This window comes from Rhinopithecus bieti, unplaced genomic scaffold (genome assembly GCF_001698545.2).
Source record: "Rhinopithecus bieti isolate Rb0 unplaced genomic scaffold, ASM169854v2 scaffold_905, whole genome shotgun sequence".
In the NCBI taxonomy this organism is placed as follows: Eukaryota; Metazoa; Chordata; class Mammalia; order Primates; family Cercopithecidae; genus Rhinopithecus; species Rhinopithecus bieti.
Window position 1 is genome coordinate 2047973 of NW_016803348.1, and position 51181 is coordinate 2099153.

Genomic DNA, 51181 nt, shown 5'->3' on the forward strand with positions numbered 1-51181 from the left:
AACTTGGGCAAATCTCTTACCCTTTTACAATCATTTAGTTTATTTTTTTTTGAGAAGGAGTCTCAATCTGTCGCCCAGGCTGGAGTGTCGTGGCATGATCTCAGCTCACGGCAACCTTTGCCTCCTGGTATTAAGCAATTCTCTGTCTCAGCTTCCAGAGTAGCTGGGATTACAAGCACCTGCCACCATGCCCAGCTAATTTTGTGTTTTAATAGAGATGGAGTTTCACCATTTTGGCCAGGCTGGTCTTGAACTCTTGACCTCATGGTCCACCCACCTCGGCCTCCCAAAGTGCTGGAATTACAGATGTGAGCCACCATGCCTGGCGAAACATTTAGTTTTTTCCATATTAAAATGACAGTAACATGTTTTCCTATTTGCCACATAGCAGCAATAATTTAAACAAAACGATGCTTTCTATATGGCAGTGTGTTGACATCAAAAGTACAAACTTCAACTGCTAGTTTCCTTTGGGTATATATCTGATCTTCACCACATTAATTGTCCAAACTTTTAAGTTTTGTCCCGTTGTTTTATCTTTGAATTATCTAAGTATAAGAAGTCTTTTTTTGCATTTAACAAAGATTCTAATTACACTAAATCCTAAGGGATTCATATAATTAGATAATGACCTGCTAGGTGTACATTATTTAAGGTAACATTGTCAAAATGCTTATGAAACCGACAAGCACTTTTTTATATACACACCCCTCCCCACACACAAACAAGTGTGTATGTACATGCACACACATTCACCATAGATGTACATAGGATAAATTATAAAATTGCCCCATTTTACAGGTGAAGAAAATGTGCTTAGAAAGTTAGGTATTTAAGGTTACAAATCTATAAACTGTGTAACTGGAATTCAGAATTAATCAGTTCCTAACCACAAAACACAGAACATGAAATGAATTAGGGGAAAGTCCACCCAGTGAATCACAGTGGGATGGCAAAATTTTAAACAATTTCATTAGCTATTATTTTAAAACAATTTTTTATAATGAAAGAGAGGTTTCATTCAAATATACTTAAACAAAAGACTAGTTGACAACATAGTTTTTTAGTTTTATATGCTTTAAATAATAACTATATATTTTAAAACGTGGTACTTTTGATTGAGACAAGTGAAGTTTTGAAACTAACCAATTTTTTATTTTTTTATTTTAATTTTAGATGAAGTCTCACTCTGTCACTGGGCTGGAGTGCAGTGGTGCGATCTTGGCTCACTGCAGCCTCCGCCTCTTGGGTTCAAGCGACTCTCCTGCCTCAGCCTTCCGAATAGCTGGGACTGGAGGTGTCCACCACCACGCCCCCCAGCTAATTTTGTATTTTAGTAGATACCAGGTTTCACCGTGTTGGCCAGGATGGTTTCAATCTCTTGACCGCATGATCTGCTCGGCTCGGCTTCCCAACACAATTCTTAATAAAATTTGATATGATATAGAAATTGTTTTGGTAGACTTTTCATGTCTTATGATTTGTAAGACTTATAAATTAGTTCGTGACTGGCCAGCTGTTGACCTTTGCCATTTAAGTTTCGAAATTATGGATAGAATCAGGTTGTTTCCAAAGTAGTTTATATTTGTTAATTCATTAAACATTTATCGTGTTTTAATTATATGCCAGACACTAGGCATAGCACTGTAATACAATATTCAGGGAAGACATCGTCCATGCCTTCCTAGAGCCATAAGAGGCTATAAAGCTTCTTAGACAAATTGAACAAAATAACAATAGAATTTCTATGTGAAATGACTGAGGAAGTTCAGTACCATAGAAATACACAAAAGTAAAGATGTGAAAGTCAATAAGACATCAGCCAAATTAAGAGGATCAAGAGCAATGCTCCAGACAGAGGAAACAGAGTGTGAAATTTTGGAGATCACAGGTACAAGGCATATTCCACGGAGTATAAAGGAATTTACTTTGGCTAGAGTGTAATAATCAACGAAGGTAAATGGCAAACCATTTATCACCAGGACCAAGTGATTATGGACCTTTTAAGCCAAATAAAACATTTTGAAATTTAAACAGAGACCAATTGGAAGGTATTGAATGGTTTTAATGAAGGGAGGAACATGGTTAGGCTTCCGTTTCTGAATGGATCATTCTATGTTAGAAGACTGAATATGAAAGCATTGTATATCTTGATCCTCCCAAGCAAGGAGGGTGACCTTTAGGAGAGTTGTGACAATGAAGATAAAGAGAAAGAGATTGAAGAGATACTCATGAGAGAAAACCTTCAGAATATAGACTTGCATCCTTTGGTAATGACGAAGCTTATATTGACCTAAAACTTTCTGTTACTAATAATGATAAACTCTGGACAAAATGTGAAAACAACATTTTGAAGGCATTGAACAGTGATGGAATATAGGCAGAAACTCAAGGAAATTAATTTTGAGAGAAATGTCAGATAAACATTTATTTGTGTTTCCGTTTGTAGGCATTTCCCAACTTCAGAGTTGAGGGCAAAACTTCAAGAAGGAAGTCACAGTCTTTTAGCCTGAGGCATCAAAAGAGAGAGTTTGGGAATGGCTGAGGGAGAAAGTCCCATAAAGGTGAGAACTTCTGAATTAGGAGCCTTGAAATCTGTGTATGTATTTCTCCCAAATCCTTGGCTGACCCATAAAATATGCACATGCAAGACAAGATATTAAGGATCCCGGGGAAATCAATAGCTGGAAAACTGAAAACAAACAAACAAACAAACAAACAAACAAAAAAAAAAACAAAAAAAAAACAAAAAAAAAACTGAGCAGTCATTTCAGCAGTTTCTTTTGCAGTGGAGATGAGCAAGCAGTTAGAGTCCTACCTACCTGGAGGAAACTGATAAGCATTCCTGGCTTTTATTGAACCTGATAAGCATCCTTGGCTTTTATTGAATCTGATAAACATCCCTGGCTTTTATCAGAAAAGCAACCTTGTAACTGCAAACACCATGTTGATAGAATTGAGTTTTGCCCTAGCACTAAGGGTAAAAGTTAAATAAGAATATGAATAAGTAAAATAAACTGCAGGCCATTTTCTTAAGTGAAGCAACTCAGAAACAGAAAATGAAATACCATATGTCCTCACCTATTAGTGGAAGCTAAATAATGTGTGCATATGGGCATAGAGTATGGAATAAGAATTCGTGGATTGTTTTGTGTTTATTCTCTTAGAAAGTCTCTCAAACCCTTTTAAAATTAAAATTTCTCCTTAGTATTGACATATATGCGAGCCTGGTAAAGGTCAGATCATTTATCGTGGTTTCCAATTCACAGAAGAGAAGGATGATTGCCTAAAAGGTATGCATGCTTTGAATTTTGCAAAATCCATAGGCCAAAAGACNTCTTCCTGTGACTCTGCTGAGTAGATATTTTTCCCAGTTGCAAGAGTTTAAGAGAGAGGCCTGAGGAGTAATGCATATAGATCTGAATCATGCCCATCTAGATTTAACTTGGGCAAATCTCTTACCCTTTTACAATCATTTAGTTTATTTTTTTTTGAGAAGGAGTCTCAATCTGTCGCCCAGGCTGGAGTGTCGTGGCATGATCTCAGCTCACGGCAACCTTTGCCTCCTGGTATTAAGCAATTCTCTGTCTCAGCTTCCAGAGTAGCTGGGATTACAAGCACCTGCCACCATGCCCAGCTAATTTTTGTGTTTTTAATAGAGATGGAGTTTCACCATTTTGGCCAGGCTGGTCTTGAACTCTTGACCTCATGGTCCACCCACCTCGGCCTCCCAAAGTGCTGGAATTACAGATGTGAGCCACCATGCCTGGCGAAACATTTAGTTTTTTCCATATTAAAATGACAGTAACATGTTTTCCTATTTGCCACATAGCAGCAATAATTTAAACAAAAACGATGCTTTCTATATGGCAGTGTGTTGACATCAAAAGTACAAACTTCAACTGCTAGTTTCCTTTGGGTATATATCTGATCTTCACCACATTAATTGTCCAAACTTTTAAGTTTTTGTCCCGTTGTTTTTATCTTTGAATTATCTAAGTATAAGAAGTCTTTTTTTGCATTTAACAAAGATTCTAATTACACTAAATCCTAAGGGATTCATATAATTAGATAATGACCTGCTAGGTGTACATTATTTAAGGTAACATTGTCAAAATGCTTATGAAACCGACAAGCACTTTTTTATATACACACCCCTCCCCCACACACAAACAAGTGTGTATGTACATGCACACACATTCACCATAGATGTACATAGGATAAATTATAAAATTGCCCCATTTTACAGGTGAAGAAAATGTGCTTAGAAAGTTAGGTATTTAAGGTTACAAATCTATAAACTGTGTAACTGGAATTCAGAATTAATCAGTTCCTAACCACAAAACACAGAACATGAAATGAATTAGGGGAAAGTCCACCCAGTGAATCACAGTGGGATGGCAAAAATTTTAAACAATTTCATTAGCTATTATTTTAAAAACAATTTTTTATAATGAAAGAGAGGTTTCATTCAAATATACTTAAACAAAAGACTAGTTGACAACATAGTTTTTTAGTTTTATATGCTTTAAATAATAACTATATATTTTAAAACGTGGTACTTTTTGATTGAGACAAGTGAAGTTTTGAAACTAACCAATTTTTTATTTTTTTATTTTAATTTTTAGATGAAGTCTCACTCTGTCACTGGGCTGGAGTGCAGTGGTGCGATCTTGGCTCACTGCAGCCTCCGCCTCTTGGGTTCAAGCGACTCTCCTGCCTCAGCCTTCCGAATAGCTGGGACTGGAGGTGTCCACCACCACGCCCCCCAGCTAATTTTTGTATTTTTAGTAGATACCAGGTTTCACCGTGTTGGCCAGGATGGTTTCAATCTCTTGACCGCATGATCTGCTCGGCTCGGCTTCCCAACACAATTCTTAATAAAATTTGATATGATATAGAAATTGTTTTGGTAGACTTTTCATGTCTTATGATTTGTAAGACTTATAAATTAGTTCGTGACTGGCCAGCTGTTGACCTTTGCCATTTAAGTTTCGAAATTATGGATAGAATCAGGTTGTTTCCAAAGTAGTTTATATTTGTTAATTCATTAAACATTTATCGTGTTTTAATTATATGCCAGACACTAGGCATAGCACTGTAATACAATATTCAGGGAAGACATCGTCCATGCCTTCCTAGAGCCATAAGAGGCTATAAAGCTTCTTAGACAAATTGAACAAAAATAACAATAGAATTTCTATGTGAAATGACTGAGGAAGTTCAGTACCATAGAAATACACAAAAGTAAAGATGTGAAAGTCAATAAGACATCAGCCAAATTAAGAGGATCAAGAGCAATGCTCCAGACAGAGGAAACAGAGTGTGAAATTTTGGAGATCACAGGTACAAGGCATATTCCACGGAGTATAAAGGAATTTACTTTGGCTAGAGTGTAATAATCAACGAAGGTAAATGGCAAACCATTTATCACCAGGACCAAGTGATTATGGACCTTTTAAGCCAAATAAAACATTTTGAAATTTAAACAGAGACCAATTGGAAGGTATTGAATGGTTTTAATGAAGGGAGGAACATGGTTAGGCTTCCGTTTCTGAATGGATCATTCTATGTTAGAAGACTGAATATGAAAGCATTGTATATCTTGATCCTCCCAAGCAAGGAGGGTGACCTTTAGGAGAGTTGTGACAATGAAGATAAAGAGAAAGAGATTGAAGAGATACTCATGAGAGAAAACCTTCAGAATATAGACTTGCATCCTTTGGTAATGACGAAGCTTATATTGACCTAAAACTTTCTGTTACTAATAATGATAAACTCTGGACAAAATGTGAAAAACAACATTTTGAAGGCATTGAACAGTGATGGAATATAGGCAGAAACTCAAGGAAATTAATTTTTGAGAGAAATGTCAGATAAACATTTATTTGTGTTTCCGTTTGTAGGCATTTCCCAACTTCAGAGTTGAGGGCAAAAACTTCAAGAAGGAAGTCACAGTCTTTTTAGCCTGAGGCATCAAAAGAGAGAGTTTGGGAATGGCTGAGGGAGAAAGTCCCATAAAGGTGAGAACTTCTGAATTAGGAGCCTTGAAATCTGTGTATGTATTTCTCCCAAATCCTTGGCTGACCCATAAAATATGCACATGCAAGACAAGATATTAAGGATCCCGGGGGAAATCAATAGCTGGAAAACTGAAAAACAAACAAACAAACAAACAAACAAACAAACAAAAAAAAAAACAAAAAAAAAACTGAGCAGTCATTTCAGCAGTTTCTTTTGCAGTGGAGATGAGCAAGCAGTTAGAGTCCTACCTACCTGGAGGAAACTGATAAGCATTCCTGGCTTTTTATTGAACCTGATAAGCATCCTTGGCTTTTTATTGAATCTGATAAACATCCCTGGCTTTTTATCAGAAAAGCAACCTTGTAACTGCAAACACCATGTTGATAGAATTGAGTTTTGCCCTAGCACTAAGGGTAAAAGTTAAATAAGAATATGAATAAGTAAAATAAACTGCAGGCCATTTTCTTAAGTGAAGCAACTCAGAAACAGAAAATGAAATACCATATGTCCTCACCTATTAGTGGAAGCTAAATAATGTGTGCATATGGGCATAGAGTATGGAATAAGAATTCGTGGATTGTTTTGTGTTTATTCTCTTAGAAAGTCTCTCAAACCCTTTTTAAAATTAAAAATTTCTCCTTAGTATTGACATATATGCGAGCCTGGTAAAGGTCAGATCATTTATCGTGGTTTCCAATTCACAGAAGAGAAGGATGATTGCCTAAAAGGTATGCATGCTTTGAATTTTTGCAAAATCCATAGGCCAAAAGATATGAAATAAAATATTTCTGCTCTCTTATTGTTGTAATAGTGAGTTAGTCCACTGATAAGGCTTCCCACAGTGGGCATTTCCCTAGTACTAATGTCTAATCCTTTAATGATAACGGTGCCTTTGTATTTAGTAAGTTGCTTAACCTCTTCCAGTAAATAATTCTCATCCCTGTAACACCCAGTCTGAGGATATTATGGTTGAAAGGGGAATTACAAAGAGTTCATTTAATAAATTCCAATGACTACACAAAAATCTCCTCTGCTGTAATTCAGTCTCTGGTCATCTATCCACTCCTTGAATATCTGCATAGATGGATGTTTTCGTTCTTTAAAAAGTTTTTCTTATAGAGTAATTTAATACCTTGATAAATTAGTTCTTACTTCTTCCATCTGAATCCCCCCAAATAAACGTATGACTTTTTCATATAACATGTCCAACCTCTTTCCTATGAAGCCACTCACAACTTTTCTTTCCAGTAAAACATCCTGGTTACTGTTCCTTCAATTGCCCTTGCCTTTTAAGGACAATCATGTGCTGAAGAATTTGCAGAGGGGATTTTTGTAGCTGTAACTTTTACATTGTTAGGCTTTTCTATATTTTGCATTCTTGCCAATTGAATTAAGATTCACACAAGAAGGCAACCCCAGCTTGTACTGCATAAATTCAACCAGGATTACAGCTTGTTAGACAATACTGGGAGGTTGTGTGGAGGTCACATAACCAGATTTCCAACCAGAAAGAATAATTACCCCTACCTGACACTGCTTGGTTTCAGAATTTGCCTACTTACATTCAGATTTAATTAACATATTAAGCCCCTATCTTATTCCAGTTACTACTTAAGTGGCTGTCATACACCTTCAGATTAGCCAGCGAACCTACGTATCTGAGGACCCCTGAAAATGGGTGGCAGCAAGAAGTCTGATCTACTCAAAGCTACACTTAAAGGATATCCTGAGCCAATGCCTCTGATGCTGCCAAAACCACCATTAATGATGTCAGACACATGATTAGTGCCTTTATACCGTTCATTTCATTGTATTCTCAATTCCAGAGACAATTCCTTTAGAGATGAAAATTGAGACTCAGAAAGCCTGATTTGTCCACTTACAACTAATAAAGATGAAGATTTAAATATCTAAACACAGTCTTATCTGTGAAATCTTTAGCTCTTCCTAACTCATTTAGCTTGGAGCTATCCATCCTTGACTTCATTATTCCTACTGCCTCATGGTGGCTAGAATTTTAGTAACAGGATAGTCACAGATTTATGCAGCAACCTCCTGGCTTGATCAAAACTACCTGTGAGCCAACAGAAATGAGAGCCAAAGATCAAGAAAGCAAAAAGTACTCACTAGACTGCAGTTCTGTGCAGGAAAGACGAATCAACATAAGAAATATATAGCTTCTTTTTGTTGGGTTTTTCTATCAAAGTACTTTCCTGAAGAAAATAATACAAACCTTCCACAAATCCAGAGTTGACAGCTTCACCTTGAAATGAACTACAAAGGTCATTTCAAACGTATCTTAATAACTTGAGAATGTTCAATGAAAACTGTTTATTCTCTTCCTCAGTTACTCAAATTCACTGTTAAAATAATCTGTAGAAGGAGATTGTCCTGAAAAACTAGCAATTTTTATTTTCTTTGAAGATAAAAACATGGCTAAGAGAGGAATATTCCTTCAATACAGCTTACAATTATTTACTATCTGCAATGTGCACGACACAACATTTAATATTACGAAGTCAACATATGAAACTGAATATTTAAAATATATTTAGTTATACACCAAAGGTATGAAAACTGAGTCTTATGGATTGCCTACATGTTTGCACATGGATAAGGATTGGCCTTAATTTCTGAAAACTGTATTTTTTTATGTAACTGAAAAATAATGCTTTTCATACAAAATTCTGGCATAAATATTTTCATATTAAGTCATATTTTTATCCATTGGTGCAAAATTTTATTATAAACAGTAGCAACAGAAGGTATTGGGCAGTTGTCCAGTGAGCTTCATCATAATAACTTTCAATTGTTCATACAAATTAGCCTTTCTTTTTCTAGATTAGAGTCCTCTGATCTTATTCCTTTCAAAACACAATTCCTTCTTGTTTTCCCAAATATATTAGGAACTAGTCAAATGCATATTCTTTGGGAAACAAGTATTTATTGATTACCTATTATAGGACAATCATTATGCTAGGTGTCCAACACCTAAGAATTTAAAATGCATCATTCTTGCTCTAATGGAGCTTAGGAGCCAATGAGGAAGAAAATGTTTCAGAAAATAATTTCCCCAATATTTTATTTTAAAGTATTTTAAACCTTCAAATGAGTAAGAATAATACACTGAGCAGTTCATTTCGTTTTCTAGATTGTTAGTATTCTGCCACTATTTAAATCTTTCTCTTTTCATTGAGAAATGAATTTTTTCAGTCACTACTTGAATTTAAAGATATAAATTAGAATAGAATGAAAGACACGTTAAAAAACTAGTTAAAATATAGCATCCCTGAAATAAAATTGAAAATTTTAGTATGTTCCTCATGTAAACAAGATAAAAATCATTTTATTAAACTCTTGTTTCAGTTGTGTGTGTGTGTGTGTGTGTGTGTGTGTGTGTGTGCAGACTGATTTATGGCATATATGGCAAAATACATTTTTCTTTTTACTGTGGCTTTTGTTTTAAAACTTTGAAAGCTACTTTAAAGAGCATTATAGGGTGACTGAGGGAGATATCTTGAAGAGGAAAAATACTGGGAATAGGGACTCTAAGTAAGAGGTTACTGTAACACTCTAGGACAATGAGAAACAAAACCAAGGAAAAGACAAGGAAGTAGAAAGATTTATTCAAGGACATTACAAGAAGAAAAAAGTAAATGACCATTCGATGTGGAAGAGAAGGCACAAGAAAAAAACAGGATGAGTCTTAGATTGATTGCTTGGATAACTGAGTGATTGATGATCATCAGCTGAGGGATTAAATAAAAGTGAGGAGCATATAAAGAGGGATAAATAAGTTAGGTTTTGAATAGGTTGGGTTTGATGTACCATCAAACTTCTAAATGGATTATTCAGTTGGATACAGAAATAGAAAATGAAATACCACATGTCTTCACTTACTAGTGGAAGCTAAATAATGTGTATACAAGGACATAGAGTATGGAATAATACTCAGAAAAGTGGGATTGTGGGAGAGGGCTGAGGGGTGAGAACTGACTTAATGGTCACATTATACTTTATTTGGCTGATAGTTACACTAAAAGTCCAGACTTATCACTACACAATATATTCATGAAGCAAAAGTGCTCTGGTGGTACTTAAAAATATGCAAATAATTTTTTTTTTTAAAAGGTAATACAAAACAAAACAAAAACCTCCACAAGAACAATATGAGCAATGCAACATTCTTCAGAGGAAGATGAAAGAATACAGGTTTTCTATCTTATCATTTACAAAGTCAAGCATACAGTCCAAAGTAAAACTAAAACAAAACAAAAACCTTACATATATGACAGAAGCAAGTGAATGTGACCTGTTCTTGAGAGCAAAAATCATTCAGTATAGATCCAGAGACAACCTACATATTGAAATCAGCAGATAAAAACTTCAACCGGGCTCCAACCATTCCAAGGTGGCTGAATAGGAAGAGCTCTGGTTTGTAGCTCCCAGCATGATTGACACAGAAGACAGGTGATTTCTGCATTTCCAACTGAGGTACCTGGTTCATCTCATTCAGACTGATTGGACAGTGGGTGCAGCCCATGGAGGGTGAACTGAAGCAGGGTGGGTCATTGCCTCACCCAGAAGTGCAAGGGGTCTGGGAATTTCCCTTTCCTTGTCAAGGAAAGCTGTAACAGACTACCTGGAAAAATGGGACTCCCTGCTCAAATACTGTGCTTTTCCCAAGGTCCTAGCAACCGGTAGACAAGATGATTATCTCCCATGCCTGGCTTGGCGGTTCTGATGCCCACAGAGCCTCGCTCACTGCTAGTGCAGCAGTCTGAGATGGATCTGTGAGACTGCAGCCTGCCTGGGGGAGGGGTGTCTGCCATTGTTGAGCCTTGAGTAGGTAAACAAATGTCTGGGAAGCTCGAACTGGGTGGAGCCCACCACAGCTCAACCAGGCCTACTGCCTCTAGACTCCACCTCTGTGGGTAGGGCATAGTTGAACAAAAGGCAGCAGACAACTTCTGCAGACTTAAACATCCCTGTCCAACAGCTCTGAAGAGAGCAGTGGTTCTCCTAGCACCACATTTGAGCTCTGAGAATGGACAGACTGCCTCCGCAAGTGGATCCCTGACCCCATGTAGCCTAACTAGGAGACACCGCCCAGTAGGAGCCGACAGACACCTCATGTCGGCAGCTGCCCCTTTGGGATGAAGCTTCCAGAGGAAGGACCAGGCAGAAATATTTGCTGTTCTGCAATATTTGCTGTTCTGCAGCCTCCGCCAGTGATACCCAGGCAAACAGGGTCTGGAGTGGACCTCCAGCAAACTCCAACAGACCTGCAACAGAGGGACCTGTCTGTTAGAAGGAAAACTAATAAACAGAAAGGAATAGCATCAACATCAACAAAAGGTCATTTACACCAAAACCCCATCTGTAGGTTACCAACATCAAAGACCAAAGGTAGATAAAACCACAAAGATGGGGAGAAATCAGAGATGAAAAGGTGAAAATTCTAAAATCAGAGCACCTCTTTTCCTCCAAAGGATTGCAGCTCCTTGCCAGCAGCAGAACAAAGTTGGATGGAGAATGACTTTGATGAGTTGACAGAAGTAGGCTACAGAATTTCGGTACTAACAAACTTCTCTGAGCTAAAGGAAGATGTTCAAACCCATTGCAAGGAAGCTAAAACCTTGAAAAAAGATTAGACAAATGGCTAACTAGAATAAACAGTGTAGAGAAGACCTTAAATGACCTGATGGAGCTTAAAATCATGGCATGAGAACTTTGTGATGCTACACAAGCTTCAATAGCTGATTCAATCAAGTGAAAGAAAGGATATCAGTGATTGAAGATCAAGTTAATGAAATAAAGTGAGACGACACAGTTAGAGGAAAAAAAGAGTAAAAGAAATGAGCAAAGTCTCCAAGAAATATGGGACTATGTGAAAAGACCAAATCTACATTTGATTGGTGTACCTAAAAGTGATGGGGAGAATGGAACCATGTTGGAAAACACTCTTCAGGTTATTATCCAGGAGAACCTCCCCAATCTAGCAAGGCAGGCCAATGTTTAAATTCAGGAAACACAGAGAACACAACAAAGATACTTCTCGAGAAGAGCAACCCCAAGAGACCTAATTGTCAGATACTCCATGGTTAAAATGAAGGACAAAGTGTTAAGAGAAGCCAGAGAGAAAGGTCGAGTTACCCACAAAGGGAAGCTCATCAGACAAACAGCAGATCTCTCAACAGAAACCCTCCAAGCCAGAGAGAGTGGGGCCAATATTCAACATTCTTAAAGAAAAGAATTTTCACCCCAGAATTTCATATCCAGCCAAACTAAGCTTCATAGTGAAGGAGAAATAAAATCCTTTACAAACAAGCAAAACTGTGAGATTTTGTCACCACCAGGCCTGCCTTACAAGAGTTCCTGAAGGTAGCACTAAAGATGGAAAGAAACAAGCAGTACCATCCACTGCAAAATTGTAAAGACCATCGATGCTATGAAGAAACTGCATCAATTAACAGGAAAATAACCAGCGAACATCAAAATGACAGGATAAAATTAACACATAACAATATTAACCTTAAGTGTAAATGGGCTACATGCCCCAATTAAAAGACACAGACTGGCAAATTGGATGAAGACTCAAGACACATCAGTGTGCTATGTTCAGGAGACCCATCTCACGTGCAAAGACACATATAGGCTCAAAATAAAGGGATGGAGAAATATCTACCAAGCAAATGGAAAACAAAACAAAACAAAACAAAAAAAGCGGGGCTGCAATCCTAGTCTCTGATAAAACAGACCTTAAACCAACAAAGATCAAAAAAGACAAAGAAGGCCGTTACATAATGGTAAAGGGATCAATTCAACAAAAGAGCTAACTATCCTAAATTTATATGCACACAATACAGGAGCACCCAGATTCATAAAGCAAGTCCTTAGAGACCTACAAAGAGACTTAGACTCCCACACAATAATAATGGGAGATTTTTAACACCCCACTGTCAACATTAGACAGATCAATGAGACAGAAGGTTAACAAGGATATCAAGGACCTGATCTCAGCTCTGGACCAGTGGACCTATTAGACATCTACAGAACTTTCCACCTCAAATCAACAGAATATACATTCTTCTCAGCACCACATCACACTTATTCTAAAATTGACCACATAATTGGAAGTAAAGCACTCCTCAGCAAATGTAAAAGAACAGAAACCACAACAAAATGTCCCTCAGACCACAGTGCAATCAAATTAGAACTCAGGATTAAGAAACTGGCTCAAAACCGCATAATTACATGGAAACTGAACAACTGGCTCCTGAATGACTACTGGGTAAATAACAAAATGAGGGAAGAAATAAGGATGGTCTTTGAAACCAATGAGAACAAAGACAAAGACAAATGACAAAGACAAAGACAAAGACAAATGACAAAGACAATGACAAATGACAAAGACAAAGACAAAGACAAATGACAAAGACAATGACAAATGACAAAGACAAAGACAAATGACAAAGACAATGACAAATGACAAAGACAAAGACAAATGNTGCAGACTTAAACATCCCTGTCCAACAGCTCTGAAGAGAGCAGTGGTTCTCCTAGCACCACATTTGAGCTCTGAGAATGGACAGACTGCCTCCGCAAGTGGATCCCTGACCCCCATGTAGCCTAACTAGGAGACACCGCCCAGTAGGAGCCGACAGACACCTCATGTCGGCAGCTGCCCCTTTGGGATGAAGCTTCCAGAGGAAGGACCAGGCAGAAATATTTGCTGTTCTGCAATATTTGCTGTTCTGCAGCCTCCGCCAGTGATACCCAGGCAAACAGGGTCTGGAGTGGACCTCCAGCAAACTCCAACAGACCTGCAACAGAGGGACCTGTCTGTTAGAAGGAAAACTAATAAACAGAAAGGAATAGCATCAACATCAACAAAAAGGTCATTTACACCAAAACCCCATCTGTAGGTTACCAACATCAAAGACCAAAGGTAGATAAAACCACAAAGATGGGGAGAAATCAGAGATGAAAAGGTGAAAATTCTAAAAATCAGAGCACCTCTTTTCCTCCAAAGGATTGCAGCTCCTTGCCAGCAGCAGAACAAAGTTGGATGGAGAATGACTTTGATGAGTTGACAGAAGTAGGCTACAGAATTTCGGTACTAACAAACTTCTCTGAGCTAAAGGAAGATGTTCAAACCCATTGCAAGGAAGCTAAAAACCTTGAAAAAAGATTAGACAAATGGCTAACTAGAATAAACAGTGTAGAGAAGACCTTAAATGACCTGATGGAGCTTAAAATCATGGCATGAGAACTTTGTGATGCTACACAAGCTTCAATAGCTGATTCAATCAAGTGAAAGAAAGGATATCAGTGATTGAAGATCAAGTTAATGAAATAAAGTGAGACGACACAGTTAGAGGAAAAAAAGAGTAAAAAGAAATGAGCAAAGTCTCCAAGAAATATGGGACTATGTGAAAAGACCAAATCTACATTTGATTGGTGTACCTAAAAGTGATGGGGAGAATGGAACCATGTTGGAAAACACTCTTCAGGTTATTATCCAGGAGAACCTCCCCAATCTAGCAAGGCAGGCCAATGTTTAAATTCAGGAAACACAGAGAACACAACAAAGATACTTCTCGAGAAGAGCAACCCCAAGAGACCTAATTGTCAGATACTCCATGGTTAAAATGAAGGACAAAGTGTTAAGAGAAGCCAGAGAGAAAGGTCGAGTTACCCACAAAGGGAAGCTCATCAGACAAACAGCAGATCTCTCAACAGAAACCCTCCAAGCCAGAGAGAGTGGGGGCCAATATTCAACATTCTTAAAGAAAAGAATTTTCACCCCAGAATTTCATATCCAGCCAAACTAAGCTTCATAGTGAAGGAGAAATAAAATCCTTTACAAACAAGCAAAAACTGTGAGATTTTGTCACCACCAGGCCTGCCTTACAAGAGTTCCTGAAGGTAGCACTAAAGATGGAAAGAAACAAGCAGTACCATCCACTGCAAAATTGTAAAGACCATCGATGCTATGAAGAAACTGCATCAATTAACAGGAAAAATAACCAGCGAACATCAAAATGACAGGATAAAATTAACACATAACAATATTAACCTTAAGTGTAAATGGGCTACATGCCCCAATTAAAAGACACAGACTGGCAAATTGGATGAAGACTCAAGACACATCAGTGTGCTATGTTCAGGAGACCCATCTCACGTGCAAAGACACATATAGGCTCAAAATAAAGGGATGGAGAAATATCTACCAAGCAAATGGAAAACAAAACAAAACAAAACAAAAAAAGCGGGGGCTGCAATCCTAGTCTCTGATAAAACAGACCTTAAACCAACAAAGATCAAAAAAGACAAAGAAGGCCGTTACATAATGGTAAAGGGATCAATTCAACAAAAAGAGCTAACTATCCTAAATTTATATGCACACAATACAGGAGCACCCAGATTCATAAAGCAAGTCCTTACAGACCTACAAAGAGACTTAGACTCCCACACAATAATAATGGGAGATTTTAACACCCCACTGTCAACATTAGACAGATCAATGAGACAGAAGGTTAACAAGGATATCAAGGACCTGATCTCAGCTCTGGACCAGTGGACCTATTAGACATCTACAGAACTTTCCACCTCAAATCAACAGAATATACATTCTTCTCAGCACCACATCACACTTATTCTAAAATTGACCACATAATTGGAAGTAAAGCACTCCTCAGCAAATGTAAAAGAACAGAAACCACAACAAAATGTCCCTCAGACCACAGTGCAATCAAATTAGAACTCAGGATTAAGAAACTGGCTCAAAACCGCATAATTACATGGAAACTGAACAACTGGCTCCTGAATGACTACTGGGTAAATAACAAAATGAGGGAAGAAATAAGGATGGTCTTTGAAACCAATGAGAACAAAGACAAAGACAAATGACAAAGACAAAGACAAAGACAAATGACAAAGACAATGACAAATGACAAAGACAAAGACAAAGACAAATGACAAAGACAATGACAAATGACAAAGACAAAGACAAATGACAAAGACAATGACAAATGACAAAGACAAAGACAAATGGGATGCATTTAAAGCAGTGTGTAGAGGGAAATTTACAGCACTAAACGCCTGCAAGAGAAAGCAGGAGAGATCTGAAATCGACACCCTAACCTCACAATTAAAAGAAGTAGAGAAGCAAGAGCAAACAAATTCAAAAGTTAGCAGAAGGCAAGAAATAACTAAGATCAGAGCAGAATCAAATAGATAGAGACACAAAAAACCCTTCAAAAAAATAATGAATCCAGGAGCTGTTTTTTTTTAAAAGATCAACAAAATTGATACACCACTTGCAAGACTAGTAAAGAAGAAAAGAGAGAAGAATCAGGTAGACACAAGAAAAAATGATAAAGGGGATATCACCATTGATACTGCAGAAATATAAAACTACCATCAGAGAATACTATAAACATCTCTATGCAAATAAACTAGAAGATCTAGAAGAAATGGATAAATTCCTGGACACATACACTCTCCCAAGACTAAACCAGGAAGAAGTTGAATCTCTGAATAGATCAATAACAGGCTCTGAAATTGAGGCAATGATTAGTAGCCTACTAACCAAAAAAAGTCCAGGATCAGACTGATTCACAGCCGAATTCTACCAGAGTTACAAAGAGGAATTGGTACTGTTCCTTCTGAAACTATTCCAATCAATAGAAAAAGAGGGAATCCTCCCTAACTCATTTTATGAGGCCAATATCGTCCTGATACTGAAGCCTAGCAGAGACAGAACAAAAAAAGAGAATTTTAGACCAATATGCCTGATGAAAATTGATGCAAAAATCCTCAATAAAATACTGGCAAACTGAATCCAGCAACACATCCAAAAGCATATCCACCACAATCAAGTCGGCTTTGTCCCTGGGATGCAAGTCTTGTTCAACATACACAAACCAATAAACATAATACATCACATAAACAGAACCAATGACCAAAACCACATGATAATCTCAATAGATGCAGAAAAGGCCTTTGACAAAATTCAACACCCTTTCATGCTAAAAACTCTCAATAAACTAGGTATTGATAGAATGTATCTCAAAATTACAAGAACTATTTATGACAAACCCACAACCAATATCATACTGAATGGGAAAAACTGAAGCATTCCCTTTGAAAACTGGCAGAAGACAAGGATGCCCTCTCTCACCACTCCTATTCAACATAGGAGTGTTGGAAGTTCTGGCCAGGGGAATCAGGCAAGAGAAAGAAATAAAAGGTATTCAATTAGGAAAAGAAGAAGTTAAATTGTCCCTGTTTGCAGATGACATGATTGTATATTTAGAAAACACCATCGTCACAGCCCCAAATCTCCTTAAGCTGCTAAGCATCAGCAAAGTCTCAAGATACAAAATCAATGTGCAAAAATCACAAGCATTCTTATACACTAAGAACAGACAGAGAGCCAAATCATGAGTGAACTCCCATTCACAATTGCTACAAAGAGAATAAAATATCTAGGAATCCAAATTACAAGGGATGTGAAGAACCTCTTCAAGAACTACAAAACACTGCTCAATGAAATAAAAGAGGACACACACAAATGGAAGAATATCCCATGCTCACGGATAGGAAGAATTAATATCGTGAAAATGGCCATACTGCCCAAAGTAATTTATAGATTCAATGCCATCCCCATCAAACTACCAATGATTTTCTTCACAGAATTGCAAAAAACAATTTTAAAGTTGATAAGGACTCAAAAAAGAGCCTTCATGGCCAAGACAATCCTAACCCAAAAGAACAAAGCTGGAGGCATCACGCTACCTGACTTCAAACTATATTGCAAGGTTACAGTAACCAAAACAGCATGGTACTCCTACCCATACAGATATATAGACCAACAGAACAGAACAGAGCCCTCAGAAATAATACAACACATACACAACTATCTGATCTTTGACAAACCTGACAAAAACGAGAAATGGGGAAAGGATTCCCTATTTAATAAATGGTACTGGAAAAACTGGTTAGCCACATGTAGAAAGCTGAAACTGAATCCCTTCCTTACACCTAATACAAAAATTAACTCAAGATGGATTAAAGACGTAAGTGTTAGACCTAAAACCATAAGAACCCTAGAAGAAAACCTAGGCAATACCATTCAGGACATAGGCATGGGCAAGGACTTCATGACTACAACACCAAAAGCAATAGCAACAACAGCTAAAATAGACAAATGGGATCTAATTAAACTAAAGAGCTTCTGTATGGCAAAAGAAACTACCATCGGAGTGAACAGGCAACCTACAGAACAGAAGAAAATTTTTGCAATCTACCCTTCCTACAGAGCGCTAATATCCAGAATCTACAAAGAACTCAAAGAAATTTACAAGAGAAAGACAACCCCATCAAAAAGTGGGCAAACGATATAAACAGATGCTTCTCAAAAGAAGATATCTACACAGCCAACGGACACATAAAAAAATGCTCGTCATCACTTGATCATCAGAGAATTGCACATCAAAACCACAATGAGATACCATCTCACGCCAGTTAGAATGGTAATCATTAAAAAGTCAGGAAACAGCACGTGCTGGAGAGGATGTGGAGAAATAGGAACGCTTTTACACTGTTGGTGGGACTATAAATTAGTTCAAGCATTGTGGAAGACAGTGTGGCAATTCCTCAAGGATCTAGAGCTAGAAATACCATTTGACCAGTCATCCCATTACTGGGTATATACCCAAAGGATTATAAATCATGCTACTATAAAGACACATGCACTCGTATGTTTATTACGGCACTATTCACAATAGCAAAGACTTTGAACCAACCCAAATGTCCATCAGTGATAGACTGGATTAAGAAAATGTGGCACATAGACACCATGGAATACTATGCAGCCATAAAAAAGGATGATTTCATGTCCTTTGCAGGGACTTGGATGAAGCTGGAAACCATCTTTCTCAGCAAACTATTGCAAGGACAGAAAACCAAACACTGTGTGTTCTCACTCATAGGTGGGAATTGAACAATGAGATCACTTGGACACAGGGTGAGGAACATCACCCACCAGGGACTGTCAGGGAGTGGGAGGCTGGTGGAGGGATAGCATTAGGAGTAATTCCTAATGTAAATGATGAGTTGATGAGTGCAGCAAACGAATGTGACACTTGTATACCTATGTATCAAACCTGCAAGTTGTGCACATGTACCCAGAACTTAAATTGTAATAATAATAAAAAGATACTTCAACTAGAATAAACATGCTAAAAGATTGATAGGAATATGTTGAATATATCGAGTGATGAGTTAGAAAATTTCTGGAACTGTAAGAAAAGTGTCAAAAATTAAATAAAAAATCCTAAACTTAAAAATTTTAAAAACTGGATGTATTTATTAGATGATATCAGTAGCAGAAGCAGATTGGCTCCAATAAAAGAAAGAATATGTGAAGCTGAAGTTAAATGGAAATTTTCAAACTGAAGTGCTCAGAAAATATAGATCAACAAAGGCTCAATGACCAAAGAAATAGTATCAATTAATCCAATATACATGTAATTGGAGTTGTAAGAATGAGAGAAGAGAAAAAAAAAACGAAACAGAAAAATAGTCAAAGAAGTACTGATGAAACTTTTCCAATTTTTATCAAAACCAATTCACAGATTCAGAAACCAAAGTGCACACCTAATATGATTCCTACAAAATTAGCTGCAGTTAAGTCTCCTAGAGTCAAACTGCTGAACACCAAAGAGACATAGAAAGTCATAAAAGCAGCTCTAGAAAAAGATACACTGCATAGAGGGGAACATCAATATGAATGGCAGGTGACTNAGGATCTAGAGCTAGAAATACCATTTGACCAGTCATCCCATTACTGGGTATATACCCAAAGGATTATAAATCATGCTACTATAAAGACACATGCACTCGTATGTTTATTACGGCACTATTCACAATAGCAAAGACTTTGAACCAACCCAAATGTCCATCAGTGATAGACTGGATTAAGAAAATGTGGCACATAGACACCATGGAATACTATGCAGCCATAAAAAAGGATGATTTCATGTCCTTTGCAGGGACTTGGATGAAGCTGGAAACCATCTTTCTCAGCAAACTATTGCAAGGACAGAAAACCAAACACTGTGTGTTCTCACTCATAGGTGGGAATTGAACAATGAGATCACTTGGACACAGGGTGAGGAACATCACCCACCAGGGACTGTCAGGGAGTGGGAGGCTGGTGGAGGGATAGCATTAGGAGTAATTCCTAATGTAAATGATGAGTTGATGAGTGCAGCAAACGAATGTGACACTTGTATACCTATGTATCAAACCTGCAAGTTGTGCACATGTACCCAGAACTTAAATTGTAATAATAATAAAAGATACTTCAACTAGAATAAACATGCTAAAAGATTGATAGGAATATGTTGAATATATCGAGTGATGAGTTAGAAAATTTCTGGAACTGTAAGAAAAGTGTCAAAATTAAATAAAAAATCCTAAACTTAAAATTTTAAAACTGGATGTATTTATTAGATGATATCAGTAGCAGAAGCAGATTGGCTCCAATAAAAGAAAGAATATGTGAAGCTGAAGTTAAATGGAAATTTTCAAACTGAAGTGCTCAGAAAATATAGATCAACAAAGGCTCAATGACCAAAGAAATAGTATCAATTAATCCAATATACATGTAATTGGAGTTGTAAGAATGAGAGAAGAGAAAAAAAAAACGAAACAGAAAATAGTCAAAGAAGTACTGATGAAACTTTTCCAATTTTATCAAAACCAATTCACAGATTCAGAAACCAAAGTGCACACCTAATATGATTCCTACAAAATTAGCTGCAGTTAAGTCTCCTAGAGTCAAACTGCTGAACACCAAAGAGACATAGAAAGTCATAAAAGCAGCTCTAGAAAAAGATACACTGCATAGAGGGGAACATCAATATGAATGGCAGGTGACTTTTTATCCAAACCAACAGAGGCCAGAAGATAATGTTAGAACAATTTTAAAGTGTGGAAAGAAAAAAAAAATCAGTCAACTTAGAATTCTGTATTTTAAAAAAAATCTACAAAATGTGGGCATAATAAAGGCATTTTTTGATAAATAAAAAATGGGGGAATTTATAACCATCAGATACAAACCAAATAAATTTTGGAGACATTTCTTGATATAAAAGGGAAATTATAGTGGATGAAAACTCAGACCTATAGGAAGGAAGAGCACTGAAATTGGTAAATATGTAAGTAAATATATATATATATTTTAAATTATTTAAAAGCTATATGCAGAAGTAGTACACTTCAAAAAAACATGTTATACTAATGACTGATAATCATAGAAACAAATATAACACAATTAGTCATCAGGATAAGGCAAATTAAAACCATGAGATTCCACTTTGAACATTTTAAAATAAAACACAGAATCCAGAACTATTTAATATATGAGACTGTAAATATGCTGAGATACAGATTTAGGAGCCAGTACTTTTTATAAATCCTATTGAAGTCAAAATGGAAATGTTCATGCAGCTATTTTTAAAAATTATACTTTATGTTCTAGGGTACATGTGAACAACGTGCAGGTTTGTTACATATGTATACATGTGTCATGTTGGTGTGCTGCACCCATTAACTCCTCATTTACATTAGGTATTTAGGTATACTCTCCCATTGCTTCCCTCCCCTCCCCCACCCCACAACAGGCCCAGTGTGTGATGTTCCCCTTCCTGTGTTCCAAGTGATCTCATTGTTCAGTTCCCAACTATGAGTGAGAACATGTGGTGTTTGGTTTTCTGTTCTTGTGATAGTTTGCTGAGAATGATGGTTTCCAGCCATGCAGCAATTCTTTAAAAAATCTATGCAGCCATTTTTTGGAGAGAGAGGAGAAAAGAGGACTGAAGTCAACCTCTTTGAAGCTTAACATTTAAGGGATGTGTGACAAAAGAGGAATTTATAAAAACAATTTTAAGAAAAGACAATTCTGTAAGAATTGTGCATCAGAAATTAGAGGAACTGGAATTCTTATACACTCCTAATAAGGGTATAAAATGGAAGAGCCACCTTAGAAACTATTTAACAGTCTCTCATAACATATACATATCCTTTGAGTTAGAACTATGTCTTGGTATTTACTTAAGAGATGAAAACATGTGTTTACAAAAAAATGTACAAGAATGTTCATCGCAGCTTTATTTCTGATATACAATAATTGGAAACAACTCAAATGTTCAACAATAGGAGAATGGATAAAGAAAATGGCATATATTAATGCAATGTAATATACCACTTAAGCAATAACATGAATGAATCACAAAAGCATAATGTTGAGTAAAAGAAGCCAGACACGAAAGAATACATCATGTATGATTTAATTTATATAAAAACCCAGAATAGGCTAAATTAATATATGTTGATTGAAATACAAAAATAGTTGCTTGGCATGAGAGTGGGGAGACTGATTGATTGGAGAAGACTATGAAAGAAGTTTATGGGGTGTTGGAGAGGTTCTGTATCTTGATGGGGTGATGATTACAAAATATATACATTTTTCACACTACACACTTAAAATATCTTCATTTGAAAGTATTACTCTATTAGGCTATGATAATAGATTGAATATAGATGTAATGGAGGAGGTGAAGTTCCCCTCCCTGTGTCCATGTGTTCTCATTATTCAACTCCCACTTATAAGTGAGAACATGTGGCATTTGGTTTTCTGTTCCTCTATTAGTCTATATTTCATTCTTGAACTAATGCTGTTTCATTTAGATAGGAAACATCCAGTGGAGAATTATTGGTAGGGAAAGTTTTGAGAATTACCAAATGTAAGCAAAGCTGATTTTAGAGAAATTTTCTATGTAAAACTTTTCTGGTCAAAACCTGTTCAAAATCTAACAGCTTTTCCTGCTTTGCCCTTTTCTTACGAGGCTGGGAGTAAGGGGATATTGGGACGCCAGAGGTAAAAGAAATAAAAACTACAGTTCTCTGCATGTATTCTGATGATGTTTCCTTAAACTTCATACTCTTTCTAACTTTGTCAACAAAAATGATAGAATTTCAAGTTCCTTTATATAATATTTTGAAAATGGAATATTTCACTGATGGTGATTGCAGTATTCAGGTATTTAAACTGGTGGTTGCAGTTGAATAGCTAAACAAAAGTTAACATCTTTCTGTAACAGATTGGGTACTAAATAGTTAAAGATTAGGTAATTTATTTTCAAGTCTTGAGTCATTCAATTGGATCAGAGTAATATAAAACTATACAGAGTAATAAGGTCCTATTAATATTGCCTGGAAAAAAGAAAGAAAATTAGTATGTTTGGTTGGACATTAATTTTTTTTTTCTTCTTTTTTTTTTTTTAGTGATGGGGTGTTGCTATGTTGTCCAGGATGGTCTCCAAATCCTGGCCTTACAAAGTCCTCCCACCTTGGCTTCCCAAAGCACTGGGATTTTAAGCGTGCACCCCTGTGCCTAGCCAACATTCATGTTAATGTTTATCGTTGCATTACTTTATTTATGTAGTATTTATCTACTTTATGCTCTTGTATATGTAATATTACATTTATACAATCTCCATAATATCAATCAGTATTCTTCAGAGAAACAAAACCAATAAGATATGCAGGTATACCTTATTTTATTATGCTTTGCTTTGTGTTTCACAGATTTTGTGTTATATAAAATTATTATGATTTAATCTTTTTTTTTTTTTTAAAGACAGAGTCTCACTCTGTCACTCCAGCTGGAAGGTAGTGGTGTGATCACAGTTCACTGCAATCTTGGACTCAAGAGCATTTTTGTTTGTTTGAGAGAGACATTTTTTTGCTCTCTTGCCCAGGGTGGTCTTGAACTCTTGGCCTCAAGCAATCATTCTGCCTCATCCTCCCGAGTCACTGGAATTACGGGTGTAAACCACCATGCCTGGCTGCAGATTTTGTGTTTTTTACCTACTGAATATTTGCGGCAAGTAGGTGCTCACTTCACTAGCATTCTTAGTAACAAAATATTTTCATTAAGGTATATACACTGTGATTTTATACATAATGCTATTTCATACTTAAGAGACTATAATGTAGTATAAACACAACTTTTATAAGCACTGGGAACAAATTCATATGACGTGCTTTATTGTGATATTCACTTTGTAGTGTTCTGAAACCAAATCCACAATATCACTGAGGTATACTTTTATGTGGATATATAGAAAGAAATCTATTATGAAAGATTTGCTTATATGAGTATGGAGGCTGAGAAGTCCCAGGATCTGCCATATGCAAGCTGGAGGCCCAGAAAAGCCAGTGAAATTGTTCCAGTCCAAATCCAAAGTAAATTCTGGGTCCAGTCTAAAGGCCAGAGACCAGGAGCTACAACGTCTGAGGCAGGAGAAGATGGATGTCCCAGTTCAAGCAGAGAGAACAGATTTGCCTTTCCTCCACCTTTTTCTTCTATTTTGGCCCCAGTGGATTAGATGATTCCCACCCACATTGATGAAGATGATCTTCTTTTCTCAGTCTACTAACTGAAATGCTATCTTCCAGAAACATCCTCATAGACACACCCAAAATAATGTTTTACCAGCTATTTGATCATCCTTTAGCCAAGTCAAGTAGACACGTAAAATTATCACAACATCTTTTTCAAAGTATTTATTATCATACCCCCCATACTGCCAAATTTTGAGTTTCTTATAACTTGATATTTAGTTTTATAGGTTTTTTTAGAGTTCGTCACTGTTCGCTCTTGAACTGAATTATTATGTTGCACTTATCTTTCCTCTTTAGTCTCTGATCACTCCTTTTATTCTCCTCATTAAAGAGAAAAGCTGAGTATTCACTATGTTCCAGGATTTATTCTAAGATTTTAGTATGAATTACCTCATGTAATTTTTTCCTTGGTCCTGTAAACTATTGGAATTTTGCGTACAAGGTTCGTAGTTTTTTACCAGACATATTATTGTTTGCCTCTCTCTGTCATTTCTAATATTAAGATATCAGTCAATTACCCAGAATTATATTCATTCAGTACATAAATTTAGGGAAAAAGGATGCAGAATAAAATGAAAGTAGAATGGATGAGTATTGGGTTACTCTTCCAAAAACCAAGTAGTAGATTCTAGGGTCATAACATTACTAAATGCTGAAACAGGTAAGATTCTAGGAATTGTGATCTACTTTAAAGTCTGGAATACTCACCAAGTTTATTGGAAACCACCTAATACATATTCATTCATTCACTTATTCATTCACTTAACTCATTCATTTTTTTTGTTTTACATACACCTACTCAAACACATCAACACACACATTTATATTACATCGAATACCAATTTTCCTATTTTCTAAAAATTTTAGCTGACAGTCTAAAGTTGAAAAAATAAGTTAAACATACAAATACTTTCATATTCACATGTGAAGGGAAAAAAATAACATTTTTATGAGCGAGGCACATTCATGTGTTAGTTCATGTAGTTCTTTCAGAAATTGTAAAAGGTGTTATTTTCAATTTATACCTAAAAAAGGTGACACTCACACAAGTGAAGTGACTTGCTGAAGATTAAAAGCTAGATTGAAAGCCAGATCTGATGAAACCCAAAATCTCTACCTTATTCTCTACAGGATGCTTCCTCCCCCAAGCAATCATACACTCTCCTACCCTTTTGAGTAAGGACAGACACCTCTCTATGTAACTGTGTCATATTAGGAATAAGCACGTTATGATATCTGCCACCGAATAATTTTGATTGTCATGAGAATGTCTCAGAAGGAAGCTGACTGAATGGACCTTAGGGAAATAAACAGATGACATGTCAAATCTAGATACATATTTTACTTCATCAGTTCCAAACACAACACTCGTCATCCATCCGATGACAATATACCTATCTTCATGGGTACTACCATTTTCCAGAGGTATCATTTACTAATGCAATAATCCAGTTAATTTAATGATACTAGCTTTATTCTCAGTGTTATTATATTCCAGTTTATACAATGATAGGATATTTGAAAATACATATAATTTTGTAAAACAAGACTCATTACATGATTGTATTATTTTCTATGACATATTTAAAGAGTTTAATAACATTTATAAGTAAAAACAAATTTAGGAGAAGAATCAAGATATTTCATGTATTCCAAAGAACTGATACTAGCATTATCTAATAGCCTACAATTATATCCAAGGCATGGCCACGTCTTTTACCCTGAAAAATATAATAGAAAAGCATTTTAATATCAGTGGACTGCTTTGCATAAAATGTCTTAGATACCTTACGAATTGTTTATTAAAGAAATAGAAAGCTGTTCTTTCACTGACTCATACATACAGAAAAAAGGTCATAAAAATACTGAAATCTCTTTAGTATTTCTTACTGAATAACTTGATTTGCCTTGTATAATATAGTACATTAGTGAGGAGGCTTTCCTAAAGAGGTATTATTACTATTTACTCAGTTGTATTTTTATAAACATTTTTCATCTGAAGAATGCTGAGTGCTCATTTTTATGGAAGGAGAGATCAAAAGAGGCTCATGGCAGCAGGGAGGAGGTTTCAAACACTTTGTCTTTTAGTTTGCCCTTCAGGTTAAATTGTTTGCTTTTCAGTGTACGTTTTTACTTTTTGGTGCTGTTCCCAGATTGCCCTTCTATCAAACTCCTATTGCAGCCTCATAGCCAACCAAGCTGATTAAAACAAGTAATTAGTTCAAGATTATGTCTGATATAGAAATCATGGAATTTGAAATTTTCTTTTCATTGTACGATTTCTTTATCATTTTGAGATTTTTATTTTATTTCAAACTAATACACATATATTGGAATTATTACAATGTTCAGTTTGCAAATTGAAATGATGATTTGGGAGAATTGAGTCTGTATGGAGTATCTACAGAATGTCTTTTATAATGGACCTAGCATATCTAGTATTCGTGTTTTCAGAGAGTATACCAAGCTTATAGTATAGGCAGACATGATTCTCAAAATTTAATTTTGTTTTTAAAAACCGTTGAAGTCCATATTCACTATTAATTTTATAAGTATATATAGCTAACTTATTTTTATAACTACTTTGGTAAGAACTCCATTAGCTCCTCTGACAACTTTTATCTTTTGTCTTCATATGTAGGAATTGTCATGGCACCTAATGCGTGACTTTGGCAAATACCTACCCAAATCTCTGAATGATTAGGGCAACTTCTTATGGTTCCCTTAGACTATCAGTCTTGGCCTAGTGAGAAAAGGACATTCATAAGAAGCTCTTATTAAATTGAAATTAAATTATATTCTGATTAATCGATTATCAAAAATAACTTTTGGCCACCTCATTCAGAGTTAAGACCACATATTTTTCATTAGTTATCTTCTTAATTTCATGACTAAGTCCTATAAATTAAAGCACTAATTTTATCACTGTATTTTTTCATTAGACAATATTTTTTTACATAAAATGAAGTTTTCATAACTCTACCTTCTCTTCTGGGAACTTTGCGGTAATAGATCGGTCTATAGCAGAAGTGAAAACATTGGTTGTGCTGGGTTTTGGTGAAGTCGAGGGCATGAAAACTCCTGCACTGTCATGTCTAAAGTTTATCACTTCTTTTTGTAAATATGGTATCTCTTCTCCTGTTGACTATAGAGAATGAGAATGAAAACAAAGTTGTCATAAGTTCAACAAGAAGGCCAAAATTGGGAAGAATGTAAAGCAACAGGACTGAGATGCAACACAAGCATTATATTAAAAAAAAAAGTTCTATTATTAGGTTTTTTAAATTGTAAGCTACATAAAAGACCATGAATATATACCAGCAAACATTAATTGTCTCTTAATATCTGCTTTTAAATAAAGGTGCATGAAAGAATATCTGGCATAGCATACTCAAAAATATTGATGAACTGAGTAAGAGTAAACTGAATCTTCACTTGCGAAATATTGTAAGAAGCAGCAGCAGCAGCAGCAAAAATTATTGATGGAATTATAACAGAGATGATATTAAAATGAGCATTAGTGCAGTAAGTTGTCAATTGTTGATATCCAGTAGCTGGCAAAGTGTTGTAAGGAATCTTACCATCACAGCAATTTCAGGAGCTGTGCCTAGTTGGGGATCAAAAGCTAGTTGCTGCTGTCCTCCTGGTATAGCCTGAAAACAAAAAAGTTTTAAAAGTCTAAATCAGTGATCTATGAAAATATGCTCTTTGGCCACCCAGAGTACCAGAGTAGTAAAACACTCCCAAACTTCTTAAATTATTTTGCTAAAAACAGAAATAATAGTTTAATTCTTGCTATTAGAGAAACGGCTTGACATCTCACCTCTGCGTCTGTTCTGAAAGTGCTACTTTCTAACATTCTCTACTAGGACCAGGTGCTCATCTGTTGAGCATAAACAATTCTACAGAACGCCAACATCAGACGGGGTGGAAAAAACCAAGACAACTTCAAAATTTTGTCTAAAGTAAGGTCACCACACAAGTCACAAAAATACCAGGTGTTCTCACATCTTGGCTAATATGAGCGACTGATGCTTCTTTACCTTTACCCATTAAAGCTTTTGGCTTGCTCCACTATCCCTTGCTTAGAGGAATGAGCTTTTATTTATTTCTTTATTTATTTATTTATTATTTATTTATTTATTTATTATTATTTTTATTTTTATTATACTTTAAGTCTAGGGTTCTAGGGTACATGTGCATAAAGTGGGCTGTTTAGTTAGATGTGATTTGTGGCCATGTTAGGTTGTGCTGGCAGCGGGCATCAACTCGTCAGCACAGCATCCTTATCAATTTATATAATGTATAAACTCCGAATGCAAACGTGCTCCTCCCCCCTCCCCTCCCCATGATATGCCCAGTGTGTGATGTTCCCTTCCGCGAGTCAAGTGATCTCTGTTCAGTTCCCACCTACTGAGTGAGAACATGCGGTGTTTGGTTTTCTGTTCTTGTGATAGTTGCTAAGAGATGGTTTTGCAGCTTGGCATCCATGTCGCCTACAAGGACGCGGCATACCTCATCCTTTTTTATGGCTGCTAGTTCATGTGTATATGTGCCACATTTTCTAATCGAGTCTGTTCACAGATGGATCATTTTGGGTTTTGATTCGAAAGTCTTTGCTAATGTGAAGTAGGCTGCAGATAAAGCACACGTGGTGATGTTGTCTTTGTAGTAGATATAATTTATAATCCTTGGGTATACCCAGTAGTGGGATGGATGGGTCATATGGTGCATCTAGTTCTAGATCATTGAGGAATTGGGCGGATATCTGTTTTCCATGGTGGTTGAACTAGTTTTGACAATCCCACCACGTGTAAAGTGTTGAGCTATTTGTCCACATCCTCTCCCAGGGCAGCGCTGTTGTTTCCTAAACTTTTTAATGATTGCCATTCCTAATAAAATAGCTACTCCAGAGTGAATCACCACTTCTTTGCAATCTTCCCCAAATTACCTAAAAGAAGCCCAAATCGTGTGAGAAGTCATTCTAATACTTTCCTATTAAGACATCCAAGACTCCCCATGTGTGTGTTCTTCTCCTTGTACTGAGTGAATATACAGTTTTGTTCAATTAGAGGTGCCCTCCTGGTCATCACTGGCTGAAGCACATTTATATATTTAGTAAACAATGAAGCAAGTAGTTTCAAAAAATTTTTTTAATGAAAAATATGCATTTACTTACAGATTCTGCTAGTTGTGGAATGTATCCAAATTGATCATAGAATGGTATCTGTCAGATTTTTCAAAAAAGTGTCATATTTTCTGTGATTATTCTTGTCACAAGTTTACAGTAAATGATTAAACTTATATATCTTTTATATAAATTAAAAGCATTTTAAAGTTTATATGTTCCAGTAAGTAAAATTAATTATTGTTAAATTAGCAAGAATCTTTTAATACCATATCATTTCTAGGATAAAACTGTCTCTTTCCCTTTAAAGCAACATGACAATTAGAATTAATACTACCAGTTTTTAAAAGCATAATTCTGAATTTTCTGTAATTTGTAATGCCAGGTTTTAGAGTTACGATTAAACTATATAAAAGACACTTTCATTCTAACAGGAAGGATGTTAATTATATATGAGCCACCTGAATTTATGTTAAAATTCAAAAAATTTATTGCAGTTTCACAAAATTCAGTATAATGGTATCTAATTGTATCTCAAAATCCAGTAATCAAATATATCTTTCATTAAGGTAGCTAAAATTTTTGTCATTTATTATTTTTAAATAGTAACCACTCACACATATGTGGAAAGGTGGATGCTAGTACATTTTAAATGTGAGAAAACTTCACTTTTCAAGGTTATTCAGCTTTTTGGCCTTGATTCTATTGAAGTCCACTTACTGACGTCATTGGCTAAAAATCCAGCCTTGGAATATTACCAAGTAAGTTTACATAAATGATTTATAGCAGAGAACACTGTATCTACCCTCTTATGCCTGTTTCATGCTATTGAGTGTTCGCATTAAATATATTCAGAAACTTTTTTCTATGGTAATATACCTTATTTGCTCTATTTTCGAGTGGAACTAGTAAGATTAAAATAAAACATTTGCAGTACCTGCTCCTCATACTGCTGCTGTCTTGTTTGTTGAGGTGACCTCGAAACTGTTTGCTGAGGTTGTTCCCAGGGTAGGAGCATGTAAACTGGATAGTATTGAAATGTCTACTTGTAAAAAGAGAAGGATACAAGAGATTCCATTACATCAGCATAGGACATACTTTTTATCTTCTAATGTCAATTTTATTCAAAAGCTGTTTTATGTCTAGCAACTTTATATGATTAAATACAAAGCAAATAGTTGAAGCATCCCTTTCCAAACTTTGGAAACAACTTGTATCCCAGGTAATGCTGGACTTGGTTTTTAAGTTTGCTTGGTCAAACACATTTAGGAAATAGTGGGTTGAACTAAGCAAAAGAGCTTTTTTTTTTTTTCCCAAAGGACATCTTGGAAACTTTATATACAAACTACTTTGCAAATACCTAAGTGAAAGATAGCCTATGTAGCATTTTCCCTATATTTTTGAGAATCATCATTCTGCAGAATGTGGTATTAGACATTCTGCCATAATAAATGAAATGCTATGAATGTATTGACTTTAAGAATTGCCACTTTATTGAAATAATCCATACATATTTTAGGATATTTGGTAAATCAAGACATAGACAAGTAACAAACAAATCTCATCTGAAACTTCACCACCTACATTACCTTATGGCTTCCATTTATATTATTGCCTTCTACTTATATGTCTGTGTCTGTTTATATGTGTATATGTTCATAGAAAATAAAAATCTTAGTACATATGTTAATTTTTTATGCTGTTTTGTTTATTTGCATAAAGTAAGAGACTGTTTTAGACATGAGAGTTAAATAAAATATCTAGGGTTTCAGAAGGATTATATTTTGTACAAGCATTCTTAATCCTGGCTAAGAATCAAAATCACATTTGAGCATTTTAGAAGATGACCAATTCATGGGGTATTGATTCATTGGGATAGGGTTCAGACATTTGTAATTTTCAAAATTACCAGCAGAGATTATAATGTAAAGCCAGGGTGGAGAGCTACTGGTTTAGTGGTTAAAGAAGGAGACAGAAGGGGAGGAAAATTATATTCCAACTCAGCTATTTACTTTCAATGGGATCAGGAAATTGATCTCCTTAAGACTAGGTTTCTTGATTCTTAAGATGAAGTAATTCTAGTTATACATCTAATTCTCTAAATGCTTATGTCATAGAATGAGATAATGTCTAGAAGTAACTTTTGTTTTGTAATGGGAGTGGATGTGGGACAAAGTTATATAGTTATAATTACAGTAGAGCCAAACACTGTAACTTTTTATGAAAAGGCCAATATTCTGCTGATGAATAATATAATTTATTTATAATACTGTTTCTTTGAACCCAGAATATTATAAAATTAATAATCCTGATATTTATAGGGTTTTCCCTATTAATGTGATGATTATACTAGTTTGCATTCACTTTTAAAAGATTATCCTATTTAATGGAAATAATTACCATTTGATTGTAATATGGATTCAAATTGGAAATGTACTAGAAGCCTAAAATATTTTGAGCAGAATTTTGTAACTGCCAAATAACATAGGCAAGTGTTTCTTATCTCTACATCATATCATATATTATCAGCTTAATGTATCTCCTTCATTAGCAAAATTTGAAGTTGGATAAAGTCAGTCCATGGTATTTCTCTTGCTTTTTTCCCAACTTCCAGCACTTTGGATGCAGAGAGGACATGACCTGGGGCTTATTGAGCTCTATTACTCTCAACATAGCAATGCCCTGGAAATTCAGGGGTCCTGAAGACTCTTCTTAGCTGCCTGTTCTTAAGGAGTTGTTAAGTGAGCCCAACGTCAACAAACTGATACTGGCCCAGCAATGATGTTATCTAGACAGTGATATCATTATATAGGTTTTAGACCTCTGCTATAGGAGTCAGAGCTAGAAATAGAAAGCGTTGTGGAGAGTGTATGTAGCCATCTCTATGGGCAGTGTGGTTACATCCATTTACCTGTCCTTGCTCTTGAGGCATTTTGAAGGAGAACACATAGGGCATCGCCTGCCAAGAAAAGAATTATATAAAAATGTATGCTTGACTTTGTTATTTAAAATCTCTGAGCTGCTTTTCATAGAGCTAGTCATATAAATTTATCATTTGTTAGCAAGTTTCCACGACGAAATGTCATCTGTTACATGTGCTGTCAGCAACATAAACTGCCTTTTATTGAAGTTTTCCTATCTTATCCTAGACTTGTTTTTAACTTTTTTGGTTTGTTGCTGTATCCTAGAGTAGCTGATTTAAATCTTTCATCTTAGAAATCAGATAAAAAAGAACTTACAGTGATGGTAGAAACATATTATGAGAAAAAATATTGTTCAAAAACTCCTGCCTATTTCAAAGCTGATTCATATTCATTGTCAAATTCAACATGCAGTTCTCTCTCTTCCGAACAAAATCAAAGAGGCCTGACTTACGTGACTGGGGCCTGGTCGTGTCTGAGGCGGTGTTTGAGCCTGTGAGGGGTCAACTTGGCCTGCCTGGGCTCCTTGGCCAAAACTGGCCTGTCCTGGGAAGGGTATCTGATTTGGGAACAGTCCAGCAAACTGGTCTAGAGCTGATAAAGAGAATTGGGCGAGTCCTGGAATTTGAGCCTGTTGCTGCTGTTGTAAAACTCCAGAGAAAGGTGGAGTCCATGAATTAAGTGGGCCCTAAAAAGACACAAAGGAAAGAAAGCATGTTCCCTTCATGCCAAAAAGAATTTAAAGGTCAGTCCCAAGCAAGAAAGAGACAAAATACAAACAATTTCTATACCTCCAATGTTGCAATATAAAAAAGGACAGCATCTTGATTCATTTTGAACCAAGCAAATAATGTGAAGCAAATGCTAAATTCCCGACGGCCATGAGAAATATGGGGCAGGATAAGGTTGATAAAAGAACACAACATCTGCATATGCCAGACTTGTTTTAAACCTTGTGTATTTTCCACTACCGTAACCCTAAACCCTCCAACCTGCTGTTACTTACTGGTTAACTGGGCATGACTTTGTGTAAAATAATTACTTTTAACTGTCTCATAGTTGTGAGAATTAGTGCCTCGAATATACCAAGTTCTCAATAAATAAATGTTAATCGAATTACAGTTTTTACTTTAACCTTCAAACAAATGGTCACTAGAATATATGAGACAAATTCATAACATTAAAAATTGAGATTTCAGAAATAGGATCAGGAAACATTTTGTTTTCATAAAAAATAACATAAGAAATGAGCAAGAGAAAAATGTTTCCCATAAAGTAATTATTGAAATAGAGGTACCTGAAGTCGTAGTGGCAAAAGTTGACCATTATTAAGATTAAGAAGTAGCTAGAAAAGGAAAAACAATATGAAATCAAGATTACTACACACTAACATGAGTAAGAACAATGTTTACTGTAAATGTAGCACAAGTCACAGCTGATTGCTCAATGTCTTGTTAGAAGTGAGACATTTTCTCACTAGGCTTACATTGAATTACGGTGATTAGAAGTTAGATTTAAAACAAGGTTTGGATTTAGCAACCTCTCCCCTGTTGGGTATGAGATTACACAACGTTAGCTCATTCCAGGAGTTTAGTCATTTTATGCTTTTAAACACCTATATACACCTGTATTAGGTGTTATTAGAACAAAAAGATATAAACAATATTGTATCTGCCTTTGAAGAATTAACAGTCAAGCAAGGGAAGTAGAATAATATTTTAGAGGTAACCTATCATATAATCAAACATGAACATTAGAAATGTGCTTGGATATACATAAAAGCTAGTGGAGAGGAACACAGTAAAAATAAAGTGACGACATTTATCTCTTCCCACTTGATTTCCATTAAAAAGAAAGACGGAGATTGTTTTAATTATTTAAACTAACCTCATTGCTATTGCTGGCAGACATAAGACGCTGTGGGATAAGCTAAAATTAAAAATGAAAAAAAAAATCAGAAATAGTAAAAAGAAGGGATTGTTGAAGGTGTAACACAATGAGATCAGTAGTGCCATAAAATCACTTACTGGGGCTGACAATGTGGCTCCCAGGAATCCAAGAAGAATTATAATTTTCATTTTTGTATGATAGATCTAGAAAATAAGTTGTGATCTTTAGCGTTATAAAGACTTTACTTAAAATTCATGACAAAATAATTAGTATTGTTCAATCAAAGGAACAGTTGGGTGAATTCTATAGTATTTACTTACATTTTGGAATTTAAAATTTAAAAAGTTGTATTTGTAAATTTCTACAATATAACTCTTTATTTTCTCTCAGACAAGCTGTTTATAAAAAACAAAATTGTTTGCTTGTCCTTTTAGCTTGAACAAAAACTCATTTGGAGACATATGATGTGGCTGAATGCATTAACGAACAAGATGATCTCCTGGTGCTGTGCTACAAGGAGAGGAGCAGGCCCTTCAGACCATGGGAGGTCATGACTAGGGCTAACCAACTAGGGACTTATTATTACAACAATTGTAATGTCTATGTTGAAAGTAGTTCAATAGAGATTTGACAATACCAGTCCAAAACCAGATACTTTGCACTTAGTAGTCTAATAACAGAATAACATATTAGAACTAAGCAACTGAGTCAATGTTTTTGTAATTTACGGAAATAGAGTATAAAACTAAAGTGTGATGTTGATTTATAGTGTAACCTGTTTAAGTATATTTCTCTTATCCTCTAGATGTGAAACTTTCTTCCCTGGTTCAAATCATTGACCTAATCAAGCATTTAGGGTGAACTTGATAAACTATCCTGCAGAGTTCACTGATTCTGGTTCTTCAAATTATAAAAGCAAAGATCTGATATCTTACCTTATTCCTGGACCTATAAAGAAAAATCTGAACCATGCAAGATCTGTGTTCTTTTCCTCTCTCAGCTCTGCTGCTTAGTGCTTCTCTTAAATTTTAAAACTCATCTTTAGAAAAAAAGGACCAATCATTGTTCAAAAGGACCAGTGATTCAGTGGGTTTCAGACAATGGCTTAGCTAATCACCTCCTTCCTAATCATTTAGGTGGTATATGGATTCCCACACTCTCAGTAATGTTATTAAATTATCCCCTGAGAAATGTTTTCCTGTGATCATTTCTGGCTTCTGGTTTGGTTATGAGTAACTCTCCTAGGATAATTCTCCTAGAATAATTCTATTCTACCCTTTCTTTTATAATTCTTAAACTGGATACCCTAATTGAATAAAACTGGATACCTTAACTGAATAAAAGTTAATATCTTTAGTAAAGTCAAGGATAAATGGGTGATTATTTTTATTTCAAGGGCAAAATACAGAATTGTTAGAAGACACAGGTCTGAAAAGCAAAACTCCAAAGTCTACTTAGCAGAATTCTTTGCTTCTTCAATGCTGGGCTAAGTAAATGTGGGTTAGTTCCCTTTAGGTTTGACCTTGAAAACATCAGTTGATCTCCCTCCACTTACTGAATGAAATACATAAAAAATTGCTAAATTTCCCTGTGTCTATGAAATATATTTGTATATGATCATGTTGCTTGAAATAAGTAATTTAATAAATATAAAGCATGATGTCCTATATTTTAAAAAACAGTGGTGAATACATGTTTTATTTAAAATGTTTTGTTTTGTTATATGTTTTAATATTCAAAATACAAGTAAGTATTACTATTTGCACATTGTTATTATTTAAATTTTCTTTATAATGGGAGTTTTGCATTTATTTGTAGTTTTTTTGTTGTTAATATTGACTTCCCTCTAATAGATAGTTCAGGATCACAAGTGTTTTGACAACATATTATCAATTAATTTTTATTATGGAAGAGTTCTTTTTAGCTAACTTAATCTTGAGCAACTCATGATAATCTTATGCAGGAAAACAAAATTATTGCCTTTTATTAAATTTGTCTTTTTTGGTAGGATGAGACAGAATTTGCATGGTTCATTAATACTAAAGTAATTATACTATTTGTTATTTATCTAGTCAAAAAATCCAAGTACATAAATCATTAGTTCGAAAAAAAGGACATTTTTCTTTGGTAAAGAAGAAAACCCACCACTAGGAGTTTATATCTATTAGAAAGTATTAAACTGAATTAAGTTTAGCCTAAAGCTGCCTTCATACATATTTTAAGTTTGACCTAAAGCTTTCTTATACTAGTGAACTATAACCTAATGATGTTAAACAAACTGTAACCTACTATTTTAACAAGAAGCTGAGTGACAGCCAATCACAAACAGCCGACTATTCAAATGTGTTCAAATAAGGTAGTTGCAGAGCTGCAAGTGGTACCAACTCACTGTTTCTGTAATTCATTTCCATTTGCTGTACACTGTTTTTCTTTTCTGTCCATAAATGTTATTTGACCACGTGGCAGCCCCGGAGTCACTCTGAATGTATTTTTGTTCCAGGCTGCATGATTTGCAAATCATTCTTTACTCAATTAAATTCTGTTAAATTTAATTTGATGAAAGTTTTTCCTTTAGCAAAAGTAACTTTCCTGAGATTTGTGATAGTGGTCTTCTTAGATTAACTAAAAAATTGGACAACACTAGATGTTAATGGCAGATTTAACTAAAGTTTAAACCTAAAGGTGGTTAATGTAACCAATTGTTGCCTGGAAAATGCAGTAGATTTGTTGAATGAGTGAACTAGGAGGAAGGTTCTGTACTGCATGATGCTATGTATTTACAATTAATGATTTTGGTCTATTCTGAATATTGTCAAATATTCAGAATATTTTGTACAGCAGGATGCAGGGTCTTAATCAGCTAACCCTACTACTAATCCAGAAAATTGTCAAGACCAAGCACTGAAAAGATCAGCAACTGGATTATAGAATGAAAAACACAGTCAGTTTAAAAATTATTTTGATGATGAATTGTTTATCTAACTATATTTCTCAACTCTGAAGAAAATTGGAAGACTTCTGTCATTGTGTTCTTTTTTTATTTTTCATTACCTGAGTATTTAATGAAAAGCAATTGAAACTCTCCAGATGTTCAGCAGTTGACGTGAAAAAAGAACAGGCCATGCTTTATTATCTGATAACTTTCAAGAACCTATGTCATTGGAGGCAAAGTTATCTCTAGGTAGGAGGGGAAGTAGCAAGGGACTCTAATTCTCATCACGTTGTAGTGTGGATGTTGCATATGTCTGTTTTTCCCATTCAACTAGGTTGAACATACTCATTATCTATTCCTGTGTCAGTCACCAAATAGGTATTCCACTAAGTTTTGTTAAATAAATGGTTTCTTCATTCAGGGAAGAAAAAAAGGTGGTATAATTCCAGAGCAATGTGAGTCTGTATGGATTAAGTTGCAGGGACATAAGATGAGGAAATCCGGAACCTGATATCGTCATCATAACTTCATTATTTTGGTTTAGTTCAATTACCAGAACATCAGACAACCCTCCATTCAAATAAAAGTACAAAAACATATTCTAATGCCAAGTACACATGACTGTTGAATTATGTACCATCTATATCTTGTTCTGTTCCAGTAACATAGATGATGAAAAGTAAACAACAATGGTTTATAAATCAGTGCTTTCAAAATGTTATCCCTGCTTTATTTTCCTTCAACTATCCTGAAAAATCAATCAAGGCTTACAGAGTGCCATTGTGAAGCAGAGCAATGTTCTGTGAATCATGACAATAGAATTTAAAATTTATCACTTCTTAAAATAATTTTCGTCCACCTGAGCTGTAATTTCCCAGGGACTTCTAATGATATACCAAGGTAGGCAAGATATGTATATATCACCCTCATGCTTCAGCGAGAAACCTGAAGTACAGAAGGTTCGGTGACTTCATTCATTAATGAATTAGTTTATTTATACAAGAAATAGTTGTTGCACAACTTCTGTGGTCCATGTCCTTGCTAAGCATTCAAAACTTAGTGCTAATGATAATACAAATAGTTTTTGCCTTCATGGAAATTACAGTTTTTTTCACACTTTCAAAAAGTATCAGACTTGTGGCTAGAATTCAGGTCTTTTGATTCTCAATTATGTAGTCCCATCTCAAAGCACCCAGATGCCTAGCTAGAGAGGAGAAAGACATAGTACCATAATAAAGACAATCAACAAAAAAAATTATAACTTGAGCAGGAAATACAGAGAATCAGCAAGCTGTCAACTAAATCTCTTCTATTACATTGGGTGTTTTAACTACCATGAGGCTTTACTAAAGTAATCCCTTCTATTTGATACTGTACATTATTGGATACTAATCATCCTATGTCCACTATGACAGGATGTCCTAGCTTAGTAACTCTACCTTGATTAGATGAGTCTATCTTATTATATTTAAGATTTGTAGGTATGTGCATATGAGTTATGACTATAATTTCCAGGAGTGTTGGCTTAGATATAAAGGTGTTAAAAAAATAAAAGAATATACTTCTTCCTTTTATAAGAAGGAATTCATAAGTTTCAGAGTAGTTGAGAGAGGCCAGCACACAGCTAAGTTTGGGCTAGAAATAATCAACTTTCTGTGATTCCCTGAAGTGTGGCAAGTCAAGTATGCAATGGGAGACACGTCTCTCAAATACAGCTTGTTCTGGCCTGGGTATAAATTAACATCCACTTTCTCTGAAAGTAATTTCTTTTGTCCCTTGACCTGAAAGGGTTTCTTTCTCTACTAAACCTCTATAGTATTTATTTTGCCTTTGCTTTGTGAATTCCATCCTTGTCCAATTAATGACTCCTGCATCTGTTTTTTTGTTTGGGGCCTGCAATCAGTTTGGCCTTAACCCAGTTTTGTACTAAAACTTTTAGAGAAACAAAACACATCACTAAACAACGCAATTTTAAACAAAATCTTATGGTTCTAGTAACTTGCCTATGATTGATGTCATGAGGGAGGAAATCCACAATGTTTGGCCAATATCAGGCTTTCTCCTCCTTCCCAAACATCTAGCAAACCCCATGGTGTGGTGATGGGACTCTCTTGTGAATGTCCCAGTCGAGGGGAGGGGAGTAATACATTGCCCAGTCTGCCTTTGTTCTCCCTCAGAATTCTGGTGATAATCTTTTTCCATTTTGTTACATTTAAAGTTTATCTCTTTAATAAGATGTTATGCTTTCTGATAGCAATGTATTTTATTCTACTCTTCAAAAAAATTGCTATCTTGTCTTTCTTTCTTATTCTCCACTCCTTTCTCCTTCCCTTTTTCCATTTGCTCTTCTTCCTTTTTCTCTTCCTCCTCTTCTTCTTCCCATATCTCCTATTTCAATTTTCTCCTTCCTCCTCCTCCTCTCCTCCTCCTCCTCCCTCCTCTTCTTCTTCTTCTTCTTCTTCTTTCTCTTCTTCCTTCTCCTCCTCCTCACTTCTCCTCCTTTCCTCTTCCCTCTCCTCCTCCTCCTCCCCTCCTCCTCCTCTTCTTCCTCTTCTTCCTTCTCTCTTCTTCTTCTTCTTCTTCTCTTCTTCTTCCTTCTTCTTCCTTCTCTTCTTGCTCTTTTATTTTTTAAACCTGGTTTGCAAAGTCCTCAGTGATCTGGTCTTTGCTTTATTCTTCCACTTCATGACTTCTCATTCTTCTCCTTATTCACTAAGCTCCAACCCCACTAGTTTTCATGCTGAGTTTTGAACATGTTAAATGCATTGCTCTTTAAGGCCTTTTCACCTGCTGTTCCCTACGCCTGGAATGCACTTTCTCCAATTAGTGAGGGGCCGGTGGATTCTTATAATTTATATCTCATTTTAGGTATCACTCCACAGAAGAATGCTCCCAGATTACTCAATCGAGGGCAGCCACTTCTATCATATTACCCTGTTTAAGTTCTCTGCAAAGCATGTGTCACCATTTCATATTGATATATTCATTTGTTTTCTTTTTGAAATTTTAATTATAAAATATTCTTGAAAAAATCTAAACTATTAATTTCAAAGTATTATTCAGGAGAATCCCCTTGCTTTCACCAACATCTCTATTCTCCAACTCTATCCTTTAGGCAGTGGTGTGTGATAAAACAGATCTCAGCTGAAAAAGAGAGCCCCTATTTATAGCATCTCCCAGTTTTTATAGCATAAAACTCCCACCAGGGCCACATGATCTTTCTTATTTAATATAATGATACTAAAATGATAATTTATCTGGGGGGTGCAAGTATTTAGAGATATGTGAATCTAGCACATGTTTAGTGCCATACATCAGATTCTTGGCTGTCTTTTCTATACACACTTTCTGAATTGATCCTAAGCATATCCAAAATATCATTGTCATCATACATTGAGGAAACAGACTCAGAGAGGTTATTTTCCTGAGGTAGCACAGTTCTCTAGTAATGGAGCTCAGATTTGAACACAGGTCTGTTTCCAAAGAAAATATTTGTTTCAACACCATACTCTATGTGTTTTCACATAACCAAGACATTGGATAATTTTTTTGCATGCACTTTTAGGATATATTAAATAAACTTTATGACTCTCTTGATTAAACATTCTTTCTCATCATTTGTTGAAGATTCCCCAGGTTTCTTGAATGTTGCTTTCAATTGCAATAACTACAACTACTTTTGCACCAACCTACTATAATCCCTGACATACATTCTGTAATCATCAGTATCTCCCAATTTCTGGATTTTCTGAGGTTTGTCTTGGATTCTTAGGACTTTTTAAAGACAGAAGTACTGAACTACACTATTTCCGCTCCTCCAAAAGCCTTAAGAAACTCATTCTGATATGAGGAAATATATCCAGGATTGTTCCAATCCACAGGTTAAGTGCTCTAAGCTGAGATTATCAACCATGAAGGTCACCTAAGAATAGTGCTTATTGTTCAGGTCACATTTCAATGAAAGAAGTTTTATTTTGCCTATTCCTTTTCCAAGAAACTTTTCTACTTACAAAAACAATCATTTTAAATCACAAAAGCCAAGAACTTATAAACCAATGCCACAGACAACTTTCCTTATCATGACCGCTTTCAGAAATGTAGGAACACTGTGAAAATACCATGTTGTATTTTAATCAAGCATCTGTTTCATGGGATATTTTAGAATAAGTAATTAGAATTCATTTTAAAATTACCAGTCAAATTATGTTTTTATCAAATTAGAATTTTCTGTGATTTCTGATAAATGATAATATTACTTGGGAAGGATTCTACTGTTTTTGAAATTAAGTTCATGAGTACATTGGAGGCCTCATCAAATTTTTTAATGTATGTACTATTGCAGAGCATATTCGTACTCTCACATTCTCTCATTTTCCATATATATATATATATAAAGAATTACACTCAGCACCTTTTTCTGAATGATGTTAATTAGAATAGAAATAATATATGTTTATCTAACATGTAGATTGTATCAGGTATTCTTCTAAGTGCTTTATTTACATATATCAACTCAATTGTATTAATTCTCACAGCAGTCTTGAGTTTTAGATGTGATACTGATATTCTCATTTTACAAGTGAGGAACATATGGCTCATTGAGATCAAAAGCTCTCCCCAAGTTTACGTGGTTAATGAGTTCCAGGATCAAGATTGGAACTGAGATGTGTTCAACTCTGAACTCTTCTACTTGACAATCATATTATGCTGAAACACATAATTTTAAAAGACCTATTTCATAACCTTCATGTTTACATTGAAAAAAGTGTCACTTTCAAAAAAGTTTACTTGGTCAAATGGTGCTCTAGCATGGTTGATGGATGTGAACCTACAGTTGTATAAATGTATTTTTCTTCTCTTGTATCCTATGTATACAGGAAGAAATTTAGTCTTTACTGATCATTTATTATTAAAATATCTCCGTCATGCCTACTTTTCAATATCCTGGAAAATATTTTCTTATGTTTTATTCATCAGGCAAAATGAAAAAAAATAGTCCCTTGGAGACAAATCAATTAAAAGTGCTACAAAATAGTAACTCAGAAAGTGTGAATGGATGTAAAAAATTACCAAGACAGATTGGTAACTAATATCTGTAATGCAGAATAAAATAGTCCACGAATTTCTTTTGTTTTATTTTTGTTGTTGTTTTGTTCTGTTTTTTTGAGACAGAGTTTCATTCTGTTGTTCAGTTTCATTCTGTGCAATGGCACAATCTCAGCTCACTGCAACCTTCGCCTCCTGGGTTCAAGCGATTCTCCTGCCTTAACCTCCCTAGTAGCTGGGTTTATTGGCTTGCACCACCATGCCTGGCTAATTTTTTTAATTTTCAGTAGAGATGGTGTTTCGCCATGTTGGCCAGGCTGGTCTCGAACTCCTGACCTCAAGTGATCTTCCTGCCTCAGCCTTCTAAAGTACTGAGATTAGAGGCATGAGCCACCACACCCAGCCTCAAATAGTCCATGAATAAACATTATGTAATGATTTTCAAGATGCCTAAGAATGGATTATCTGTCTAAGCTCAGACTTTGAATAAGTGTTAGGTTGAAATGACTCTCTTAAAACCCAAGGTGAATGAGACATTTTGTGGGAAATGATTTTGAGACAGCATGGTCTGTTGGATTGCAAGGACAGCAGAAACAGTTTGACTAGTTGGACACCTTTCTTCAGTAATTACTCATCTGATTTCTCTAGAACACACAGTTTAATGAGTAGTCCTGTTAATTATTTGTTCTGGTGAAGCATGCTCACTGGGTTTTCTTATTGTTGAAATAAGCAATTTCTATTTGCTTGGGTCCTTCACACACATTCTAAGCCCAGGATATGACAAATTTGGAATAAACAAGTAAACTCTCTAAGTAGAATTTTTAAAGACACTTTTATTACTTTCGTATAAAATGTGTCTGTAAAGGAGTTTAAAATCACTTTACCTTGCATTATAGGAATAAAGTTCCTAGTTGTACATTTTATAAGTACTTCAGAGAACTGACTTTTAGATTCAAAGATTAGATGAGCTTTAAGATAGAAATGTTTTTGGCATAGAGGGATACAGATTGAGTCCACAAAGGAGTAGCTGTGAAGATCTGCCCTGGGGCTTATTGTGGGAATTTAGGAGAAGGTGTTTTAGAAACCTCTGGCAGTTCCATGTTGATATTAGGAAATATTTGGTAGACGTTCCTAGAAAACAAATGCATTGCTCTTTTCCTTTAAATGTCAAAAACATTAAAGAATTAAAGGACACATTCTACCCAATGATGCATGTGGGTTTGGGTAGGTACGTAAGACATGAGATTTCTGGGTGAATAACCACCACGCAGCACCAGGCCCAGCATAAACCTGAGACTGGTAAAAATAGTAGCTGCTCATGAAATATGATTTCAGTAAAATTTGTGAGTTACTCTATCACCTACATAACTGATAAAGCCTGAAGTTTGTAACTTATCAATGCTCTTTCAAAAAAAACATTGTTAGGCAAGGAGCCCTGATGAAACACAGAGCAGAGTGATTCATCAGAACAACAACTCCCATTAATGTGCGAATATAATAAATTTTTCACATAAACAGTTTTCTACATCTACCTGCATTTATTGTGTAGATGGCATGGCTTCAACATCAAAAAGTCTTAGATTTGAAATCTCACTTCAGGTCCTTATTGGCAATGTCACTTTGGGCAAGTTAATTATTTTCTCTGAACCTGTTCCCTTCCCTGTAAAATGATACAAATATGTACTTATCTTCAGGGTATCTACAGAAACTACGTGCCATTAAATGAGAAAATGTATTTGCTCAGTGTGGTAATAATTCTGAATGAAACATTCTAGGGGAAATTTGACACATCTTGATCCTTTAGGGAGAAATCTCTAAGAGATAGAAGAAGTCTGAAAAAGCCTCCAAAACAGATTCATATATATGTGACTTTCCACTTTAAATAAAATTCACCAGCTTACATTACAAAAAAGTTACTTAGGAAAACAAGTTAACTTTATCAGTAAAGGGTAATACACAATCCCAAGGCACCTATGTGCCTATCCATCTATTGTCTCACATTTTTTTCAAAACTCCCTTGGTTTACTGTAGATATTAATTTTGCTAAATCTTGATATCTCCTATTAGAATACCGATGACTTCATTTATTCAACCAGACATTATTTATTGAACACTAGCAATAACCCAGAGATACTGCATTCAGGGCACGTACAGTATAATAAATGAGAATTAAATATGAACAAATGAGTGTGGCACTCTTTGATGAAGATAGAAAAGAGGTAAAGCCATGGTGTGTTTGGATTAGGGATGGAGTGACCTGATAAAAGTACAGAGCAGAAAACCCCTGAGTTGAGCCCTGAAGGAAAACTAGGATTTCACCAGGTAGACATAAGGGCAAATCCATGAGGCATAACGTAGTTTGATATTTTGTGGGATAATAACTAATTCAAGATAATTGGTACATAGGATACCTGTGGGAAATGAGGTATGGCATGTAGTTAGAGATCACATCACAGTGGGTATTCTAAGACAAATAAATGGGTCTGGATTTTATCCTGTCGGCAGCTGACATCAATTAAGCAAGGGAATCTATGGTGTTACTCATTAGTAATGCCTAACAAATATTTCCATTCCTCCTTCTGGGCACATGTAATGTTCCAGTTTCCAGCCCTTGAATTTAGTGACTTACTTTGACAAATTAAGTATGAACAAGAAATAGAACGTGTCACTTCTCGCTGGAAAATTTAAGATTATTCACCACTGTCTCTGTTTCTGTGGCCACTAGCAGTGTTCCAGGTGGTAGCTTTTCCATCAACTTGAGTTTCTGCAATTGGGATCCCTGAGTAAGAACAATGTAGAGCAGAACTTTGAACTGACCCAGGGAAAATATAGTGCAAGGGAGAAATAAATCTCATAGTTTCAAGCCACTGATATTTTGGGGTTGTCACTGAAGCATAGTTTAACTTGTGTTTATTATTACATTGTCAGATTGGTATTTGTGCAAAATCTCTCTGGCAGCAGTGCCATGGACAGACTTAAGGCAAATGTGAAGGCAGGGTATCAATGCAATGGGCCACTGAGTTGGTCCAATCCTGACTTTGCCATTTACTATCTGTTAGATCTAAAAGCCAGTCGACATCTTTGAGAAAATTATTGATTTCATGGCAGAGAGATTTATTGATTGACTTTCCCAATTCTGACATTCAATTATACAGATTGGAGACTAGAATGTATGGGCAACTAGAATAAATATATTCTGACTATATAGAATTTTAAAAAATGGAATCAAAGATCTCAGTAAGTTTACTGATTTTTACTTTCAGCTTTTCCCTTGCCACAACCCTTCCCTCTACTCCACCCAAATTATTTTTCTCCTTTAATCCTACTAAAGCTTTTTCCTAGGATTTTTCATTCCATCTTACTTTCCAGTGGGAAGCAGTATATTATGCTGGCATCAGACTATTTTAATCTCTGTAATATATTACCTGTAGTACTTCAAGAGAGCTACCAAACCTTTCCATGTCCTAATGTTCTGATCTGTAAAATTAGACTAATATGTGCCTTGTGAGACCATTGTGAGAATTAAAACACATTATAAGAAGTACTTTGTATACTGTCTGGCATAAAGTAGGTACTCATTAAATAGTAGCTATATCTATCATTATTTTTAATATTGCAATCAGGCCCACTTCATTCATCTCGACCTCTCAACTCTGAGTGCTTTGTAATGCAAGGGGCTTAATTTCTGGAACAGTCAATCAGTAACCAATCCCATTCAGTCTTTGAACTTCAGGTTTTATAACTCTGATTAAGTAATAATCTCAATAGCCTGAGACATAAGGTTGTTGATATCTCAGCATTTATTTGAGCCATGCTGATTTAATGGTAGTCGGAGTACTGTCAAACCTTTATGATTTTTAATTACAGCTTCACTCTTGAAATAGTAACAGCTACTTGAGGGTTTCTATTGATGAATATAGGCTATATATGTTTTGTCAATAATTTTACTTTAGGATGCAAAATCCTCTGTTCCATGAACAGTGTATAGAGCCAGTCAAGTTTACAAATTGTGTGACTTCATTTGTATATAAGTACTTGACGGGGTGATGGTAGAGTAAATATTACATGGTTTTGGTAAGAATGAACTACAGGTAATAGGACAAGAGAGTCCCTAAAAGAAAGGATACCGCTGTGTGTGTGTGTGTGTGTGTATGTGTGTGCATGTGGGTGTGCCTATGGGTGTGTGTGAGTGAGAGAGAGAGAGAACAAGAAAGGGAGAACATACGGTTGGTGATGTGCTACTGTTGCAGAATTAAGTTTTTCGTTTTACCTGCCTGTTTTTGGACACTGAAGTCTTTCATATAGAAGCATTAACATTTAAAGAAAAAACAATGAAATATGACATCAGAAACTTGAAAAAATGAATCTTACTAGTTACAGTTGAATCTGATTACTTCTGAATATTTTCCCTAAATGTTTCTGCGGCTAATTAAAGGAACTAAAGTTTTATCTTAAGTGCCTGTCGTAACTGATTGTGTGTAGCTACTTAGAATGTTGCGGTGTGTTGGATTTTCAAGGCTCAACCATGTTAATGGTTGAAATGGGTACAAGAGGGGCCCCATGACTGCGTAAAACTTTCAACAATAAAGCGGAGTAGGCACTTCTGTCAATGCAATGCATTTCTGCTTGTGCATTACCACATGAGGGCGCTCTTTCCATCAGCTAGTCATATATTTAGTATTTTTCCCCCTTCAGTGTTATTCTTTCTTTCCTAACAACAACAACAAAAAAAACCCGTATTTATCATGCAGCATCTTAAATTTTACAGAAATCCTAGATTCATGCCATAGAAAATACATCTCCAAATACTGTAGATAACACAAACTTAATCTTAGCTAACTGGATTTGTTGAAAAAATCTGAAAGGCTTCAGATCCTATTGCTAAGGGAGAAATTTATGCTGGGTAGATTTGTACTTATGGTGCTTATTGGGATTCACAGATGTGTGTGTATCTCAAGTAGTTTCTCTGTAAGTGAAGTTTGGAGGTGTAAAAATAAGAGAATATTCAAAGTACTTCTTCTGGAAGAGCTCTTTAGCTACTGAAATTTAATTATTAAATCTAATATGTGATGGATGGGTGCTATTTGTCTGATTGTTACTGTTTATTAAGTAATGCCTAAACATTATGAAATGTAAGTGGAATCCATAGTGGGAATCAATCAAAACTGGCATTTTTTTTTTAATTTACAGGTGTTTAAGTGTTAAATACTAATAGAAATTTAGTGCCAACTCAGAATCTTACAAAATGATTTCTCAAACCCTCATGACAACATTAGGAGATATATCCAGCTTCCATAGGGATTCCACTAAGAAGGGCATAGACTAACATGTCATTTGTGACCACAAAGGACAAGTTCATCCAAGGCATGTACCAGGGATTAATGTTTAATACAAGGAAAATAAGTATGATGACAGAAATCAATACAGACATTCACAAACACGAACAGAGACACTTTGTTTGCTAACCAAAGAAAAGTCACAGGAAATAAAGGCAGGAGGAAAAGTCAGGAGAATTAAATTCACCTCAAGGTACCTCAGGGACAATGCTATTATTGGTGCATTAGGGCTTAAAAGGACAGACCAGAGGCAAGCCAAATGTGTGCATCCCCAAAGGCATGATTGAACTGTATTTTTGCCAATTGTTTATGTAGTTTGGTAATTTCAAAGGCCAGATTTTTTTTTCATCCATGTGTTCTGCTTATCATTTGCTCAGTGATGCCAAGATTTTCCCCAGAAAAGAGTGATTTCATTTTCATGAGAGCTTTTGATCTCTGTTCAAACACAGCCGTTTTATGTTAGAGCTTTGAGCTCAGATAATGTGCTGCCTTTTCTTGAAAAGAAATGCTTAAACATTTACGTAAATGAATAAGTGCCAAGGATTTAAAATTTCAAAAGGTTGAAGATGAAAGTGCAGGCTGCCCTAGAAAGAAGTGCTTTGTAAAAGGTCATTCTTATTGTTAAGTTACCTTTGAGGGGCCAGGTATAGATAGGAATAGAATAGGAAGACCCTGAGAAAATATTCTGGTTGATGGGAACAGGTTTATAAACCCGAAACCATTTTAACCATTTTATAATTATTCCCGGAGCTGGTATCATTGAAAATTGTCTTTTATGTATTGTCATTTTCCTGACCAGTTGAGTTGTTGGAGTTAAAGAACAACTCTCCAGAAATAAGGGAACTTCTAAGTAAATGCCAAGTATTTAGATTACTGTGTCTAGATTTGTAGTTTGAAGTGTGTGGAGGATTTATAGAAAATCTCAGGGAGATAATTAAGATAATTAAATGTCTGGGAAACAGATGCATACATATAGGCTAAGAAATTGAGATCTTTTGACCAGTAAAATAGGACTTCCAAGTGCTACATGTATTTAAAATGTATACTGCAGAAAGTTACAGTTGCGGCTTGCTCTCTTCCCCACATCACCCTCCTTCCACTGCTGGAGGATGAAAGCTGCTCTTGAGATTTTTCTGGAGCCATCAATGGAGGGTTTGTTCTTTCTTCAAGAGGAACTGATAGAAATAGAGCTGACAAGGAGGCTACAGATATTGAAATTTGACAAAATAATAAGTACTTTTTATAAATTTTTATGTGAAAATTCCTTCATATCTGTGAATCTTTGGTGACACAATTGGAGAGAAGTGAAGACATTTTTCAGATATCATAGTTGAATGTCTTTCTTCATGTGAATTATTCTGCTTTTCCATTGCTTTGTTGAAGTGGATTAGCCTCTCCTTTCCATAATTACTTGATGATTTTAGTCACAACTGAGACCTGTTCATGAGTTTCTCTTTTGTGCTTTGTGTTCAGGTACCACTAATTTCTTTGCAGAAACACTGAGTTCAATAATTGTATTGCAATTTAAAAATTTATTATGATCATTTTTTTTACAGGAAACTATTATCTTTCACAGTAATTTTAGACATTCATCTTCACATTGGCAAAGTTATTTCCATTCTCCGATTCTCTGTTGGAGGAAGTTGTATAATCGACAACTATAATAGTTCAAAGAAGAGAGATACTGGTTGAAGTAAATGGTGTGTGTGTGTGCATGTGTGTGTGTGTTTGTGTGTGTGTGAGAGGGGAGAGAGAGAGAAAGACTAAAAACAAGGGTGAAAGCAGAATCAAATACAAATAGGCCGCTTCCAAACATCATTCTGTAAGCAATTCTGCCTTACCTGGATCCAGGGATGAGGACAGTGATACTACTTAAATTGTGTGTACTCTGTTTAAGTAATTAATGGATTATGTTAACTAGAAACAATATAACAAATAGTTTAGGTTTTCTTCCTTCTTTACTAAGGATTTTAGCCAATTTCAGATAAACATCATTTTTTAGCACAAGTATGTCCCAAATATTACATAGGATATACTTATCCTAAAAAGGGTCATTGTTGATCCAAAATTAAAATTTAACTTGGTATCTTACCCTTTATTTGTGTTAATTCTGGCAACCTTACATATGAACAAACACCCAGAGGAAGTGAGGCTGCAAACCATGCAGAAAATGAGCATTCCAGGCAAAGGAAATAGCAGATGCAAAGGTCTTGAGTTAGGAATAAATCCAGTGTTTCAAATGTTGGCCAGGAGGCCAGTATTATAGTAGAAGGAGTATTATAGTAGTAGGAAGAACATTAGGAGACATAGTCAAAGAGACGAGAGCTAACATTTAAAGGGATTCTGACTTTTATTATGACATAGGAATCTCGTGGAAGGCTTTGAGCAGAAGAATGATAAAACATGACTGATATTCTGAAATGATCGCTCTTGTAATGACATTGATTTTGAGAATAGACTCAAAATGAGAAGAATGGAAGCAAGAAGCCCAGTTTGGAGGCTACTGTGCTACTCACATGGAAAATGACAGTGGTTGTGAATAAGGCACTTGCAGTCCAGATGATGACAAGTTGCTAGATTGTGGATATTTTTAAAGGGAGTGTTATTATGAATGATTAATGATTTCCTATGTGGCATATGACAAAAGAACAAAGGATGACATCAGTGTTTTTGTTCTGAACAACTAGAATAATTTCGTCTTATTTAGTTATATATAGAAGAGAGTGTACGAGAGGCTTTGTGTGTCTATTAGACCGGAGGAGAACAGTTCAGATTTTATTTCATGAATAATATAATTTCTTTGTAATAATTCATTGAGCTGCAAAATTATAAGTTGTATATTTTTGGTATGCATATGACAACTTCATAAAATACTTAAAAATAAATAAACAAAACAAAAATAAAACATCAGAAACAAAATAGCATGAAAGAAAACCCAAGAATGAACATTTTAAAATGTATAAGGCCTACAAATAAGATCTGAGATCTTATTAAATATCTAACAATTAAATATGAATGCTTGTAAATTTGCCAGTGAAACTGAATGCAATTCCCATTGAGTTTATGTTAATTTCAAGACTGGATTAACAACAGCTGGGATGTTGTGAGGAATGGGAAACATACTCCCTAATTGAGAGGAACAGAGGCATCATGAATAGGATGGAGTGGTAGAAATGCACAGGAAAGATGGAACCAGAGAAATAGACAAGACTTGATCCCTACCACAAAGGAGGAAGGAAAAGTCATGTCTTCCTATCTTGCACTGGGACATCCCCAAGACAGTCCTGTCCTTTCCTGAGATGGGAAATGCAGATTGGGCATAGTAGAGAGTTGCAAGAGGTCAACAGTGATCAATAGCTTCTTCTCTTCCTGCTACTTCCTGCACTTTCTCAGGAGGAAGGTTTAGGATATAAAAAAAAAA

The 51181-nt window shown here is 35.5% G+C and overlaps 1 protein-coding gene across 1 annotated transcript; it reads right to left on the reverse strand.

Moving 5' to 3' along the window:
• Positions 1–25829: 25829 nt before the first annotated feature.
• ODAM (odontogenic, ameloblast associated) lies at positions 25830–34647 on the reverse strand. Its single transcript, XM_017879037.1, has 11 exons — positions 34584–34647; positions 34444–34485; positions 33854–33901; positions 33011–33244; positions 32547–32594; positions 30573–30677; positions 29687–29734; positions 28089–28160; positions 27491–27652; positions 27192–27250; positions 25830–26228 (listed from the first exon to the last, which is right to left on the reverse strand). Exons 1-10 carry the CDS (start codon positions 34632–34634, stop codon positions 27221–27223), a joined length of 840 nt encoding a protein of 279 aa, XP_017734526.1. The 5' UTR covers positions 34635–34647; the 3' UTR covers positions 25830–26228; positions 27192–27220.
• Positions 34648–51181: the final 16534 nt, after the last annotated feature.

What these genes read in the sequence shown, in the direction of transcription:
- ODAM (XM_017879037.1), bottom strand. Translation starts at nt 34,634, where the DNA reads ATGAAAATTATAATTCTTCTTGGATTCCTGGGAGCCACATTGTCAGCC. An exon ending in TTTTGCCACTACGACTTCAG is followed by an intron (nt 33,245 to 33,853) that starts GTACCTCTATTT and finishes GTGTCTTTTTAG; the next exon opens with GGCCCACTTAATTCATGGAC. An exon ending in TGCCTCAAGAGCAAGGACAG is followed by an intron (nt 30,678 to 32,546) that starts GTAAATGGATGT and finishes TTTTACAAGTAG; the next exon opens with ACATTTCAATACTATCCAGT.